Raw genomic sequence first — 72,089 nt, forward strand, 5'->3', positions numbered from 1 at the left:
TTTACAGCCACCTTGCAAAGCATATACATTCATCAGTCCTGGTAGCGCTGGTAACTACTAAAAGTAAAAGATCACCCCCACAGTTATTAAGTCAGTGGTTCAGTGTAGAACTTAGCCACATGTGGAATCACTGGGGATGCTCAAACGTATGTATTTCTTTTGAACCCCCTTTACAATTAGTGCATACAGATAAATCCTAGGCTGCTCCCTTGCAATTGTGCTTGCCTTTTCTCATTTGTAAATGAAACCATATAGAACTTCACCCTGGAAATTTTTCTAAGTATTCATTCCCAAGACAGTATTAAATCACAGACAGTGGCAGCTGGAGGCACTGTGGTCTCTGAGCACATATCAAAAATCCTGAATCGTCAATTGACAATAGTACATCAGCAGGTTCTCTCATTGCTTTGGGACTTTAGAATGTATAGCTGTTTAGAATATAAGACTGTCCCTCACCTCCTTCCTCCGCCCCAAAACAGGCTGCCTTTTCCCCTCTCCCTCCTTCAAGGAAAATTAAATGAAGACAACTAACGAGCAGATTTATTTTCTTTCAGCAAAGGTCAGCAATCCCACAGCAGCAAATTAATCCCAATTAGTAATGATATTTTGTCTTGATAAATGATGACACATTTGATTTACTGTGTTTCCAAGATGCAGGCAGCAAATGTTAATAATTTGGTTTGCTGGGAATTTATACTCTTGCTCATTTCCCATTTGTTGATCAGTCGCAGCTCGTGAAGACTTGGCTGCTTCAACTAATGAACTGAGGGCCTTGCAGGAATAATGGGTGTGTTCTGCAGGCCTAATTTTTTTTTCATGCCATCTGTAGAAATGCAGGTTCCTTTCAGAAAATATCTCTGGCAGCCAGGAAAGTGATTATGATCATATCAATGTCACTTGGAATTTGTATTTCACTTGTTTAATGGCATCCCCAATAAATGAGGCTTTCTGTAGAGAACAGAACTAATTATAGCAAATTTAGCATGTGTATGTGTATGTGTGTGTAACAAGAAAAGAATTCATGAATAGAAACATACCTAGTCTTTCCTCATTTCCTTAAAATATTCTGATAGCAGTGATATGACTTACATAATGATTTATCTGCCCAACTGGTATGGTTTTAAATTAGACAGATGAGGATATTTTCTTGAGGTCTTCATAACCAAACACGCCATCCTTTTGTCTGCAGTAAATGCAGACGTAAGTCAAATGTTTTCTCTTTTCCACCCCCTGGTCCCTGCCAAGATCATTCAGCACTTTGGGGATTCCTGGAGGCACTTTGACTACTCACAAGGGCTCCCAGGGCTGTCCCTTGAGGCTGTGCAAATCAGGCTGTGAGCCATTTTAGGACCAGCACCTGCCTTCCAAGCATCACCAAAGATTCAAGCCAACAGGAAGCCCTGGGGAAGGTTGGCCTTCCACCTCTGAAAGGCTGATATGCCTTTCACACATCAGATAAAATCTTTGCTACAGAACACTGCTGCAATTGGCTGCGACTCCAGGCAGGCTGGTCGACTTGTTTACATGACACTGTGAAAATGAGATATGCAGGATCATTACCCATCCTCATTTAAGAGCTGGAAATGTTAGAAGTCCTATTAGAATCTCCTTCAGGGGAGCGGATGTTTTCCTCTCATTCTTTTTTTTTTTAACCATCTTTATTGGAGTATAATTGCTTTACAGTGGTGTGTTATTTCTGCTTTATAACGAAGTGAATCATCTATACATATACATATATCCCCATATCTCCTCCCTCTTGTGTCTCCCTCCCATCCTTCTATCCCACCCCACTAGGTGGTCACAAAGCACCGAGCTGATGTGCTGTGCCACTGCTTCCCACTAGTTATCTGTTTTACATTTGGTAGTATATGTAAGTCCATGCCACTCTTTCACTTCATCCCAGCTTACCCTTCCCCTCCCCGTGTCCCCAAGTCCATTTTCTACATATTAGTCTTTATTCCTGTCCTGCCCCTAGGTTCTTCAGAATCTTTTTTTTTTCCTTTTAAGATTCCATATATATGTGATAGCATACGGTATTTGTTTTTCTCTTTCTGACTTACTTCACGCTGTTTGACAGACTCTAGGTCCACCCACCTCACTACAAATAACTGAATTTCGTTTCTTTTTATGGCTGAGTAATATTCCATTGTGTATATGTGCCACATCTTCTTTATCCATTCATCTGTCGATGGACAGTTAGGGTGCTTCCACGTCTTGGCTATTGTAAATAGAGCTGCAGTAAACATTGTGGTACATGACTCTTTTTGAATTATGGTTTTGTCAGGGTATATGCCCAGTAGTGGGATTGCTGAGTTGTATGGTAGTTGTATTTTTCGTTTTTTAAGGAACCTCCATACTGTTCTCCATAGTGGCTGTATCAATTTACATTCCCACCAACAGTGTGTGAGGGTTCCCTTTTCTCCACACCCTCTCCAGCATTTATTGTTTTTAGATTTTTTGATTATGCCCATTCTGACCATTGTGAGAGGATATTGCATTGTAGTTTTGATTTGCATTTCTCTAATGATTAATGATGTTGAGCATTCTTGCATGTGTTTGTTGGCAATCTGTATATCTTCTTTGGAGAAATGTCTGTTTAGGTCTTCTGCCCATTTTTGGATTGGGTTCTTTGTTTTTTTGATATTAAGCTGCATGAGCTGCTTGTAAATTTTGGAGATTAATCCTTTGTCGGTTGCTTCATTTGCGAATATTTTCTCCCATGCTGAGGGTTGTCTTTTGGTCTTGTTTATGGTTTCCTTTGCTGTGCAAAAGCTTTGAAGTTTTCTTTGGTCCCATTTGTTTATTTTTGTTTTTATTTCCGATTCTCTAGGAGCTGGGTCAAAAAGGACCTTGCTGTGATTTATGTCATAGAATGTTCTGCCTATGTATTCCTCTAAGAGTTTTAAAGTGTCTGGCCTTACATTTTGGTCTTTAATCCAATTTGAGTTTATTTTTAAATATGGTGTTATGGAGTGTTCTAATTTCATTCTTTTACATGTAACTGTCCAGTTTTCCCAGCACCACTTATTGAAGAGGCTGTCTTTTCTCCATTGTATATTCCTACCTCCTTTATCAAAGATAAGGTGACTATATGTGTGTGGGTTTATCGCTTGGTTTTTCTATCCTGTTCCATTGATCTATATTACTGTTTCTATGCCAGTACCATACTGTCTTGATTACTAGAGCTTTGTAGTGTAGTCTGAAGTCTGAGAGCCTGATTCTTCCAGCTCCGTTTTTCTTTCTCAAGATTGCTTTGGCTATTCGGGGTCTTTGTGTTTCCATAAAATTTGTGAAAATTTTTGTTCTGCTTATGTGAAAAATGCCAGTGATAGTTTGGTACGGATTGAATTGAATCTGTAGACTGCTTTGGGTAGTAAGTATAGTCATTTTCACAATGTTGATTCTTCCAATCCAAGATCATGGTATATCTCTCCATCTTTTTGTATCATCTTTAATTACTTTCACCAGTGTCTTATAATTTTCTACATACAGGTCTTTTGTCTCCTTAGGTAGGTTTATTCCTCAGTATTTTATTCTTTTTCTTGCAATGGTAAATGGGAGTGTTTTCTTAATTTCACTTTCAGATTTTTCATCATTAGTGTATAGGAATGCAAGAGATTTCTGTGCATTAATTTTGTATCCTGCTACTTTACCGGATTCACTGATTAGCTCTAGTAGTTTTCTGGTGGCATCTTTAGGATTCTGTATGTATAGTATCATGTCATCTGCAAATAGTGACAGCTTTACTTCTTTTCCGATTTGTATTCCTTTTATTTCTTTTTCTTCTCTGATTACTATGGCTAAAACTTCCAAAATTATGTTGAATAATAGTGGTGAGAGTAGGCAACCTTGTATTGTTCCTGATCTTAGTGGAAACGGTTTCAGTTTTTCACCATTGAAGATGATGTTGGCTGTGGGTTTGTCATATATGACCTTTATTATATTTAGGTAAGTTCCCTCTATGCCTACTTTCTAGAGGGTTTTTATCATAAATGGGTGCTGAATTTTGTCAAAAGCTTTTTCTGCATCTATTGAGATGATCATATGGTTTTTCTCCTTCAATATGTTAATATGGTGTATCACATTGATTGATTTGCATACATGGAAGAATCCTGGAATAAACCCCACTTGATCATGCTATATGATCCTTTTAATGTGTGGTTAGATTCTGTTTTCTAGTTTTTGTTGAGGATTTTTGCATCTATGTTCATCAGTGATATTGGTCTGTAGTTTTCTTTTTTTGTGACATCTTTGTCTGGTTTTGGTATCAGGGTGATGTTGGCCTCGTAAAATGAGTTTGGGAGTGTTCCTCCCTCTGCTATATTTTGGAAGAGTTTGAGAAGGATAGGTGTTAGCTCTTCTCCAAATCTTTGATAGAATTCACCTGTGAAGCCATCTGGTCCTGGGCTTTTGTTGGTTGGAAGATTTTTAATTGCAGTTTCAATTTCAGTGCTTGTGACTGGTCTGTTTATATTTTCTATTTCTTCCTGGTTCAGTCTCGGAAGGTTGTGCGTTTCTAAGAATTTGTCCATTTTTTCCAGGTTGTCCATTTTATTGTCATAGAGTCGCTTGTAGTAATCATTCATGATCCTTTGTATTTTTGCAGTGTCAGTTGTTACTTCACCTTTTTCATTTCTAGTTCTATTGATTTGAGTCTTTTCCCTTTTTTTCTTGATGAGTCTGGCTAATGGTTTATCAATTTTGTTTATCTTCTCAAAGAACCAGCTTTTAGTTTTATTGATGTTTGCTATTGTTTCCTTCATTTCTTTTTCATTTATTTCTGATGTGATATTTATGATTTCTTTCCTTCTGCTAACTTTAGGGGGTTTTTTGTTCTTCTTTCTCTAATTGCTTTAGGTGTAAGGTTAGGTTGTTTATTTGATATGTTTCTTGTTTCTTAAGGTAGGATTGTACTGCTATAAACTTCCCTCTTCGAACTGCTTTTGCTGCATCGCATAGGTTTTGGATCGTCGTGTTTTCATTGTCATTTGTTTCTAGGTATTTTTTGATTTCCTCTTTGATTTCTTCAGTAATCTCTTGGTTATTAAGTAGTGTATTGTTTAGCCTCCATGTGTTTGTATTTTTTACAGATTTTTCCCTGTAATTGATATCTACTCTCAAAGCGTTGTGGTCAGAAAAGATACTTGATACGATTTCAATTTTCTTAAATTTACCAAGGCTTGATTTGTGACCCAAGATATGATGTATCCTGGAGAATGTTCCATGAACACTTGAGAAGAGGGTTTATTCTGTTGTTTTTGGATGGAATGTCCTATAAATATCAATTATGTCCAACTTGTTTAATGTATCATTTAAAGTTTGTGTTTCTTTATATATTTTCTTTTTGGAAGATCTGTCCATGTGAAAGTGGGGTGTTAAAATCCCCTACTATGATTGTGTTACTGTCGATTTCCCCGTTTATGGCTGTTAGTATGTGCCTTATGTATTGAGGTGCTCTTATGTTGGGTGCCTAAATATTTACAATTGTTATATCTTCTTCTTGGATCGATCCCTTGATCATTATGTAGTGGCCTACTTTGTCTCTGTAATAGTCTTTGTTTTAAAGTCTATTTTATCTGATACGAGAATTGCTACTGCAGCTTTCTTTTGATTTCCATTTGCATGGAATATCTTTTTCCATCCCGTCACTTTCACTCTGTATTTGTCCCTAGCTCTGAGGTGGGTCTCTTGTAGATTGCATATATACAGGTCTAGCTTTTGTACCCATTCAGCCAGTCGATGTCTTTTGGTTGGAGCATTTAATCCATTTACATTTAAGCTACTTATCATTATGTATGTTCCTATTGCCATTTTCTTAATTGTTTTGGGTTTGTTACTGTAGGTCTTTCCTTCTCTTGTCTTTCCTGACTAGAGAAGTTCCTTTAACATTTGTTGTAAAGGTGGTTTGCTTGTGCTGAATTCTCTTAGCTTTTGCTTGTCTGTAAAGATTTTAATTTCTCCATCAAATCTGAATGAGATCCTTGCTGGGCAGTGTAATCTTGGTTGTAGGTTTTTCCCTTTCAGCAGTTTAAATATGTCCTGCCACTCCCTTCTGGCTTGCAGAGTTTCTGCTGAAAGATCAGCTTTTAACCTTATGGTGATTCCCTTGTATGTTATTTTTTTATTTTCCCTTGCTGCTTTTAATATTTTTTATTTGTATTTAATTTCTGATAGTTTGATTCATATGTGTCTTGGTGTGTTTCTCCTTGGATTTATCCTGTATGGGACTCTCTGTGCTTACTGGACTTGATTAACTATTTCCTTTCCCATATCAAGGAAGTTTTCAACTATAATCTCTTCAAATATTTTCTCAGACCCTTTCTTTTTCTCTTTTTCTTTTGGGACCCCTATAATTCGAATGTTTGTGCATTTAATATTGTCCCAGAGGTCTCTGAGACTGTCCTCAATTCTTTTCTCTTTATCTGCTCTGCAGTAGTTACTCCACTATTTTATCTTCCAGGTCACTTATCTGTTCTTCTGCTTCAGTTATTCTGCTATTGTTCCCCTCTTGAGAATTTTTAATTTCATTTTTTGTGTTTTTCATGATTGCTTGTTTGGTCTTTAGTTCTTCTAGGTCCTTGTTAGACGTTTCTTGTGTTTTCTCCATTCTGTTTACAAGATTTTGAAGCATCTTTACTATCATTATTCTGAATTCTTTTTCAGGTAGACTGCCTATTTCCTATTCATTTGTTAGGTCTGGTGGGTTTTTACCTTGCTCCTTCATCTGCTGTGTGTTTCTTTGTCTTCTCATTTTGCTTAACTTACTCTGTTTGGGGTCTCCTTTTCACAGGCTGCAGGTTCATAGTTCCCATTGTTTTTGGTGTCAGCCCCCAGTGCCTAAGCTTGGTTCAGTGGGTTGTGTAGGCTTCCTGGTGGAGGGGAGTAGTGCCTGTTTTCTGGTGGATGATGCTGGATCTTGTCTTTCTTGTGGTCAGGTCCACGTCTGGTGGTGTGTTTTGGCATGTCTGTGACCTTATTATGATTTTAGGCAGCCTGTGTGCTAATGGATAGGGTTGTGTTCCTGTCTTGCTAGTTGTTTGGCATAGGGTGTCCAGCACTGTAGCTTGCTGGTCGTTGAGTGGAGCTGGGTCTTTGCGTTGAGATGGAGATCTCTGGGAGATTTTCTCCATTTGATATTACTTGGAGCTTGGAGGTCTCTTGTGGACCAGTGTCCTGAACTTGGCTTTCCCACCTCAGAGGCACAGCCCCGATGCCTGGCTGGAGCATAGAAAGCCTGTCATCCACACAGCTCAGACTAAAAGGGAGGAAAAAAGAAAGAAAGAACGAAAAAAGTAAAATAAAATGAAGTTATTAAAATGAAAAAAAAATTTAATTATTAAAAATTAAAGAGTAGTAAAAAAAGAAACAATGAAAGAAAGAAAGAAGAGAGCAACCAAACCAAAAACGAAATCCACCAATGATAACAAGCACTATAAACTATACTTGAAATAAATAAATGGGCAAACAGAACCCTAGGACAAATTGTAAAAGCAAAGCTATACAGACAAAATCACACAAAGAAGCATATACATACACACAGAAAGAGAAAGAGGAAAAATACTTATATACCCAGGTACGTGGGGAGTTTCTTGCCTTTTGGGAAGTCTGAGGTCTTCTGCCAGCATTCAGTAGGTGTTCTGTAGGAGTTGTTCCACATGTAGGTGTATTTCTGAAGTATCTGTGGGGAGCAAGGTGATCTCAAACGTCTCACTCCTCCACCGTCTTGAAGGCCTCCTTTGCCTCCTCCAAATCTGGCACAGCATGGCAACTCTCTCTTTGACCCAAAATCGAAGGAAGAGGTATGTTCAATAGTGGAAGAATAAGTCACGAGCAGAGGCACTTTTGTTCCACTTTCATTTTATAATTCTGTGGGATCACATCACAACCACTGGAATATCAGAAGTGGCGGTGACTGGGGCAGAGGTGGAACGTGCAGTAGCGGTCGGACTGTGATGCAGGAGCCGGAAGTGACGGTCGAGGCTGCTGCCAGGATGAAGGCGGTACTGAGGCTGTGAGAACTGGACAGAGGCAGCGGTGGCCGGGCTGGGGTGCAGAGAGTAGCAATGGCCGCAGTGACCGGTCCTGCAGGAGTGGGCCAGAGACTGCAGAGAGCCGCAGTGGGCTGATGTCCTCTGCAAGCAGCAACTGCTGCAAGAAAACACAGTGCCAACATAGGATCTTCCTCTCATTCTTAATCATTGTTCTTAGCATCAACTAATATAAAATCAATTAACTTCACTCTTCTTGCTTAAGGGGACACTTGTTATTATGGTAAATTACTAGTTCCACATTATGTCTCTTCCATTCTTCTTTCCTTCCCTGAGGCTTCTGTTCAACCACTCTCTTCCTGACCCAATTGGTTTTTCACTCCGGGATGGAGTTGACATTCTCTGCTGTCTCTAGAATGCAAATGGTTGGTGACATTTGACTGTGGTTTCAAAGCCTGATGATTTGGACTGATTCAGGGAGAAGAATTCATAAGATGTTATTTTGCCAGACAACTTGCCTATTTCAGTACAGTACCCTGCTTTTCAGGGAGAGATAATATTTTTTTTTTCTTATTCTTCCCACAGTGTCCAGGAGAGCAGTAGTTCCCTCTATTAGTCCAGGTCCTCTGGGAAGTAGACACCAAGATGCAATTAAATGTGCAAGGATTTTACAAGGGGAGATTCCTAGGTGCAAAGAAATAGGGAGACAGCAAGAGGAGGTAAGGAGCGCCCTAGGTTATTATAACATTAGTGTTTTAAAGTTTCTCTCTTAGTGAACATGACATAGGATTCGATTATCCTCCAGCTTCACTGCTGTACCTAAGTAAGGCAGTGTATCCTAGTGCTACTTTTCAGGAGAAATACCACATATGCTAGAGGATAAGAGCAGAGATGAGGATTGGGATTGAAAGGAGTAATAATCCTTTTAATTCTCAACCCTAGGTTTGGGATAGAACTTTACATTTTACTAAAGCAGTTTCATACAGATTATTGCTTTTGATTCTGACAACAAAATATGAAGTCAGTATTATTCTTGTCAGTCAAAAATGAACAAGCTGAGTTAACTTATGAGAAAACATCAAAAATCCTATTGAGGGACATTTTACAAAATATTCTTCAGAAACAATAAGGTCATGAAAGACAAAGACTGGGGAAGATTAAAAGAGACTTACAAGATTTGATAGTTAAATACAATCTAAGGTCCTGGACTGGATCCTATACCAGAGCACACATACACACCACAAAAATTTTCCTCTAAAGGATGTTTTAGGATAATTGGAAAAATATGAATTTTTCTTAGGTTAGATAATTAATTTCCTTATTTTTAGAATTGTCATGTGTATGTGATAGAATGTTCTTGTTTGAAGGAAACACACACATGGAAGTATCTGGGGGTAAAGGGGCATCATATCCGTAACCTACGCTCACATGGTTCAGAAAAAAGTCACATATGCACACACAGAATGATAAAGCAAATGTGATTTAGAAACAGTTAATATTTGGGGAATCTGGCAGAATGGTATACAGTGTGTGTCTATGGTCATTTTTTGTACTATTTTTGTAATTTTTTTCTAAGTCTGAAATTATTTTTAAATACTTTTAAAACTATACCCTAAAACATGTGAAATGAACAAGGCAGTTTCCGTGCCCCATTTTACAGGTGAGCAAATTTGGCTCAAGGAAAGTAAATAAGTGCCTTGACTACGTTCACACAATAGATCAGTGTCAGACTGAAAACTTTAATCCAGACTCACCTCCAATCCCAGTGATCTTTTCACAAGCCAAACACATCATCCCTAAATAGAGGGAGCTGCAAAATGACTTGGCTCCAGAGTCTACAGCTCTATCTCCCTAGTTTTTCTGTTGTGGTACCTTAGGCTGTATGGCACACTATTGCATCCTAACATAGCTGACCCTCAGAGAAGAGGGCCTTGTCTCCGTTGATGGTGAGATGTCTCAGTCCTAGATTCCATTGCCCTCATAATCCAAATTGTGGTCAGTTAATTCATCTGTCTCTACCTGTAGATAATTCTGTTCTTGGTCAAGGGGAATTCTCAGATCCTTGGGCTAGCAGATAGTGCCACATCAGCCATGCTGTTGGCCCTGCTCTGACTGTGTACCTGAATACCAATACCTCTGACATTGTTTTGTCCCTTGAAATTAATTCCCCTCTTCATATTGCAGTTCTGACATGTCTTATTTCCTTATGCCTGAATCCCTGCCTTTGTTTTTTATGTCTGGTACCCTTTCTTGTTTTCCAAAGACTATATACTCCAAAAATCCTCATGGGAACTTAATTCCCATTCCCTAAAACACAGTCTCCAGGAATAGTTTAACCTTCAGGACCTCCCTGGACCTGCCTGGGCCTTCTGCTCCTACAATACATCTGCTATATTAATCAGTATTTCAGTTTTCCAGGTCCCAGATGTCTCTTGCTCAGCCGTCTCTCCAGAAAATAAGTTCCATTACGGTTGATTGCTATTCCCTGGGTTCCATGATAACCACAGAGCATAGTCCTTTTCAGTGGGACTCTTTTATTGGAAAACTGAATTTGCATCTGGTTCATTCTTCCTTTGAAGTCCAGCTTCAGTCCCAGATATCCTCTAAACCCTTCCTTGGCCGCCTCTGTCCTTATTATACCTCCCATGCAAATACCTCAGTATAAGCTCACCTATCCTGCATGTTAGAGGTTACCATGGGTTGGTAGCATTCTTTTCCTGCATAAAGCTTGTTCTCTATCCTTCTAGGGACAACATGGTCAGAGGAAAACTAGGCTTAGGAGACAATTCTGCTCCTAACTGTGTTGTCTTGCACAAGTCACTTAATACCTCTGGACCTCAAATTTCTAATCTATGAGTAGAGAGAGAGTTGGATTAGAGAGTCTCCAAGGTTTCTCTTAGCACAAAAATTCGTGAAATTTTGGTCTATCCAGTGTCAAAAGTAAACATTCTAAAAGTATTTGATAATGTGATTCTTACCTCACAAGGGCTTATTATCAGAAGGTCAGGCGATGGAGTGCTTCCCATAGAGGCACTAGAGAGCCTTCACTGAGTTGCTTTTCCTGTTATGTTCCCAGAGGGTCTAACTTTGATGTATCTTCAATCAAAGGCAATAGAACCAGTCCTCTCAATTAGCCAAATGATAATTTGATCACATTTCTACTCTCGAACTGTGTTGAGTCCTGACATCACAATGTATGACCCAGTAAAAATGCAGGATCATGACGTGTGGCCAAATGTGCACTAAGGGGTTTTTGGCCACGGTCACTGCAGTGGCAGTGCTGGTATGACACAGTGGAGAATGGGAAGGTCTAATGCCATGTTTGATTGTATCTTTACTCAAAATACTCTCTGTTCTTGTTACTCATAATGTGCTCCCAGAGAAACCACCAGCACTGGTGTCAGCCTATTAGAAATCTAGAATCTTGGGCCCCATCCCAGATTTTTTAAACTTTTTAAATTATAGTTGATGTACAATATTATATAAGTTACAGCTATACGACACAGTGATTCACAATTTTTAAAGGTTATACTCTATAGTTATTACAAAACATTGGCTATATTCCCTGTGTTGCACAATACATTCTTGTAGCTTATTTATTTTGTACATAATAGTCCCCTACCCCTATCTTGCCCCTCCCCACTTCCATCTTCCCACTGGTAACTATCTGTGAGTCTGTTTCTTTTTTGTTATTTTCAATAGTTTGTTTATTTTTTAGACTGCACAGATACATGATATCATACAGTATTTGTCTCTCTCTGTCTGACTTATTTCACTTAGCATAATACCCTCCAAGTCCATCCACGTTGTTGCAAATGGCAAAATATTGTTATTTTTTTATGGCTGAGTAGCAATCCATTGTGTGTGGGGCTTTTTTTTTCTTCTTTATCTGTTGATCTGTTGCTTCCATATCTTGGCAATTGTAGATAATGCTATGAACATTGGGGTACATGTGTCTTTTCAAATTAGTGTTTTCATTTTCTTTGGATATATACCCGGGAGTGGAATTGCTAGGTCATATGGTAGTTCTGTTTTTAGTTTTTTGAGAAACCTCCATACTGTTTTCTATAGTGGCTGTACCAGTTTACATTCCCACCCACAGTGTTCGAGGGTTCCTTTTTCTCCACGTCCTCACCAACGCTTGTTATTTGTGTTCTTTTAGATGATAACTGATCTGATAGGTGTGAGGTGATCTCTCATTGTGGTTTTAATGATGGCCCGTTGGCCATCTTCATGTCCTCTTTGGAAAAATGTCTGTTCAGGTCTTCTGTTCATTTTTTAATTGGTTTGTTTTTTGATGTTGAGCTGTAGGAGCGGTTTATATATTTTGGTTATTAACCCCTCACCAGTCATATCATTTGCAAATATTTTCTCTAAATTGAAATCTTTTAATGAAATGCCTAAGTGGTGCATGTGTGCATTAAATTTTGAGAGGCACTGCTCATGTTGACAGGAGAGGATCCGTGTCTCGTGGGGCCTGAAATTTATACAACTTTGGAAACTATCTTTAAGAATAATGAGAGGGCTTCCCTGGTGGCGCAGTGGTTGAGAGTCCGCCTGCCGATGCAGGGGACGCGGGTTCGTGCCCCGGTCCGGGAGGATCCCACGTGCCGCGGAGCGGCTGGGCCCGTGGGCCATGGCCGCTGGGCCTGCGCGTCCGGAGCCTGTGCTCCGCAGCGGGAGAGGCCACAGCAGTGAGAGGCCCGCGTACCGCAAAAAAAAAAAAAAAAAAAAAAGAATAATGAGAAATTATAACATACACCAAGCCTACATTCTCTTCACTGTCTTTAGTACTCAAGACATATCCTGACCTTCCCCTCCACTGTTCCCTGTTCTATCAATACAGAATCCTGCTAGAATGAGAAGCACATTGTATCAAAGGAGTTAATTCATGGTGATGAATGTATTTCCCCTCTTACATAATGATATTAATAGCTAATATTTAATGAGTACTTACTAAGTGTCGAGAGTTATTTTAGGAACTGAATATGGATATGTCATTTCATTCTTACAGAAATTTTAAGAGATCAGGTGACCTCTTTTAGATTAACACTAATCTTACTTAGAGATAACATTAAGTAACTCATAGTAAGTGTCAGAGCAAAGATTAGAACGCTGGAGATCTGATTCTAAGGCCCACATTCTTAAAGATTAGACCATACTGCCTCTTGATGGTAAAATTAACATTTCAAAAGAGCCCTTTAGTCACCAACCAAAAAGAAAGAAAGAACTCTGGGGAACTGAGATACTGTAATGGTGTAATAAAGCCTGCATTTGGGGAGGGGATAAGGGAAATGTCTGCCTTTTGGCCTCTCCTATTTCATCTTGTAAAGCAGCTCTGTTATTCCACCAGCCCATAAGGCAGGCTCTGACAGTGGCTCTTTTATTAAGCATTTTTACTCATAATTTGATGCCAGATGCTCCCTTTTTGAGCTAACTGCAAAGCTTCAAATGGGAGGGGAACTTTCAAAGAGCCAATAACGAATGAAGTATGTCATTAAGAATGTTTTTACTAGATTTTTCTGTAAGAAAGTCCCTGATATTCTAATTTTTTTTAATTCTTTACAACAGAAGCTAATGAAACTCATAAAAGTAGTTTCCCTTTTCATCACTATCTGAAAAGAGATAAGTAGACACAAAAACCTTTCAAAAATATCCTCAACCAACCACCAAAAAAAAAAAAAAATGAATAAAATGCATAAAGAGTTAAAATTAACGTTTTTTTGTTTTGTTTCGGTGAAAAAATACTCTTTAGTATATATGTCATTTTCTATTTTCTTTTTCCTTTCTTCTGACCACATTTTTAGGACTGCAGCCAGGACAATAGGATGTAAAATATCATATAGATAAGAGTCTACTGTATCATTGTCTGTAATGGATATATACATGTCTAAACCGATTTTGTTGGGCTGCACTGGCTAGGAGATATACCCCAGCACAGTGGCCCCTGTGGCTTGGTTCATTACCACTGGCCTTCAGGACCTCAGTGGGAGGCTCCCTAGTTCTCTGGTCCTTCTGGATGCCAATAGTTGTGCTGTTCTTTAAGTCAGCCATCTAAAGAGAGAATAAAGGAATCTTATTTAAACTATATTTTGAGATTGCTTGTATGATTCGTAATGAAGCTTCTGAAGAGTAGGAAAGCAAATATCAATGAAAAATAAGAGTGTTCCACCATTTTGACTTAACCACACTAAGAAGAATTAAATCTGTCTGGATTCTGTGTGCAGGTGTGTGTGTGTGGGGGGGGGGTGTCGAGAATGAGGAAGGCAAGCTGTAAAGAGAAAGGGTATATTTGCGTGGAAATTGAAACCCTAAAGCATGTTCACAAAAACTGCAGCTACATAAGCAAAGGTTGTCTGAAAATACTGTTTCTAAATATAGCCTTAATCATATTGACATGGAAAAGAAATGACATAAAAAGTGATGAAATCAAAATAAGGCAATTTATGCCATGAAGAAACTTGAGCTATAATGATTTCTGAAACAGGTGTTATAAAGAAGAAAATTGCCTAACTTTTTAACTGCACTGTTATATTTAAGAAAAATGAAAATTATGTAAAAGGCCTATGGCAATTTGCAAAGTATCAAGATCAACGAGGTTAGCAAAGTAACTCTATTATATCTTAGTGCTAGACTTTTGGGGAAGCAAGTGTAGCTGAGTGATAACAGAGTGTGAATACGAAGGCCAGCTCTCCTTATTGGTAGAAGAATATTATGAGCTTCATGGAGCAGGAAGTCAGAAAGTCATTCAACGGACTGGTGTTATTATCTTAGTTACCTAGAAGAGATCAATCTAGAAATCAAGTAATGATTTGGGACGTAAGTCAACGAGAAGCACTGGGTTACTTTTAGAGTTAGGAGCAAGAAGCATATTAGCACATTATCTCTGCCAAATGATAGAGTTAAGACACCAGAATCCATGCTGACCTTCTGCAAGGACCAAAGCAGCTAGTACAGACTCGAAGTAAAAAAACAGCCGGACAGAAAATTCCTAGGACGTTGTGAAGCAGTACAAGAACAGTGTTTGTTTTCTGTGTTTTTGTTTGTTTTTATTACTGGCAGCATCAAAAACGAGCAAATAATATCAGCAGTTTTTGTTAAATCAGAAACAAAATGTAACTTTGTTCAGAGGTAACTGATAATCGAGTTACTTAAATACATATGAATATCTCTATGTATTTATTAAAACTATAATTTAAATTCTTAGGCAATATTTCATTGCCACCCTTATTTACAAATAGCAAAAACAGTAAAGAAATGTTTAAGCAAATAAAATTATTATGCAAATCAAAAGTATCTAATAGCTTGTGCAAATTGTAGCAATAGCCTAACTTGCCTCAATAAGTCTGCATGAGTGGGCTTTATGTAAAAAGCACCCTTGATTCCTTTTTCTCTTTCATTCCCACCTATAATGGGATTGTGATTTTGTCAGTACTTCTTCTTAAATAATTCCAGATTTTTATTTACTTATTTTTTAATAAAATTTTCACTTTATTGCTTTAGTTCAGGGTTTCATGATCACTTGCCTGGATTATTACATGATTGTCCAAAAAAAGGCTTTACCTACAGCAGTCCACCAGTAGACTGATACATCAGTGGAATAATGATGATTATAGGGCATGAGTCCAAAGAACATAATGACTGTAATCATTGTGTTTTAGGCACATTGAAAAATAATTTTAAAATAAAACCACTTTTGAAAGCAGTTTGGTAGTTCCTTAAAATGTTAGAAATAAGTGACCATGTGCTCAGTAATTCCACTCCTAGGTATATACCCAAGGGAAATGAAAAATTATTGTATACACACAAAAACATATGTACCAATTTTAACAGTAGCATCATTTATAATAACCAAAAAGTGAAAAAATCCAAATATCTATCAACTGATGAATGTGATATATCCATACAAGGGAATATTATTCATCCATATAAAGAAACGAATTCTGATACTTGGTAGAACATGGATGAACCTTAAAAACTTGTAAGTGAAAGAAGCCAGTCAAAAAGTACCACATGCTGTATTATTTCGTGTATATAAAATGTCCAGGATGGGCAAAATTAGAGAGACATAAAGTAGATTAGTGGTTATTCAGGGCTGGGAGAGAAATGTGGGAAGTGACTGCTAATGTATATTGAATTTTTATTTGAGGGTGATGAAAATGTTCTAAAAATTACAATGTATATAGTGGTGTTGATTGCACAACTCTGAATATACTAAAAATAACTAAACTTTATATTTTAAATGGATGAATTTTATGATGGTTGAATCATATTTCAATAAAGCTGTTTAAAATAACAATAATAATCAATAGAGTTCCACCCAATATCTAGAACTTAGAAAGCTGGAAGATATCCTGCACTCAACAAAAAGTAAAAGATGGATCAACTACAAAATCATAATTTTTATTGTTTTTATAATAGACCTGATATCACCAAGAAACCAGGTAGTTTGAAATCCAAAGAAAGAAAGGTTTTCTTCAGTAGTGGATGAGATGTGGGCACTGACTTAACCTGTGGCAGAGGAAGGGAGAAAGAAGTGCTTGGTGCCATACAAGCAGGTAAAAGGAAATTAGTTACGTTTTGAAGACATGCTAAAGGCTAGATCATAGGTGCAAATATAAAGTCTAAAAATGCAGAAGTCTAAGAGAGCATCTTGGAGAAAATATCTGATACCTTGGGATAGGAAAAGATTTTTTAGAAATTATAACAAAGGCAAAACCCGTAAAAGAAGAGCTTGCTGCATTGGACTGCATCAAAATGGAGGGCTCCCGCTCTCTGTAAGACAAATCCATTGTGAAACCTGTGATTTGTAAATATTTTCTCCCAGTTCATGCCTTATCTGTTCATAATTTTACCAGTTATTAAGCCTATGCGTGGGCTTAATAGCATAGGCTTCAAGTCACTGAGGCTGAGGTATTTCCTGCCACTGCTGAATGCCTCAAACTGCCAGCAAGAGAGAATAAGCCTTCTGGCATGGCATAATTCTTTGAGGAGACTAATCAACCATTTGATGACAAATTGACTAGGTTGAGCACTTTCTACCCTGAAATACGCAGATTCATCTTGACTGGGACTGACTAGGTTAAGGGTATAGGTTTGCCTTTTCTGCCCTCAGGACCTTGGCCAGTTCAAGGGCTAACAGAATATGTGGTACAAAGACACAGGATTCTTCACAGTATCATCTCAGCCTAAGAAGACCTGGAAGTGGCAAAATGGTTATGGGTTGTACAGTGAGTCTTCACATACTGCAACCACCCACAGACTTCCAGCCTGAAAGGTCACTGAGATAGCCTCTTAAAAACCCTGCTCAGGCATCAGTTTAGATACTAATCTACGACTATGGGGCACCATCCTCCAGGGTGTGGTAATTACCATAAATTAAGTGCTGTGTCCTCAGTAGGCAGAATGCACGGGTCTGGAAACCAACATGTACAAGTAGGAGTGGCCCCACTCAATATCACCCTCATTGTTCTACTTAAGGTATACTTTCTATCCCTATAAGATTTTAGGCTTTGTGCATCTAGAGAACCTGGTTCCAGATGGTGGTCACTTCCGCCAGGTCATTTGATAAAGTCCCACTGAAATTTAAGCTCTGACTACCACTCAGTAATCTGTACAAAGACCAGGAGGCAAGGAAAGGAATTGCCATGCTGGCACGGGTAAATGTCCTTTATTGTTAGGAGTTTGGTAGGTAAGAATATGTTTGGCACACAAGTGATTTTGGGGTACCTCGTGTTGCTTCCATGCTTAGATTCAATAATAAATGAATAAGTGCAGAAGTCATAGCCTGAGAAGGGCATGGTAACATATGGGTCCCATCCCTCAGGGATAAGAATCTCGGTACACACAACAGACAAGTCATTTAAACCAGGAGAGGCACCAGCTGAGTGTGAGGGCAATCTAAATAGTATAGAAGAGGAGATAAGTGGTAGCATTAGCTGTCCCTCCAAGATCAATATTAGTGGTAGGGGCTATAGTATTTAACATTAACCCATGAAATAAGAACAAGCCAAATACTAGAGTAGTTGTTCCTGGATGGAGGGAATTACCTTAAGAAGCAAGTGGTGCTCTGTCCACATTCCCTCTTCAGTGCGAGGCACTCATCTCCTCAGCTAGTGTGACTATCATCTGCTTCACTCACCAGGAATTGCTCTCAGCACCAAGGAACTGATATCCTAAGGTTACATTCCCTCTTGTTGGTGGCTGGCAGCCAGTGGTTGGTTTGTGTGTTGATACAAAGGCCTGAGTCCTACCCTCAGCTTAAGAGAACTCCAAAGGGCTATTTTAGCCTTTCAGAGTGACCTCCCTGCCACCAATCTGTAGGCTCTACTGAGGTCTTAGGTGCAACCACATTGCAGGTCAGCTTCTCCTCATTCCCAATTCTGGCTTGGGTATAGGTGTATATCCTATGAGAATTCATCCCTAAACCTTTACTCAGTTCTTCTCTATCTCAAAGTCTGCTCTAGGAACACATTCTAAAATTACAGGCTTAATTACAGATTACATGTTTAATCATTAATCTACATAAAAACTTGGCTTTGATGTGCCACCTAATCAAATCAATATGGCAGTGAAGAAGTTCACAGGAAGCAATAAAGATGCAGATGATAACTGAGAGGTTGTCAAAATGGGCAAGGCCAATTTTGATCTTGCCTAATACCATCTGATACCAACAATCTGAAATCTGTCAGGATCAATGACTCAGAATAAACAACCTGACAACTTTACCTTAGATTTATTTAGGTGTTATTTTTCTTTGCATTTTTAGATGCAATTTTGAAAGTAGAAATAGTATACAGTACTGGCTGCTTTATTTAAAGTTCAACGAGAGAGTGGCCTCCATCTGTGAAAATCTGTCTGCCTTCATTCCAAAATCAGATGGAGTAACTGGTAGATTGAATAATAGGAAAAATTTTTGTAGGCCCCAGGAAATATAAACTGTTATCCAGTCAATCTGTATCAGATTGAATACAGATTGAAGCCAAATAAAGTTTGAAATACTTGCTTTGATGCCAAGTTTCAGTGTTAACTGAATATGAGCAAAGCACTGGAAAGAAATTTGGAGACAATGAAGAAGTAGAACTCTCTGCCTAGCAAGAGAGAATCCAGATTTCCATAGAATCTGTGGATCTAAAAAGAAAGTTGTTAGGGATATGTCTTATCTAACAAAGTGACCTTTATTTAGCACCTAATGTGTGAGGTGATTTCACATAAATTATAAGAAAGACTTGACAGAGAAATGAAGGGCACTTCATGCATATCTTTTCACAGGATGTAATGGATTACAATTATGGTACAAAAGGATTCTTAACTCATTGAATTCATGTCAGATAGGGATTTTTGAGAACAGTTTTTAAACCTGAAGGGGGCACAAATATATTGGACTGAACCTGGAGGTTATTCTCTTGGAAGAGATGTCTATTTGAATGAGATCTGTTGACATCAGTGTGTAAAACGAAAATCTAGAAGCATTTTATTGTTTTCATACCATTGGACAAGACCAGGGGTCAGCAATTTTCCCAAGTCACCTTGTCAGTGCTGGTAAGTCTAAAATTGACATACAGGGCTCTCAGGAGGGAAACTGGAACAAAGAACATAATGCAAATCATAGGCAATTTTTATTGCCTAAGCATGATTTTTTTTCTTTCATGTAAAATTATATTGCTGCAAAACCATGTGACTGTGATGCCTCATTTTCATCTACAGTAAGATGAAAATGTACTGGGCTTTCTCAGTACTATGTAAAAAGGGAGTAAAAATTCTTTTTTTTTTCATTTCCCACAGAGTATTTGTGAAATGGGCAACAAAAATACTTAGAGTACAAATTACGTCATCCTTGTATCAATTAAGATGTCTTTGGCTTCAAGAAATAGATTATCAGATTGAAATTGGCTTAAAGAAAAAAATATATCCAAGAAGTCTGGGGTAGGGCAATTCCAAGGTTAATTCAACTCACTGTGTCAGAGCTATGGGTCAGGTGTTTCACTGTGATTTCCTTGACTTTCTATCATCCTTCTCTATTCTCTATCTTTCTTAGGATCTATGAAGTGGTTACACTCAGGGCTGCAAGATACTCCCTTTAGCTGCAAGCTTCAAACCCACATGAAGCAGAATCTAAAGTCAGGAACTAGGCTGGTTCTTCCATCGTGTCTCTATTTAAGAAATAGGAAAACTTCCCAAGAAGCTTCCCATATGCATTTCCCCTTCTATTTCATAGGCCAGGGTTATATCACTTGCCTAAGCCTAGGCACATGATTGGAAAGGGAAGTGGAATGTTCACGGTTGGCCTGTAACATTCAGGCTGTAGGTCTTAGAAGGGGCCAGGAAGCCTAGGAAAAACATATCTAGCAAAATTGGGTGCTGGTGGTATAGAAGTGGGAGGTGTTTTTATAATACTTCTTGGGTATGAAAAAAGGATTCTGCCACAATCCTCAAATTAGTTGCTGTTATGGGCTGAATTATGTCCTCCCAAAATTCATATGTTGAAGTCCTAGACTCTAGTCCCTCAGAATGTGACAATATTTAGAGACAGGGCCTTTAAAGAGGTCATTACAGTTAAATGAGAACATTGGGTTGAGCCCTAATCCAATATGACTAGCATCCTTATAGGAAAAGGAAATTAGGGCACAGACACAGAGGAAAGACACATGAAGACACAGGGAGAAGACAGTCATCTACAAGCTAAGTAGAGAGGCCTCAGAAGAAATCAACCCTGCCAACACCTTGATCTTAGACTCCTATTCTCCAGAATTGTGAGAAAATAAATTTCTGTTGTTTAAACGACCCAGTCTCTGATACTTTGTTACGGCAGCTCTAGCAATCTAACACAGTCGATATCTTAAAGTTCTACTGCCCTTTTTCTAGTCTTGACCCTATGAAATCTTAAACTAAAATATTAGTTTCAGAAGAGTTAATTTTACTTAGTGTCCTCATTTCTCACATGGGATGGTAAATAACATTTTCTTCCAATTAGTCTCAGACCAAGAACATTCAAGTAGTTTCATGGAAAATAATGCAATAAGTTGTTCTAATTTTAAGTACGTAGCTTAAATTCTAACTTGGTGCTGTGCCAGAATTTGTTGCCTTTATGCATATAAGAATACATGATTAAGAATTCAGAGTATATTTATAGAGTGTGTTGCAGGAACTTTTTCTATTATTTCAGAATTTGAGTGAGTTGGCAAAGCAGAAGACAATGAATGTTGATTTTGTTAAGACTGCACTTTTCCCATTTTTATTTTTATAAACTTTTAATTGTACATCATACACATGGGAAAGTATACAAATTATAAATGTACATATTGATTAATTTTACCTACTGAGCATACCTGGGTATATAGATATGTTCATACATACCCATCTAGCTAAAGAAGAAGAACATTTTGAAACACACCAGGAGCCCCTCAAACCCTCTTCCAGTTTTACCTAACACCCAAATGTAACCACTGGATTGACATCTAATACTAAAAATTGTATTTGGATATTTTAACTTCATAACAGTGTAATCCCATAATATATAGTCTTCTGATTCTCATGTTTCTTTTTTTCTAAAAGTATATATACTTTTCTATTATGCCAATACCTCACAATGTGTTTATCCCTTCTAATGTAGGTGAATGTTGGACTATTTTGAACAGTGGTAGTTTGACAATTCTGGTAAAAATATTTTGGTGAAATAGGAATTAAATTTCTCTTGGGGGATACCTAGAAGTAAAATTACTGGGCAAAGGGTATATCTTCAGCTTTAGTAAATGCTGAAAAACAGTTTTCAAATTTATTTATACCAACTTGTACTCCCACCAGCAGTATTATGAGAGTTTCAGTTGTTGTCCATCTTCAACTCTTGGTATCTTCTGTCTTCTTCTCTTCACTCATTTTGCCAACACATAATGGTTTTTTTTTTTTAACATCTTTATTGGAGTATAGTTGCTTTACAATGGTGTGTTAATTTCTGCTTTATAACAAAGTGAATCAGTTATACATATACATATGTCCCCATGGCTCTTCCCTCTAGCATCTCCCTCCCTCCCACCCTCTCTATCCCACCCCTCTAGGTGGTGGCAAAGCACTGAGCTGATCTCGCTGTGCTATGTGGCTGCTTCCCACTAGCTATCTGTTCTACATTTCGTAGTGTATATATCTCCATGGCACTGTCTCACTTTGTCCCAGCTTGCCCTTCCCCCTCCCCATATCCTCAAGTCCATTCTTTAGTAGGTCTGCATCTTTATTCACATCTTGACCCTATGTTCTTTTGACCATTTTTCTTTTTTTTTTTTAGATTCCATATACATATGTTAGCATATGGTATTTGTTTTTCTCTTTCTCACTTACTTCATTCTGTATGACAGTCTCTAGGTCCATGCACCTCAGTACAAATAACTCAGTTTTGTTCCTTTTTATGGCTGAGTAATATTCCATTGTATATATGTGCCACATCTTCTTTATCCATTCATCTGTTGATGGACCCTTAGGTTGCTTCCATGTCCTTGCTATTGTAAATAGAGCTTCAATGAACATTTTAACATGACTCTTTTTGAATTATGGTTTTCTCTGGGTATATGCCCAGTAGTGGGATTGCTGGGTCGTATGGTAGTTCTCTTTTTAGTTTCTTAAGGAACCTCCATACTACTCTCCATAGTGGCTGTATCAATTTACATTCCCACCAACAGTGTGTGAGGGTTCCCTTTTCTCCACACCCTCTCCAGCATTTATTGTTTGTAGATTTTTTGATGATGCCCATTCTGACCAGTGTGAGATGATATCTCATTGGAGTTTTGATTTGCATTTCTCTAATGATTAATGATGTTGAGCATTCTTTCATGTGTTTGTTGGCAATCTGTATATCTTCTTTGGAGAAATGTCTATTTAGGTCTTTTGCCCATTTTTGGATTGGGTTCTTTGTTTTTTTGATATTGAGCTCTACGAGTTGCTTGAATGTTTTGGAGATTAATCCTTTGTCAGTTGCTTCATTTGCGAATATTTTCTCCCATTCTGAGGGTTGTCTTTTGGTCTTGTTTATGGTTTCGTTTTCTGTGCAAAAGCTTTTAAGTTTCATTAGGTCCCATTTGTTTAGTTTTGTTTTTATTTCCATTTCTCTAGGAGGTGGGTCAAAGAGGATCTTGGAGTGATTGATGTCATAGAGTGTTCTACCTATGTTTTCCTCTAAGAGTTTTATAGTGTCAGGCCTTACATTTAGGTATTTAATCCATGTTGAGTTTATTTTTGTGTATGGTGTTAGGGAGTGTTCTAATTTCATTCTTTTACATGTAGCTGTCCAGTTTTCCCAGCACCACTTATTGAAGAGGCTGTCTTTTCTCCACTATATATTCTTGCCTTTTTCATCAAAGTAAGGTGACCATATGTGCGTGGGTTTATCTCTGGACTTTCTATCCTGTTCCATTGATCTATATTTCTGTTTTTGTGCCAGTACCATACTGTCTTGATTACTGTAGCTTTGTAGTATAGTCTGATGTTAGGAAGCCTAATTCCTCCAGCTCCATTTTTCTTTCTCAAGATTGCTTTGGCTATTCAGGGTCTTTTGTGTCTCCATACAAATGGTGAAATTTTTTGTTCTAGTTCTGTGAAAAATACCAGTGGTAGTTTGATATGCATTGCATTGAATCTGTAGATTGGGTAGTAGAGTCATTTTCACAATGTTGATTCTTCCAATCCAAGAACATGGTATATCTCTCCATCTGTTTCTATCATCTTTAATTTCCTTCATCAGTGTCTTATAATTTTCTGCATACTGGTCTTTTGTCTCCTTAGGTAGGATTATTCCTAGATATTTTATTCTTTTTGTTGCAATGGTAAATGGGAGTGTTTTCTTAATTTCACTTTCAGATTTTTCATCATTAGTGTATAGGAATGCCAGAGATTTCTGTGCATTAATTTTGTGTCCTGCTACTTTACCAAATTCATTGATTAGCTCTAGTAGTTTTCTGGTGGCATCTTTAGGATTCTCTATGTATAGTATCATGTCATCTGCAAACAGTGACAGCTTTACTTCTTCTTTTGCAATTTGGATTCCTTTTATTTCTTTTTCTTCTCTGATTGCTGTGGCTAAAACTTCCAAAACTATGTTGAATAATAGTGGTGAGAGTGGGCAACCTTGTCTTGTTCCTGATCTTAGTGGAAATGCTTTCAGTTTTTCACCATTGAGGACGATGTTGGCTTTGGGTTTGTCATATATGGTCTTTATTATTTTGAGGAAAGTTCCCTCTATGCCTACTTTCTGGAGGGTTTTTATCATAAATGGATATTGAATTTTGTCAAAAGCTTTCTTTGCATCTATTCAGATGATCATATGGTTTTTCTCCATCAATTTGTTAATATGGTGTATCACGTTGATTGATTTGCATATATTGAGGAATCCTTTCATTCCTGGGATAAACCCCACTTGATCATGCTGTATGATCATTTTAATGTGCTGTTGGATTCTGTTTGCTAGTATTTTGTTGAGGATTTTTGCATTATGTTCATCCGTGATATTGGCCTGTGGTTTTCTTTCTTTGTGACAACGTTGTCTGGTTTGGGTATCAGAGTGATGGTGGCTTCGTAAAATGAGTTTGGGAGTGTTCCTCCCTCTGCTATGTTTTGTAAGAGTTTGAGAAGGATAGGTGTTAGCTCTTCTCTAAATGTTTGATAGAATTCACCTGTGAAGCCATCTGGTCCTGGGCTTTTGTTTGTTGGAAGATTTTTAATCACAGTTTCAATTTCAGTGCTTGTGTTTGGTCTCTTCATATTTTCTATTTCTTCCTGGTTTTGTCTTGGAAGGTTGTGCATTTCTAAGAATTTGTCCATTTTTTCCAGGTTGTCCATTTTATTGGCATATAGTTGCTTGTAGTAATCTCTTATGATCCTTTGTATTTCTGCAGTGTGAGTTGTTACTTCTCTTTTTTCATTTCTAATTCTATTGATGTGAGCCTTCTCCCTTTTTTTCTTGATGAGTCTGGCTAATGGTTTATCAATTTTGTTTATCTTCTCGGAGAACCAGCTTTTACTTTTATTGATGTTTGCTATTGTTTCCTTCATTTCTGTTTCATTTATTTCTGATCTGATCTTTATGTTTTCTTTCCTTCTGCTAACTTTGGGTTTTTTGTTTGTTTGTTTGTTTTTCTCTAATTGCTTTAGGTGTAAGGTTAGGTTGTTTATTTGAGATGTTTCTTGTTTCATAAGGCAGGCTTGTGTAGCTGTAAACTTCCCTCTTAGAACTGCTTTTGCTGCATCCCATAGGTTTTGGGTTGTGTTTTCACTGTCGTTTGTTTCTAGGTATTTTTTGATTTCCTCTTTGATTTCTTCAGTGATCTCTTGGTTATTAAGTAGTGTGTTGTTTAGCCTCCATGTGTTTGTATTTCTTACAGAATTTTTTCCTGTAATTGATATCCAGTCTCATAGTGTTGTGGTCAGAAAAGATACTTGATACGATTTCACTTTTCTTAAATTTACCAAGGCTTGATTTGTGACCCAAGATATGATCTATCCTGGAGAATGTTCCATGAACACTTGAGAAGAAGGTGTTTTCTGTTGTTTTTGGATGGAATGTCCTATAAATATCAATTAAGTCCATCTTGTTTAATGTATCATTTAAAGTTTGTGTTTCCTTATTTATTTTCATTTTGGAAGATCTGTCCATTGGTGAAAGTGGGGTGTTAAAGTCCCCTACTATGATTGTGTTACTGTCAATTTCCCCTTTTATGGCTGTTAGTATGTGCCTTATGTATTGAGGTGCTCCTGTGTTGGGTGCCTAAATATTTACAATTGTTATATCTTCTTCTTGGATCGATCCCTTGATCATTATGTAGTGTCCTTCTTTGTCTCTGTAATAGTCTTTGTTTTAAAGTCTATTTTGTCTGATACAAGAATTGGTACTCCAGCTTTTTTTTTTATTTCTATTTGCATGGAATATCTTTTTCCATACCCTCACTTTCAGTCTGTATGTGTCCCTAGGTCTGTGGTGGGTCTCTTGTAGACAGCATATATACGGGTCTAGTTTTTGTATCCATTCAGCCAGTCTATGTCTTTTGGTGGGAGCATTTAATCCATTTACATTTAAGGTAATTATCGATATGTATGTTCCTATTACCATTTTCTTAAATGTTTTGGGTTTATCATTGTAGGTTTATAGTTTTCAGAGTGCAGGCCTTTCACCTCCTTGGTTAAGTTTATTCCTAGGTATTCTTTATGATGCAATTTTAAATGGGATTGTTTTCTTAATTTCTCTTTCTGATAGTTCATTATTAGTGTATAGAAAAGCAACAGATTTCTGTATAGTAATCTTGTGTGCTGCAACTTTATTCAATTCATTTATTTATTCTAATGCTTTTTGGTGGAGACTTTAGGGTTTTCTATATAAAGTATCACGTTATCTACAAATAGTGACAGTTTTACCACTTCATTTCCAATGTGGAGTTCTTTTATGTATTTTTCTCGTCTGATTGCTGTGGCTAGGACTGCCAATACTATGTTAGATAGAAATGGTGATAGTGCTTTTTCCTGATTTCAGAGAAAAGGCTTTCAGCTTTTCACTGTTGAGTATGATGTTAACTGTAGATTTGTCATAAATGGCCTTCATTATGTTGAGATATGTTCCCTCTGTACCCACTTTGATGAGAGTTTTTATCATGAATGTATGGCGAATTTTGTGAGATGCTTTTTCTGCATCTATTGAGATGCTCATAGAATTTTTTATCCTTCCTTTTGTTGATGTGGTGTATCACACTGGTTGATTTGCAGATATTGAACCATCCTTTCATCCCTGGAATAAATTCCACTTGTTCCTGGTACATTATCCTTTTTATATATTGTTGAATTTGGTTTGCTAATATTTTGTTGAGGGCTTTTGTATCTATATTTATCTGAGATATTGTGTATAATTTTCTTTTTTTAGTAGTGGCATTGTCTGGTTTTGGTATCAGGGTAATGGTGGCCTCATAGATTGGATATGGGAAAGTTCCCTCCTCTTCAATTTTTTTGTAATAGTTTGAGGAGAGCTATAGCTCCTCTTTATATGTTTGGGAAAATTCCCCTGTGAAGCTCTCTGGTCCTGGACTTTTGTTTCCTGGGAGTTTGCTTTTTATTAAAAATTCAATTTCAGTACTAGTGATAAGTCTGTTCAGAATTTCTGTTTCTTCCTGATTCAGTCTCAGCAGGTTTTATGTTACTAGAAATTTGTCCATTTCTTCTAGGTCCAATTTTTTCGCATATAACTGTTCATAGTATTCTCTTTTGATTTTTTGTGTCTCTGTAAGATCAGTTTTTATTTCTCCACTCAGTTTCTTGTTTTATTTATCTCGGTTCTCTCTTTTTTTCATGATGAGCCTGGCTAAAGGTTTGTCAATTTTGTTTATCTTTTAATAAAACCAGCTCTTGGATTTATTGATCTTTTCTATTGTTTTTGCTCAATATGTGGCTCAAACCACTCACTCCCCAGGGCAAATCACTGTCTGTGCATAATCTCCCTTTTCCTCTGAGTCTCTTCCCAGGGACACAGGTCCTGACCTGACTGCTTCTCTTCCCTTTCTACACAATCCCATGTGGATCTTTCTTACAACCTTCGTGTACAGGAAACTTTCTGCCAGTTTACAGTTAGTTTTCAGTGAGAAATGTTATACATGTAGGTGTATTTTTGATATATTTGTGGGGGGAGGTGAGTTCCATGTCCTCCTACTCCACCATCTTGATAAATCTCCCCCTGCCAATAATTTTATTTTAATTTCACATTTTTTAATTTTCATATTCCTAATTGCATCTTAATTAAAATATCCATATAACTCCACTAATTATATATATTTTCCTGCAGATGTTGTAACAAATGTATCCTAAATACTAGGATTTAGGACTGTCTGTAATTTCAACATCTATGTTGTCTGTGGGTCTGTTTCTGTTGATGGATTTTTCTCTTAACTATAAATCTAATTTTCTGTTTTTTCATCTATTTAGTACTTCTTTTAATTTTATCCTGTGCATGAGGGATGCTTTTGTAGGGACCCTGGATTATGTGGCTTTTCCTCCCCCCCTCCCCAAAGTGTGTTGAGTTTGTTTACCAGTCAGATAAATAGCTGGCAGAGTATCTCAACTTTATGGAATCTTCATTTTAGTCTTTGTCAGGATGTGTCTTATTATTTTTCACCCTTAAACCTAGGATAAATCTTTTAGTCTCTAGATAGAATATTTACTTGTAAGTCATAAAAATTCAAGCTGTTTACCAACTCTCCTAACTACAAAACTTGAACCTCACACTCTGTCTTTTTTCATTAAGCAGCTGCTGAAATCTCACATTGGGTATTTTCATCTTCCAGCTATAGTTTACTTTGGGATAATTGGAGTCTCTTCTAGTGCATGAAGAGTTCAGATCATCATCCAACAATCTAGGGAGAATTTATATGCTGGTTTGGAACTGTCCTCTATTTTGGGCTGCCTTCCATTCATTTCTTTTTTGACTCTTTAGTACCCAGCACTTTTATTGATCAGTTTTCAGATCTGTTATTTCTGTTCCCTGTTTTCCTACTCAGAGTGTAATGTTCTCTTTCTATTGCTGAATTATCTTTTCTTATCATGGTTACACTGCTTTCTGAGCTTCTGTTTTTTTCAATCTGCAATTTGAATACCCAAACTTTTGTGGAGTTTGTGGATGGCTGTATTGCTTTCAGATATTTATTTCCCCATTTTCATATAAATTGAAGTTTATAGTGTTTTCCGTCTCCTTGTTATTCTCTAGGCATGAGCAATAGAAGGTTTTGTATCCTTTCCTTATTGATTAGCATGTGTTATTGGAGGATTGTGGAGAGATTAAAACATATATGATTGTTTTTATGCTGCATAAACATAGAATTACATTCAGAAAACATTTGAATGTCTAAAAGTGAACAGAAAAAAACAGAAACCCTTATCTTCCCAAGATATTGTCCAGGGATAGGGAAAGGATATCTGATTGAAGGAAGTGCTGGCAAAATGAATAGTCACTTCCTATCTAGACATTGTGTCCAGTCAATTTAGTAAAGTAATTATAGATGGATAACACATGTTCATTGTTGAGCTAGGTGCTTCAGAAAATGAGAAGAAGCATAAAACTTGGCTCCTACCTGAAGAAAATTACAGATTAGTTTTGGAGATAAGACATTCATACGGAGATAAGTACTAATATGAGTTAATAATACAAAAGTTTAAGGGGAAGTATGACTAAGGGGCAAATAAGTAGAACTGACAAAAGTTATACCTTTGGAGAAGTTTCTTTGAACTGACTCAAATGGAGATTTTCTATCACAGTGGCAATAATCAGGCCTCTATTCACCAGTTCTGGGGCTATTCAGAAATATATGTTAAATAATTTATTAATGGCCTGTCCACATATTCCAGTCTAAGAGAACTTATAACCAATTAGTCATGGCCAAAGATCCCCATGGTGAGATCATTGTTATAATCACAAAACGCAGGAGTCAGAAATTCAGGAGTCTACTCCAATTTCATCATCTCTTACCATCCTCTCTCAGGAGAGATGAGAGACACTACATTTCTTCCCAAGGATGCTCTTGCCCCTTTTCCCAAATACATTTCAACACCTTGGTGAAGAGAATATCATCTCAGTCTTCTGCAGAAAAAAAAGTGAAAGGGTAAGGATTAGGTCATGATCACAACCCATAAATCTATTCCAGCATTCCTACCCTTGGAAAATGTTTAGCTTTTTTATGCAAATAATTATCGTTACCTACCTGATTCCCTGGGGTTCCCTCCTACTTTATAGACAGAAATTCTGTTTTGTTTCTGCTGACAATAAAGTTCAATGGAAAAAAAGAAAAACTACTTATTTTCCACCTCATTACACCTCAAGGTGGCGAATAAGATATCTCAGTTAGTCACTGGGTAGGCTTATTAAGAAAGCTTTTTTTTAAAAATAACCAACTTATATGTCAGCCTTCCAGATACTGTTTACCCTATGATTATTGGATTCAGAGTTCAGGGGTCAGTCAAGAATTGGGGGAGCATTTATATGGTGCTCTTAAGACTTCTCCTTATTTGTGGCTACCTTCAGTTCTCCTCCTTTTGACTCTTTGCTAACTAGTACTCTGATTCATCAGTTTTTAAATCAGCTTTCCCTATCACAGTTTCCCTACTCATGGTGTAACTGTCTTTCTATTGCTGAATTATATTGTTTTGCCATGGGTAGGCTATTTGCTGAACTCCTATTTTTTTCACAGCCTCCAGCCGAGTCTCCAATCTTTTGTAGAACCACCATATTGCTTTTCTTCTCTTCTTTCTTTCAGCCTGGGAGATTCAGTATCCATCTTAGACTAATGGTCCCAGATGGTTACTCATATGGTTGGTGTCTCCGTGGGAGGACTGGAAGGTTGAGCTCATCTGGGACCTCTCCCTCTTCATTTAGTAGTCTCAGGGTCTCTGCACATAGTACTTCTAGGTGAGTAGTCAGACTTCTTACATGGAGGCTCAGAGGTCCAAAGGGAAGGTTCCAAGAGGTCCAGGCAGAAGCTGCAAGATTTATTATGATCTAGTCTCGTAATTTCAGAAGTTAACTTCTGTTCTATTCCATTAGTTAATAGTACATAAAGCCAGTGAAGATTCAAGAGGAGAGGGATTAGACTTTACACCTTAACTGGAGGAATAGCAAAGATTGTGCAGCCATCTTAGACTTTACACCTTAACTGGAGGAACAGCAAAGATTGTGCAGCCATCTTTAATCTATTATAGGTTTTCTTATTTTCAGAAATCCTTAAAGGGGTGAAAAGAATCTACATACAATAGATTGATATAAAAATCAATTTAGAGAAGGGTGAAATAAGTCAAATTTCAACCAAAGGTGAAAGAGGTATAATTATAAAAAGGAGAACAAAACAAGAATTTAAACTCCCAGCAGATGTTACTGTTGAGGCAGTGTGGACCAGGGAGGGGAGGGACAGGCTTTTAATATCTAACAGAGACTCATGTTCTTTAGGAATCTTAAACTTAAGCAAGTCTTATCCAAACTAAGAATAATGAGATCCATTAGAGATTCCCCAAATCTCTGAATAGGAGCTCTTGAGTTTATCACACTATGCTCAGCAGGGACCATGGAGCCCTCATCCATAAGCGTGAACCCTGCTTGTGCTGAGACACCCCAGCTCTGATGACCAAACACAGGAACTGGTTGTTCTCCTACCAAAGTTCACAGACATTACAGCACAAAACACACTTTGAAACTTTTGCAATTTTTTCCGCCCGAAGAACTCTGATTAAATAGATCTCTCACACTGTGTTAGTCACCCCTTGATAGTATCTCAGATTTCTTTTGGAGAGGAGAGACATAATTAAAATTGGAAAAAAATATGTAACAGTAAACTTGCCTTTTATTTGTTAGTTTTTCACTGTCTTTCTTTATTCCTGCTAAATACACTGTATACATAAGAAAAATAAAATATTGGCCCACCATCTGAGAAACTTGTTTTCCTGAGTGGTTCTGAAAATGACCCACATGCTCTCTCTTGAGCCCCACTGTGAGAAACCAAACCTTTGTGAGACTGCAGTTGGCAGAAGAATCTGAGGCCATAGAATATTATATTCCATGAATAAGCACAAGATGCCCAGGAATCAAAATAATGCCTTTACTCTACTGATGGTATTGTTTGATCAAATACATGAAAAATGATTCATTTAATCACCTTAATGTAAGGGATTTCAGCTCACACTTCTTCATTAGGTTTTTAAAAATATTCTTGTAACAATAGATTTTACTCTGCCTGAAGAATGAACCACTAATTAGTATTTTTCCCCATGGTAAATAAATACCTTAAAATGTAAAACAAAATCAATACTCAAAATATTTTTAAATTAGTTACATTGGGCTTCTTTTATAATGTTTTTATTAAAAAATATTTTCATTTGAATCCCATTATTCCTTCAAGTCATTAGCTTTAATTGATCTAATTTTAATGGTTTCTCACATGATGCATGTAACTGGTTTATATTAGCATTCTGTCATCAGCTAAATAAAAAACGTCTCCTTGGTATAGTTAGTTTCTCTGTAGTTAAAATCACATCCATAAGGGCACCTTTTGCAGAGTTTAGAATTAGACCTTTTTTAACACTCACATATAAGAAGAGCAAATGGAAATTTATGAGATATTTATCAACAGAACAGAATTTTACAAAAAAATACATTATAAGAGAGCTGGTTATTTCCTGAACTTAATTATATGTCCTTCAAGTGACCTGGACAAAAGTTGTGGAAGCTATCTCTTCACTACTCATCTTTATTGCTTTCATTATTCAAGGGACACATATTTCTCGATGGCCATTAGGAAGAAGTCCTTGGTTCCTTAGTACCCCACAGACTCTGCCAACTGAGCAGTTAATGTATTTGAACAATGACATATATAGGAAAGAGTTAAAAAATGATATTTTAGATGCTGAAACTTCTTTTAAAACTTTAAAAAGTAGAGTAAGAGTTCTAAAGTTCAAAGAACATTTTTACTGCATTCATAAACTGATATGTACCCCTTTTCTTTCTCTCTGTCCCTATAGAACAAGCATAACCCTCATTTGCAAAAAGTATAAAAAGTGTCTTGCTAAAGTAGAAGGAATCTGTCCAGGAAGACAATTTACAGTTATACAGCTTTGTTACCGATTTCAGCTTGATCTCACCTAGACAAACATGGCTTCTCATTTTAAACTTTACTTGCATACTTAACTAGACAGATCATTCAGTTACTCAGTACATGACATGGGAGCTTATTATTGAGAAGATTCTTTATATACCTTGTGATATGGCCGTGAACAAGACAGAATCTATGTTTTCATGGAGTTTGTATGTAGTATTTCTTGAAGAAAACATTTCTCCAAAAGCACTTGATGCTCTGAAGTTGAATTCTTAAGATTCTACACCCATCATTTACTAATCTTGAATCCAGGTTATCTTCCATTAACTACTGTTTGTAATGTTTTCCTTAAAGGCTAGGTCTCACCTTAACCTCAATTACTACATTTTCCTCATATTTGACCAGACTGTGGTTTTCATCATATTCACTCCACTTATCTATTCTCTGGTTTGCACTTTTTGCTTCCAAGCTATCTTTAAGGTTAAACTGTGGGTTCAAGCTAGCTGCTAATATCATTCAGTTATTAGCTTAAATGTGGTTTCCTTCCTTGCTCTTCCAGTCTAAATTAGGTATCCCTTCGATATTTTAAATTAAAAATATAGACTTAATCTATATTTTGTCATAGCATTTAAAACAGTTTTTACGCCATCTTTTTACAATGCTTGTATTCCAAATAAACTATAATATACTACCTGAGGCAAACATGTTTCTGTGTATGACAGAAGGAATATAATGACAATACACATATATTAAAGGAGGGTTTTCTTCCATACATTATCTTAAAATCGTGAATCTTGTGATTGGCCAACTAAACAAGTAAAAGGGTGATAGCCCAAAACTAGGAATGAAACAGGGTACCATTTGTGAGTAGTTCATATGTAGATTGCACGTATATGGACTTGAACAAATAACAACCCCACACTCCTTCCCCACAAAAAAAATAAACAACAAAACGTCTCAACTCCTGAGAAACAACTTTCAACTTGTTAATTCTACATGACAGGGGTTAAAAAAGAATAATGACAAAAGTAATGCAGTGGCTCTATTGGAAAACTATCTTAACAAGTAAACTGGATAGTCATAGTATGCCCCTTACCCCCATATATGTCGTTAATGTCATTGATTCATCATACTCAATAAGGTATTTTCAGAAAAAAAAAAACTTGATTAATTACAGCTTACAATGGCAAACACAGCAGTGGCTGTCACTCTGCTAGGTGTTGTTGAGTTGACTTGTGTCAGGATTCTGCCTGACGGCTGTTGACCACATAAGAACTTTAGGTGATAGAAGACAGTTTCTACCTAAAAATTAGTCTTTTCAAGAGTACCTAAGACCAAAAAATATTGCCTTGGCCCAGGAGTATTTTCCAAAAGTGTAAAAGTTTATTTCTCCAGAGGATTTTGCTAGTTTTTCCATAAGACAATGATGTCTGTATCTTATAAAATCAAGCAGAAATTACTCCTGCCGGTATTATAATAAACTAGTTAATATTGAGTACTTTTATGAGGTAAGAACTAAACCAAATTCTCCTTGAAAACATTGGATGAATTGTCAATTTACATCATTGAAAAAAAGAATTTACAGTATGGAGGTCTATATCTACCAGTTTTCTTCATTACAATTGAATGCAGTAATCAAGCCTGATTTGCAGAGTCTAGTACAAAAGGAAAAATTAGCATCCCTTGTTTAAAAGAATTCAAACTTTCAAGGCAGGGACCGTCAACCATTAAACCAAGCATAGGATACTGTTTAACTGCACAGACTGTATACCCTGGCTATAATTTAGAGTTTTTATATCAAGTACCTTGCTATATATGTATAATTACAAATAAAAATCTTTTGTCTTCTAAAATAGGCACAGCTATCAACATTTGCGCACAAAGGAACTATAGCACAGAAAAGCATGATGTGTTTAGCTAAAACATCCCAGGAAGTCAGCAGGAGTACTCAGGCAATAAACTAGTATCCTAACTCCAGTCTAGCTCTCTGTTTACTTTATCAGATTTCATCTCCAAATCGAACTGCAATTTCAACAAATGGCAAAGACATTTATGACCAATATATCCTGCTTCCCCTTAAAACATCACCTCTAGAGTTGATTCTGGAATTTAATTGTATGAGACAAACAACAACTGTTGCTTTTTTGAATTATTTTTTTTCTCCATTCAGAGTCCAAAACATTACCAGATTCAGGAAATGAAAAAACTCATAAAGCAGTAGCTCCTTTCTATCCAGTGTAGCTAAGAGATGCAATTAATAAAAATGGAGAGATTCGACAGCCCAGCAGTACCCAATGTAATAACACCTTTTATGAATATGAGACATAGGTCCCAGGGCATCTCGAGGCAGGTTTCTGCTCTATTGATTACATTGTCAGACAACACATTTCATATCACTGAACATGTCCTATATCAGGAGATGTGGGAAAGGGACACTAGAGGAAACATAAATGTCAGAGGAAGTAATAGTGCCTGTGAACCTCAGCACACATTTCTTAGAGCAAGAACAGTGATCTGGTTTGGGAAGCCAGTTTCAGGAGTGATCGGAAATCAGAAAAGCATCTATTTCCCAGGGAAGAACTTAAATACCTACTAAGTATAGACAACAAGGCATGAAATTCTAAGCTATGGAAAATGTTCATTTCCTAGGAATTGCCAGGAGGCTAATCAAATTTCTCATCCTTGCTTTCATGCATTTGGCAAATTATTATGTGCCAAGTCTTATACTTAGTCACACTGACTGCTATGATGAATGAACTCCTGTTCATTGTATGCAAGTATTAATTCAATGCAATTGTCATGTCATTCTGTGCCCTATCTCCACAAGTTTTGTCTCCTATTAGTCTCTCCAGCAAGTTAAAACTTCTAGTCAGTAGGTTTCATCAGATATTTATTAAAAAGGGAAGGATTCTCAGCATGTCAACTGCATTCTTTTCAATGATTGTCCTAAATGATTGTCCTTTTAAACTGGTGAACGGAAAGTTTCCAGATTCTCCACATTCTTTTTCTAATGCCCCTAACCTAGCTCTCACTCAACTCTGTTTTCATAGTCCCCAGCTGGCCCCTCTGTCTTTTTAACTGAAAGGCAGAAAGGACATTTGTTGGGGCAGAGGCATTTCTAATGAAAAAAGTCTCTCCAGGCAGAAATGCTTTTTTTGGTCATTCAGAGATCCTATTAATTTGCCTAAGTCCCTTTCAGTGTGTCATAGATGGTACTGAACATTTTATGTACATAATTTCTAGGTGTTTATAAACACTACACATGGAAATGTCATTCACACTTCAAAAGCAAAGCAGGGATGGAGATAGGTTTTAAACATAAGTATGTGAAGGAGGAGATATAGTTTGCCACTGTGAGGGGGGTCATGGGGGGCAGAAATGGAATATAGCATAAATTGGTAATATCCAACTTCCTGAGATGGTGAATTTGGAGGTGGGACTCTCCTTAGCATAGAGATTTAGAGAGTAAAACACAGTTTCTAAATTTTCCTTTTTCCTGTTGAATTAAATTAGGCAAAACGTGCGGCCTCTGCTATAAAATCTCTCCTGATGAGTGACACACTCCGTAAATACGTCTATTACAGAACAAGTATTACTTTGTTGTTCCCATATTTGTCATATTTATGTCCCAATCTTGGGTTGTATACCTTTTGAAGCAAAAACGTCTGCTAATTGTTGTTTGATCCCCAGAACCTTGCATACTATGTGGTAAATCAAATCTGTAAAACAACAACAATTTTAATAATGTATTCAACACTTAACATCACGTTAGGCATGGTGTTAAATTCTTGGCATTCATAATGCTAGTTTATCTTTATAATAACCCAATGATTTCAATACTTCTTCTTATTTCCATTTTACTAATGGGGAAACTGAGGCTTCCAATTCCACAAACACTAAATTTAGGCTCTGCATTCAGGGATTGATCAATAACCAGAAGCCCCTTCCTAGTTAAGAGGCACAGTTTAGCTTTTCTTCAGTTCCAGCAGCAGCATCTAACTACTGAGATATAAATAAAGGAAAGTCTCGGCTCCTGTGTGGGTCCACAGAACCAAAGTTCAGGGTGCGGTGCACACGAGCAGCTCAAGTAATATATGCTTGGCTGGAGCGACAGCTTCTCTTGAACTTAGGAGCATGACCACGGTGGTAGCTGGTGGCAGAGGGTTCTTCATCCCATTTAGAAAGCAACACATCCAGACCACAAGTTCTTATTATCCAGGTTTTATCTAACTTGTTTCCTCCTACGTCCAAGAAGAGAAGGTATGGATTTGTTTCCATCTTTGTGCCTTGTTTCCTCTAGGTTGCTACCATATATAGAACCATAGCTGGGCCTGTCTATTTTATGTCATCCTGAAATCCTTTTGTTTTAAACATTTCTCTTTGAATTACCACTTTGGTGGAAGGGGACAAATTAACCAGTGAATACATGGCTTGTTGTTGTACTTTCTTCCACGGTAACTAGTGTGTTATTTTTTCATCCTTTTTTTATACTTTCAACCTGGAGAGAAAGAAAATTCTGCCTTTACTACTTCTTTCTCTTTCTATCCATTAGTTACCTCCCCCAAAAGAGGAAAAACTGAAGTGATTAGTCAGAGCTAAGTACTGAATGTAACATAAAAGGCCCCCAACCAACAGTGGCCTTTTGCTTCCAGTGCTTTCACCCAAATGCAGCATTCTCTCTTCTGTGTCTGGAATTCATGAGGTAGGCACACACTGGGCAGAGCCCACCAGCCTCTTCACACTTTCAGTTCCATCTCAGACTGGGGTAGAAGGGATGTGTGTGAAGCATAGTTTTCGTTCTTGTCTGTCTGACTTGTAGAATAAAAAGATTCAGGGTCAATTCCACAGATCCCCCAAATGGGAAGGATTAGGACAGTATACTTTGGCTTGCAGGTTGATGTTTCATGAAGGAAAAGAAAATACAAAATAAATCCAGAAGAGCCCTACACTTGTTTGTGTAATCTCCTTGGCTGGCAATAAATAATATTGGCTCTTTATCTCCCATTTAGCTATTGGTTTTTTGTTTTTCTTTTTTTGAATGTCATCAATCCCAGAAAGGTGAAATGATGAATGATGGGATTTCACTACCAGAACACCACCTTGCATACTTAACAACTATGTACTTCTTTCCTCTACTTTGCAATCCTCCAGAGATCGTTAGGGCAAAGGGGAGAGGTATCGAGAAACAGGAGAGGGAGTTTGAGGAGACATTGGGAAATCCCTAACTCAACAATTGGACCATGATATCTCCTAGGGCTCAGCCACCTAGGTTCCTTCTTGGGTCTTTTTGTTATATCAGTTTAGATTATACCCAAATTAATCCAGGGGAAGGGGTTCCTCAGAAATCTGGCCTACTCTCTTTCCCTGTATTCCCTTTCCCACAAGTCCCCAACTATACAGACCCTAGTTCACACCACAGTTTTCAAGATGTCTTTGGTTATGATATACTTGTGAACTAAAGTACCATTTTATCTCTACAAAAAGTTATGTATTTCTTCCTCTTTACTGACATTCTTCAAAGCTGATGATGGCTTCCTTTCATTTTTAAAATCAGATAGTAAAATTCTTTTTAGTCCTCCTATTTTCTATTTTTACTTCTTACCAAAAATAAATGAAAACTTTTGGATATTTATGAGTTCACCTTTGCAAATACAAGTACAGAGTGATGGATGGTGCCTGACTCTCATCAATTAACAATTTCAACACGGCTTTTTTTTTTTTTCCTTTGTAGTGGCTGCCATCACTGGCCTCTCTATAGTAAATGCATTTGCTCTTCTGGAATATTTTTCACTAAAATGCATAGCAAACATCACTCTAAAGAACAGCTCAAAGGAAAAAATACACAATACAAATTTCCATACATTGAAGGCATCTGTGGAAAGTAAGATGTTATAACTTAGAGAATCAAGGATTTTAAATTAGACAGCCTGGGTTCAAATATCATTTGTTATCTATAAATATTGGTCAAGTTTACCTCTCCAGACCTCAGTTTCTCATCTATGAAAGAGAATAGCAATAGTTGCCTAATGCAGATAAAATGAGATAATACCTGTAATGCGTAGTTTGCAAAATGAATAACTCATTGCTGATACGTGGTAGTCACTCACTCACTGTTAATTCTTCTTATAGTTAATGCTTTGATTCTTTTCTAAATTCATCTTCGCAAGTAATTGACAGTCAGTGTATTTGAAGGCAGTGTCTGAAGCCAAGATGTTTGCCTAGTTTAGGGAGAGTGAATGTTTTGTCAAGCCATTGAGGCCTACTCCACATTCACAAAAAAACACAAAATGCTTACTGCACTGCAGAACACTAATTATGCACCCTATTTATAATAATCTTACAAAGTCTCATTACCTACAGCAGTCACAATGCATTCATCTCATTTCTGTTTAGGCTGGGAAAATTACAGGAAGGCCTTGTCATTCTTTTTGGAGTTTTCTGTATTTGGTGACATTTCCCCAGCTTGCTGCAAAACAGCAGCTGCAATTAATTACTTTTTGAATCTACTAGAGGGCAGCTTGTAAGTTTCCTACTGCCCTCTGTCACTTCTGGCACAATGAATTCTCTTTCAGACTTGCATTTTACAACTTGCATTTTAAGCGTTTCAAAGATTGCAGGGCCTGAACATAAAACAGTAGAGTGGGGGACCATTTTGTATTTAGTGTTTTCCCAGAAAACCAGAAAATATAGCACTATAATGATAATCAATCAACTTGGGATCCTGGTGTTTGCAATTAACAAATATTTTTACTTTTAAAAAAGTTTGAAACTTTGTAAGGAGGCAAGGATATACAATGGAGAAAAGACAGTCTCTTCAGTAAGTGGTGCTGGGAAAACTGGACAGCTACATGTAAAAGAATGAAATTAGAACACTCCCTAACACCCTACAAAAAAATAAACTCAATATGGATTAGAGACCTAAATGTAAGACCAGACAGTATAAAACTCTAAGAGGAAACCGTAGGAAGAACACTCTTTGACATAAATCACAGCAAGATCTTTTTTGATCCATCTTCTAGAGTAATGGAAATAAAAACAAAACTAAACAAATGGGACCTAATGAAACTTCAAAGCTTTTGCACAGCAAAGGAAACCATAAACAAGACAAAAAGACAGCCCTCAGAATGGGAGAAAATATTTGCAAACGAATCAACGGACAAAGGATCAATCTCCAAAATATATAAACAGCTCAGTATTAGAAAAACAACCCAATCCAAAAATGGGCAGAAGACCTAAATAGACATTTCTCCAAAGAAGACATACAGATGGCAAGAAGCACATGAAAAGCTGCTAAACTTCACTAATTATTAGAGAAATGCAAATCAAAACTACAATGAGGGGGCTTCCCTGGTGGTGCAGTGGTTGAGAGTCCGCCTGCTGATGCAGGGGACACGGGTTTGTGCCCCGGTCCAGGAAGATCCCACACGCTGCGGAGAGGCTGGGCCCGTGAGCCATGGCCGCTGAGCCTGCACGTCCGGACCCTGTGCTCCGCAACGGGTGAGGCCACAAAAGTGAAAGCCCCGCGTACCGCAAAAAAAAAAAAAATACAATGAGGTGTCACCTCACACCAGTCAGAAAATCTACAAACAACGAATGCTGGAGAGGGTGTGGAGAAAAGGGAACCCTCTTGCACTGTTGGTGGGAATGTAAATTGAAACAGCCACTATGGAGAACAGTATGGAGGTTCCTTAAAAAACTAAAAATAGAACTACCATACAACCCAGCATTCCCACTACTGGGCATATACCCAGAGAAAACCATAATTCAAAAAGAATCATGTACCACAATGTTCATTGCAGCTCTAATTACAATAGCCAGGACATGGAAGCAACCTACATGTCCATCGACACATGAATGGATAAAGCAGATGTGGTACATATATACAATGGAATATTACTCAGCCATAAAAAGGAACAAAATTGGGTCATTTGTAGAGACGTGGATGGATCTAGAGACTATCATACAGAGTGAAGTAAGAAAGAGAAAAATATCGTATATTAACGCATATATGTGGGACCTAGAAAAATGGTACAGATGAACCGGTTTGCAGGGCAGAAATAGAGAAACAGATGTAGAGAACAAACGTATGGATACCAAGTGGGGAAAGTGGCGGTGGGGTGGTGGTGGTGTGATGAATTGGGAGATTAGGATTGACATGTATACGCTAATATGTATAAAATAGATAACTAATAACCTGCTGTATAAAAAAATAAAATTCAAATATTAAAAAAGAAAGTTTGAAACTTTGTAGAAATCAAATTGTTGAGTTGGCATCATCTTATGCTCCCAAAGATTAGTAAAGATCTCAACCAGTTTGGGCTTGCCTATGCTGACCTCATCACTTTCCAAAATTTTAATCATCTGAAAGTGAAATACAGTGAGCAAGGATAATCCCAACCTGGAAATTCTTGTCAGTTCCTTTTAGTCAGTAATTGCAAATACTTCCACTTTGTTCAGAGCCTGTGTTAAATGAAATGTCTTGCATTTGTTTTGTCTTCAAGTTTTCAAGTCATACGCAGATACATGTCATAGAACTTTTCATGTTACTGGAGTCCATCTCCATAACTGACATTAAAACAAGGTGAGGGGTTGTGAACGGTACAGGAATTCACATAACCTCAATCAGATAAGTGATTCCCTAGTTGATCATTTATAAATGATCTCAGAAGGCATTTTTGATAAAGGTTTTATGTAGGAAATCTGATGTTTTACAAATTAACTTTAAACAAAATGGTGTTGTTGCATATATAAGAAGACAACATTTGAGATTAGGTCACTGTCTCTAATCTAAGCACTTCTTCAGCACCTACCTTGTACCTGCTCAATATAAATAGCAAACAATTCTCAGCTTCACAGGTAATGAAAGCTAGGCCAATTCATACTGACCTCTTTTAGAAGTTTCTAGACATAAATATTGTGAAAATGTGATGTTCAAAGAATACTGCCAGGACTTCCCTGGTCTTGCAGGGGTTAAGAATCTGCCTGCCAATGCAGGGGACACGGGTTCAAGCCCTGGTCCGGGAAGATCCCCCATGCTGCGGAGCAACTAAGCCCGCGAGCCACACTACTGAGCCCACGTGCCACAACTACTGCAGCCCTCGTGCCTAGAGCCTGTGCTCCACAACTGACTGACTGAGGTATCAATATAATCGTTTATTAGGGAGTCAAATGTAAGTGAGAAACTAACCTTCCATATTCCAATTTTCAAAGGAAATGACCCAAAACTTGTTCCCAGAATCGTGAATCTTTACATTTACTTCATGAATATAATAAGGAACCAGAGTGTGAGGGGAGGATATTGTGAAACAGACTGGTGAACACAGTTCTTTAGAAAGAGTTGTTACTTTGCTGAACTCTCACCACCCTCTTTTCAAGTGATGAGAAGTGAGGCACCACCTTCTAACTGCGAACTTAGAACATGGGCTTCCAGGGCATCAAAATGTAATTTTCAAAAAGTTAACTCTCACGTGAATAAACAGTGAATCTATGTCAATAGCTTATTTAACTCCTTAATGAGTCAAACTGCCTGATAACAAAACAATAATATATATATATTTATATATTTTTATATATAAATAAATGCCAGATACTATTTCAAAGTTAGATAGAAAATTGTGTAATGTTCCATAGGACCAAAAAAAAAAAATTATAACCGTAGAAATCACCAGTCTTCTCTAAAAAAATATCGTTTGCATCTCTATTGATCAAAACAAATTTGTAGCTGATCAATATTCTGTAAGTTTATACCTAACTTTTCAGAATCTAAGACCTAATTATTAGTAAATAGTAAGTCACAAATGTTAGCTTATTCTGGAGTGAAAGATGACCTTTGGACAGGCTAGTCAGACAATGCTCATATGAATTTGAAAGGGCACATGGTAATCTTTTTGCCTTTTTTATAAGTTTTGGATAACATCCTTGATAAGGAGATGACTCAGAGTGTTTTGAGATATATTCCCTGCAGTCCAAAGATAGAGAGCAGTGCCTGACTTGGCTGAAGAAGCTAAAGTGGACTACAGCGGGAGTCTAATCCGATCCCTGGAAATGTAGAAGGCAATGGTCAGGCAGACTAACATCCTTGGCGGTAGAGTCAGTTTAGTGCTAAAGCAGTAAGATCATCCTGAAACCCCAAGTGTTGTAGGAGTGTTTTCCACTGACCAGGTGTGGTCAGTAGAGGTGTGGTAAGTAGAGTCCTCTTGGTTCTGACCAGTATGGCCTTCCAGAGGGGTACAGGGACCTCAAGAGATAGGCTGGATGCCCAGGGGCTGAGTTAGAAGTTATAAGAGACCATCTGGGAGATAGATATGTTTGGCTAATTAATGAAAACTGCAGGAAAGAGATGCCAAGCAGACGACCTTTGAAGTACCAACAAAAGCACCCATAAGAGATCTAGGGCTTCCTTGGTGGCGCAGTGGTTGAGAGTCCGCCTGCCGATGCAGGGGACACGGGTTCGTGCCCCGGTCTGGGAAGATCCCACATGCCGCGGAGCGGCTGGGCCCGTGAGCCATGGCCGCTGAGCCTGCGCATCCGTGCTCCGCAACGGGAGAGGCCACGGCAATGAGAGGCCCGTGTACCTCAAAGGAAAAAAAAAAAAATCTGTGAAAAGAGATAGATCTAGCTTTCATCATTAGCTAGGCCCACTCAGGATCACTAACTTTAGCTACCTGCCAGGCCCATATTGCTAACAACTAAAACAAGTAATAACTGGCCTATAGACCGCTAGACTCACCTACCTCAACCCTCACCCTAGCAGGAAAATTGAGAATGAGAACATGAAGGAAGCAGAGAATAGAAGTACCTCACACCCCTCCCCATGTAGGCTTTCTGCGTGAAGTAGATTAAATCAGAGATTTGGGGGGGGGGGATGGTCTCTATTTCCACAACACATACCCCACCCATAATGCTGTGATTTTTTTTCACTAAACCGTATTGAGTTTTTCCCCAGGTTTTTTAGATAAAACTGACATATGACATTGTATTAGTTTAAGGTATACAACATGATTCGATACATGTATATATTGCAAAATGATTACCACACTAAGCTTAGTTAACATCCATCACTTCACATAGTTGTAACTTTTTTTCTTGTGATGAGAATTTTTTAAATCTATCTTAGCAACTTTCAAATATATAATACAGTTTTGTTAACTACAGTCACCATGCTAAACATTTCATCCCCAGAACTTATTTATCTTATAACTGGAAGTTTGTACCTTTTGATCACCTTCATCCATTTCCCCAACCATCCACCCCCTGACCGAAGTAGATTAAATCAGAGATTTACCACTAAGTCAAATTTAGAGTTTTAACTCTTATGTGGAAATGGATATGAATTTTATTGAATTTCTGAATTATGAATTTTTATGACAAAATGACTATCTTGTTTGTTCATTTTCAATCTGAACGGGAACAGAAAAGTAATGAGCCTGCCCAAGTTTTCATTGAGGGGCAGGGGAGGAATATAACCCTTTAAATAAAATTTTAAAGGGAGAATGGGAAATAGAAATAAAGATGCCTCTGGTTACCATCTACATTCCATGCTTTTTCATTAGCAGTAGAAATTGCTTCTCTTATGTGAGGAAATTGATGTCAAAATCTCAGCCTCTGTACCGGCTGCCGAGTTGAACCTCGGAGACAGTTTTGGGTGAAGTAGAAACGAATAGCTCTATTGCTTTGCCCAGCAAAGGGGAACACAGTGGGCTGTTGCCCTCTAAAATTGTGTGTCCCAACCCGGGAGGATTATATAAGGGGTTTTATAGCAATAGATCAAGGGTGGTGTTGGGGGAGGCCAGTGCACGCCCTTAATCTCATCTCAGGTGGTCTCCTAATCTTGATGAGCTTCTCTGCTCCCTTTAATCTGGCCTCAGGTGGTATTTTGGCTACTCCTCCCTTGATTAGCAACCGTTCAAATCTGCCCTTTAGAACTCAGGGAAGGTCATGGAGGCTGGAGTCTTGCCTGCAAGAAACAGGGGACAAAAAAAAGGCCTCCGTGCCCGGGAGCCCCACAGGGCTCCACTCGGTTTCAAAACCAGAGAACAGGACTTAACACCTCTCAGGGACCACATCTACTCACCTCAGCACAATCCCACATTACACTTCTGGGGTTTAGGAATTGAATGTAAAACTTTGCCACCGAGATGATAGAGAAGAATCACAACTAAAGAAATAAAAATTATAGTAAATGATACTTTGTTCCCCATCTTCCACTTTTAGATGTCTGTGCTATACTTTTTAGGTGTGTGATGTAAAGAAAAATATAAGCCGTTCCAACGCGGGTAATATTTTTTGCTTTCTTATATGACATTAACTTGACAGCCAGGAAGATATGTGATATTCCTTATAAGTAAAATATTACTTTTCAAGTAGTTATACATTTGAACAGAATCTTTTTTGTTTTTAGCTTATTTGGGCTCGGATGCTACGTGCTATTATAGCAAAAGTGAGGCTTTTGAAATTAAATAATCCTTGGGTTGAATCCCATCTCTACCAGCTTTTAACTTTCTGACTTTGAGCAAGGTATTTAATCCTTTAGTGCCTCAGATTCCTCATCAATAAAATAGGGATGGTACCCACTTCATTACATTTTACATGGAATTTCCCACCCTCCTATATTTCAAATAGGGATTGGATAGTTTACCAATCATTTCATGCCTGACGGGGGAAAAAGTATTCAACTTCCTGAAAAACTAACTTGTAATCTTCAAGGCTTATTATAACGTACCTGACCTGGTGAATAGTTTTTTTCTTCTAAGCTTGACATGGAAGCTTTGGATTTGAATTTCAAATTCAAACAGCTTCCCATTAGGTCTACTGTGCTGAGCTCTCCTCCTGGGACCACGAGAGGGGCATTTGTTTTCCTTAGAACTCTGAGCTGCCTGTCTGCAGCAAGTGACCCTTAGGTTCTAAAGCCAGGCACATTGATTACTCTTCTGCTTCAGGTCATAATTCAAAGTTAGAATTGGTTTTGAAAATCTCTAAACAATTTTGGTCCTGGGATAGAAATACTAATTTCAAGTCAGCTGGATTGAATTCTCAAGCTCTGGAGACAACAATTTATTAGGGGGGGTATGTGTAAACCTAGATGCTGGCTTCCTGTGAAATTTTGAGAAAAAAATAAAGATTCTTTGAAAGAAGATTATGAAACAGAGGAGCGCTGAAGATGGATGTTTTTGTCAGAACCCAGTGGGAAGAGGTGGTGAATGAACCAAGCTCCAGAACAAGGGGGATATTCCTGGGTCTCCATGACTCCACCAGGGACTGAGGAGCAAGAACTAGCTCAGATATTGTCAGAAAAGGAGAATTCTGAGCATGAATCTGGAAACAGAGTCCAGTAAAAGGCAATATGAGGGTGAGATCAGCTGATCAATTGAGAAAGGGCCAAAGAACGCTAGGTGCAGTGCAAACGAAACCATTTTGACACACTCTGAGGACTCAAAATTCAACAATACAACAATTTCTACAAAAACAGGGACCTATATTAATTACATTTAAGAAGAAAATCAGACCTTTCCAGTGTGCATGTGAACACTTTGGTCAACACACATGGGCAAATGGTCTACGTTCACAATTATATAGCATTTAGTAGAGCCAGTTGTAAGTCTGGCACTCTATACGTGAGTGAGTCCAATAGTTCAGCATTGCCAGCCTGAGAATATACCAAAGCATTTCTCCATCAGCTCTGGACCTTGTTGGATGAAAGTTGTCCCTGAGGACATTTGCTCCCTGCATTCCAGATTGCAAACACCTGCTTGATGAGTGGGTCCCATAAAGACTGCAGCATAAGAGAAGGTCAAGGGGTAAAATGAAAGACCTCCAGAGGCAAGAAACTCATCATCATGAGATAAGTGGCTGAAATCAGAGGTGAGGCTGTGAGGGTATTAGTCTAGGCATACGAGGGGTACAACAGTCACAGCTAAGAGTTTAATGCGATGGTAGACATTAGACAGGTATTATAAATAAGTGTTAAATTACCAGTCGTAATAAAGATTAGAAATGAAAATAAACAGTTTCTATGAGAAAGCAACTAGTGGAGAGGGAGACATAATTTTGATGGAGAAAGTCAGAAAAAGACCCTTTTGAGAAACTGACCTATACTCTGAGATCAAATTACAATCACAATAGAGGACATATAAGGGCTCTTCCAGTGTACAGTCTACAAGCTATGAGAAGGCAAGGGGAAATACCCACTTCTAACTACATGGATGAATATAGGATACATTAAATAGTGTCTGGGAGTATTGAATGAGGCCCCGACACAAATTAGCCCCTTTCAGGGCCTGTCATAGTCTCTAGAATACTAGTATTATTCCATTCCCTCCAGTCTTGCATTACATTGTAGGAAACTTATTTTAAAAAACCAATTGCACCTCAAGTTAATTAATAGAGTTCTTCTATATGTAGGGAGGAGAGTTTCCATAACCTTCTCTGTCACTAGTCCTGGAGATAAGAAAGCTATTTACAGTTATCCTATGTCTTTACAAGAGATAACTCAAAGTCGTCTTCCCAGAAAACTGGCTTCTTTCCATTTCTTCCCCAAAACTCATACATGTCCTTAATTTTGCCAAATTTTCAATTGTTTTGCTTTTGGAAAGGCCCAATATATGGTTTTCCAAAGGCGTTTTCCATTATTATTTAAAATGTTTTTGATTCATTTGTACTCAACTCAAATTGTTGCTTAATAAAAGCCAAATTTTGAAGATTATCACATCTTTCCTTAAGCTTTTAAGAGGTAATTATGTTCTGCCAGAAAGAAATAGAACTGGACTTCTGAATAATGGTAAAATTTGTTCTGTAATCAATCAGATCTGGAGTCTGGAGGGGTTAAAACAAAACCAAACAAAATAAAAACATACTAACTGCCTTGATCGCTGGCTACAGGAAACTGACAAACTTTTAAACTCAAAAACAAGTGGAAAAGATTCTCAACTAGTGAAAGAAGACATGTTTCCCGGAAAGCCAAAAGCTTGGTTTTAGATAAATCTATTAGAGACTGAATTCAGTTTACAAATTTACTAAAAAAAAAAAGAAAAAGAAAAAAACAGGTGAGAGACTTTAGTTTCAGTCAACTGGCTGGCTTCTTGTGCCCTGAGGAAGAACAAATGGCTGAACAGCCTGAAGTTACTCTACTGGCGAAGGAGAAAATAACCTTGAAACAGATCACTTAGTCAGACCTCTCATCATTTTAACTACTACTCAGCACAGAATGGCACAACATGGATAATAAAGTATCATGTTCCCAAAGGCAGCTCTTGAAAGGCTAGCTTGGCAAGCTGTTCATTTCACCTGGAAACTTCAATTCAACATTACAACAAATGGAGTCTGGCATGGAGCTGTGAGAAGTCTCTAATTTATTAACATCAAGAGGCAAGTTTTAAAGGGACAGTTTTCCTTTCTACTCATCATACTTTAGCAAAGGTCAGAATCATTTACGGTTTCAAAAACGTGCAAGCAAATAATTTTGATTACACAGTAGTGCAAGCTAGGGACGTTCTTCCTCACACTGATTGGGTGAGCCTAGGAAAATCCAAAGAATAGGACCATCATAAAATTGTGATACATTTTTCTTTTCAGTGCCATTCAGCTTGAGGGTTCCAGTTTATCTCTTTCCCCACCTAAACCCAAACATTTTTCTAGATATCTCACTAGTGATGGACCATTGATCCTGAAAATACAGAGGTGTTCTCTAAGATTGTGTTGCCCAGAGCTATTTGTTAATAGTAATCATTAATTATTTAAGCTACCTCAGCAATAATGTTGCCAACATATGAGCCTGAAGAAAAGGCTCGTTATTTAATGTTTAGATTTATAGTTTTGTCTTCCACTTTTCTAAAAATACACAGAGAGGAATAAACCTTCAATTAAAGTGAAAGGCTAATATGAGAACATATCTTAATTGTGAATAGATTTATTGGGTTAAGATTTATTGGGCTTACAAAGCACAAACCTCTGGGGATTAGACATCATTGAGATCCTTGGCACCTAAAGAGAAATTTTGTTCAAATGTATGGGTCAGGATTTAGTGGTTGAGAACAAGCAAGATTTTCTGGAGTTCAAGCAAGTTGATAGTATTTTTATGAGGTTAAGCTAAGGCAGATCATAAGCTTACATCACATAAAGAGATCATATTTCCGGATCTTTAAGGATTCTGTGGGGGCTCCAGATTGGCTAAAAGGAAATCCACTGACTCCTCAGTTTCTGCCAATCATCAGCTCCATCTTTTTTCCATTTTCTTATCATACTGTATTTCCGTAACATTCTTAAACTCCTTTGCTCTTCTGTCTTTTCATCACATCTCGTGAGCAAAACCTCAAGCCTTATGCTGCCTACTCTCTGCTTTTTCTCTGTCTTCACTCCAGTAGCCAAGTGGTATTATTGGTATTATTATAAATCGCCTATTGGTATTATAAATTTGAGCTCACTAGCCTCAAGGGAGCCATCAAAGCTGTTTAGCAATCCTGCTCAATACTCTGATCCTCTGCTCGCTCAATTCCCCACCATCTTGCCACTGAACGCCAGGTAAATGCACACGCACGCACACACACACACACACACACACACACACACACACACTTCTTTGTGCCTCATCTGTAAAAAGAAGCTAATAATAAATCTCCTGGGTTTGTTGGAAGAATTAAATGAATACGTAGCTCTTACAATAATGACCAGCAAAAAATAAGGGCTACATAAGTGTTACTTGTCATTTGTTATTTTTATTATTTTATTATTATCATTATTATTAACATGCAATTGCTTATTTTACATTTCTATTTGAAGACAGATTAAACTCAACATATCAGGACTGAATGTAAGACATTCCTAAACAAACATTTCAGGAGCGCCTAGTGCAGCAGCCCCATTCATCCAGTTTTACAAGCCAAAGCTAAAGAGACACTCTTGACCCTCTCTTCTCTCTCGCCAATCCTTACTCTGATATCCAGTCCACTTAGCAGCCAACAGAGTGGTAGACACAATGTGATATGGTAGGCACTAGATTGTCTCTCCCCTTCTCGTCCTCATATTCTTGCCACATTTTCTTCCTTCCAGTTCCTTACACAAGCAAAGATTTTGCAAACGCTGCATCTTCTGTCCATAATGCTCTTGCTCTACATGCTCATATCTGATGAAAGAGGGGACATTACTGTGAATTTTGCAAAAATAAATATTTCTGCTTTCTGTTTTTCAATTCAGAAAATTTTTTACCGTCTTATTGAAACATAATACCATGTTTATTGTAAGAAAATTAGACAATATACAAACATAAAGAAGAAAATAAAACTCACCAATAATTCTTCCTCTCTATTATAACTCTTAATATTTCAATATATTCTCCTTTTTCTTCACATTACTGAAATGTAAGTTTCTTGCAATCAATGATAATACTCTAGTTAATACAAATTATATCTTATTGAGAGCTATCTATACAGTATCAGATACAGTGATACACATGAAGGCTACAAAAATTAGTGAAATGCCACTGTTGCCCTCAAAATAACTGCCAAGTGGAGGAGATGGACACACACAAATATAGAAGCTGCTCTACTGGCATACATATTAGGTTCGGAAAATCTCTCCTCAGATTCAACTTCTTGGTTAGTACAAAGTGCTATATAAGTAAACATTAACACCATCTGTTGGTGGTAGTCATACTTGACTGGCCTTTAGCGTCAATGTACTTTCCTTTTTTAAAATGAAAGTTCACAAGTAATAAGCGATGCTGTGTATATGACAGTGGTGCTTCTCCAGCTTGTAATATGGTGGAGACAATTGTATTAAATGTGAAGAAAACACAGAAGAGAGACAGGTGGGGTATGTGGAGAATACCAAATCTCTCTTTTTGTGGGAATATCAAGGCTAGAACACAATGTTAATGAGTGGGCAAAGAAATCATGGGGAAGGATTACGACTCCATCTTGTTAAGAACTAAAGGTCTCAGTGCCATGTTTCTGAGGATCAGTGTCTTTACTCAGCAGTGGTAAATAGAGACATAGAAGGTGAATGGTCAGGCTGAATCTCCCCTTATCTTAGGATGGCCCAGGAAATTACTAGTATTGCCAATTTAGGCTTTTAGATTTGTAAATTTGTTAAAGTATTTTTGCAAATTGCTCCTCTGCAATTAATTTAGATGAGACAGGCATACATGTACACACACATTCGCACACCACACACACACGTATACAAATGAGCCTCATATTTGTGGATTCTGTATTGTAAATTTTGGCTAATTGCTAAAATTTATTTTTAACCATAAAGTCAACACTTGAGCAGTTTCATGGTTATTTGCAGACATGCACAGAGTGAAGAAAAATTTGAATTACCTGACGCACAATCCCAGCTAAAGTCAAAGAAGACGATACTCTTCCTTCTTGTTTCAGCTCCCGGTACTGTAAACCAGTGTCTGTTTCATGGTCCATTAAGTGCTACCTTTTTTGAATTTTTGTGCTTTTTGTTGATTTCACAGTTTAAAATAACCCCCAAGGGTAGTGCTCAAGAGCTGTCTAGTGTTCTAAGTGCAAGAAGGCTGTGATGTGACTTTCAAAGAAAATATGTGTTAGATAAGCTTCATTCAAGCATGAATTACAGTGCTGTGGGTCTTGAGTTCAATGTTAATGATTCAGCAATATATATTAAAAAGGCATCTTTAAACAGAAATATGCATGAAACAAGGCTATGTATTGATCAATTGACAAGAATGTTGTGATTGGAGGCTTTCAGAAACCTGTGTATTTCCCCTAGGAGCAATGATTCAGTGTTTGCTAATTCAGTGTTTGCAACAGCTTCACAGAACAAAACTAATAAGAATGAGAATCAGCTGTATGTATGTATACCTGTGTGTATATACACATATACATGTATATATACATACATACAATATATAGTTTTTTAAACACCAACATATAACATACATATATACAAATATACATATTGATTAAACAATTGACTAATATTCACCATGAAGAGGGACCTTATTTTTCCAATCCCTGAATCAGATTACATGCTGTAAATTGCATTTATATGTTTATGGAAGACAACAGAACCTCTTTGAAACTGGAACTGTCCCAGGAAATCTGCTGCTCATGAACACTGCCTGCTGACACCAATTCCTACTGAAGGAGCAATGACTAAAGAAAGTATAGGAGATGGAAAAATCTGTCTGTCTGCTTCAGCTTCAGCATTCTGGCCAAAGAATATTTTTCAGTACCTGAGCAAAGGGAATTAGAAAAAAAAAAGAGGAATGACTACCAAGAATTTATTAATTAATTAATAAGACCCTCCAAGTATAATTAAATCCCTCTACCTCCAAATCAGAATATTTTTACATCCTTCTTATTATCAATATTTTTAGTATTTATTACTGCCCTTATGGGCCTCAGCTTTCCATCTTCCAGATTAATTTAATTAAATTCCCTTGGCTAAAAACCAAAAAACAAGTAAGACTTCATACATAGAGAGATATATGTTCTTGAATCAAATGAAAAGGAGATGTAGAAAGAAGTAAACATGAAATACAGTTAAGAAATATGTAGCTCAGACTTTGGCCAAAGAAACTAAGAAAGGAGAGGCAATTTTCAAAGCTGAAGTTATGTGGTTTCCTTTCTATTTAGAGGAGGATGGTGACCAAATTTGGATTTTTATTCAAGCTGGCCTTTGCTTTTTGATGCCATCTTCCAGAAACAGCTACCTCTTTGTGAATAGATATGTGAGTGGTGACACAAAATGATTACTCCTAGAAGTATGCAGCTCAGTGTGGAAATCCCATGCCTATTTTTCAAGGTGGTCTCGAATTCTTTATCTAATTTGTCAAAACTTGGTCCTGTGCCCGGGTTATACTATCAATTTTAGGTATTTTTAAATGTAAACAATGACTGCCAAAAGACTGCTCTAAATCTATCCCCTACCCCTTTGGAGAATGAGGAAAATCATCTATTTTCTTTAAATATATATTCAGGAATTTGATTTTAATTTCAACTGCCAAAAGCATTGGCGAAATCGCAGTCCTGAAGTACAACCATTCTTAGCTACATTAACTGGCAAGAACAAAAGTGCACTCAGTGTGCATAGATACTGTTGGTCCAGGGACAAGCTCTGCATTCTAACAGGGGTGTCCCTGCCTCTGCAGACAGAAGAGGACCCATGACAAATGATGTGCACCAAGAGACTGACAGCTCATCTTCTCCTGCCCTTGCTTGCTGCATTACACTTGGTGGAGAGATGTGTAGCATGTTGGTAACACACGATCCCTCCTCCCCCCATAACATGTTCTCAGTCATTCCTCTCATGCCCTCTTTTGCATCAATTGACCTTGTCCAACATTCAAGGCTCTTTTTTTTTTAAATAAATTTGTTTATTTATTTATTTTTGGCTGCATTGGGTCTTCATTGCTGTGCGCGGGCTTTCTTTAGTTGCGGTGAGCGGGGGCTACTCTTCTTTGCAGTGGGCGGGCTTCTCATTGCGATGGCTTCTCTTGTTGCAGAGCACGGGCTCTAGGCACGTGGGCTTCAGTAGTTGTGGCACGTGGGCTCAGTAGTTGTGGCACATGGGCTTAGTTGCTCCACAGCATGTGGGATCTTCCCGGACCAGGGCTGGGCTCGAACCGGTGTCCCCTGCATTGGCAGGCGGATTTTTAACCACTGCGCCACCAGGGAAGCCCTCAAAGCGCTTTAAAGTTAATGATCTTAGACTCTGGAAACAGTCCTTAAACATATAAAAGGTTATTATACAGAGAATAATAACCAGCTGTTTCCCATCTCACCTGAAGATGGAACATGGGCTGCTGCCATTCATTCCAGAAGGACCAAATAAATGTTCTTGATTATGAAGATGATGATGACTGTGATGATGATGATGAAGTAACAGCAGGTATGGAGAAGACCTGGACTGCAATCTGAGGAACCTCACTTTGATAAAAGAAATATCCTGACATAAGAAATTCTGAATCTAGTTGCAGATTCAAATTTACTCTGCATTCAGCAAGAATTGGCTAAGCATCAACTGCGAGACCAACACTGTGGCAGAACCCAAGGAATATATGAAATTATGGGCTGAAAACCTGTCTCTGTCAAATTGACTTACAACTTATTTTAAAATGACTTCCATATGTGAAATTATTAAGAAATGTTTAAAGATAACATGTAATTACTGTACTATTTATGAGTTCAGGCAGTTTGAGTAATCAAAGGAGACTTCATGGAGGTGACGCTTCAGCTAGGCCTTGAAGAATACATAGGATTAAGAAATAACTGAAAGATATGTATTCACTCTTTAAATATTTACTGTATAGCTATGGTCTTCTAGTACTACCAGAATCATAGACTGATAAAATTAAGTCCTGTTTGAGATTATAAAATACCCTTTCATTATACAAATGAGGAAATGGTGTCTAACCCTTACTCCCTCTGGATGGCCAGTTGCAGCAAATTATCACTGTAAAGACAAAAACCAAAACTAAGAAACATTTCCATTGTTAAGAAATGAATCCTCATATGAAACACAGTTTTTTGTTGTTGTTTAAGTTTTTTTTTCTTATAAAAAATACTACTAAGGTTTGCCATACAGTTCCTATATTTGATTATTCTTTTAGTTTTATTTTTTGGTAAATGTACGGTCTTTAGCAAAATGTCTACAACTAATCTCCAGTTTAGCATGGTTGTCTAGTTTATGTATTAGCCACAGTTGTTAAATTCCAGGTTATTTTATACTAACTTTCAGACATCAATAAATCTTAGATTATACTTTGGAATAGTTTTTTTTTTTCTTCCCAATAATGAGAGCAAAGAAAAGAAGCCAGGTATGCACAAGGCATTTGTTGAGAGGTAACATACACAGGGGTTAAAGCTTAGTCTCTGAGTCAGATTAGTTTGACATCAAATTCCAGTACTGGAATTTGGGTACCTGTGGACAAGTTAATCTCCAGAGGCCTCAAATCCCTCTTCTATAAAATAGAGAATATTATACCTAATTCACAGGATGATTGTAAAAATGGAAGTTAATAATGTATGCAAGGTATTTAACGCTGTCTGGCGTATAGTATATTCTCAATAAATTATAAGTAAATGTTAGTTATTATGTATTTTGAAGTGGAGATGAGTTACACTTACGTTTGGCCACTAAACTGGTGTCAAGGTTGCTGACCAGGTAATTGTCGTCACATTTATGACAAAAGGTTATCAGTTGTGCATGAAGTTGTAAATGCATCTAATTGAACAAGCAATTGTCAGGAAAAGAAAGATGAGTAAGAGACTACAGGACTGCTCTAGCTTGAACGTCTGTTAATTATATATAAAGCCTCTTAAGGAGACTTTTATCAGATTTTTGTTCTAATTCTGAAACTAATTAATAAAATTAGTTTAAAATAAAATAAAAATAATAAAAATCTCAGAAAACGCAAATATATAAAGAGGTCAACAAAAATCACCTACAATAATGCCCTGTGAAATCAAGACATTGATTAATTTCTTTTCAGGTTTTCATATATATATGAAATTTTCAATATATATAATTTTGTGCATATATACAATTTATAAACTTTACATTTTAAAACAAGTATTAGAGTCCAACCACATGAACATTTAATATTCTGCTTTTTCACGTATTATATATTTTCTAAGACATTAAATAATATTCAGAAATATTATTTATTATATAATATTCCATTGAATTATTTTTATATTGCCATTTTTAGATGTTGTTTCTAATGATTATCTATAAATAATGCTAAAATGAACATCCTTGGAAGGAAATCATTGTCTCTGTGATGCTTAGGATAAATGCTTAGAAATGGTTTTTACTGTATTAAAGAAAACTGATACTTTCAAAACTGTATATGCATACAGGTAAACTTCCCTCCAGAAAGTTTATGCCAGTTTACACTCTCATTATAGTATAAACAAGTGTTCAACACCCAATTCACTGCCCTTCTCACTATAGGCCGTCATCATTCATCATAGCTGTAATAATGATTGCTGGTAATTACTAAGCCCTTACCATGCGGCAGGACCTGTTCTATTTTACAGATGCTATATTTGAAAATCTTCTCAGTAATTCTGTAACGTATGTTATAATGAACCCCATTTTAGAGATTAAAAAACTGTGGCACAAACAGATTAAGTCAAATGTCCAAAGTTACTCAGTTAGAAATGAAATAGGGACTTAAACCCAGATAGTATGTCTTCAAAAATACATTATTATTTTCCCATAACACTCATCAATATTATTTTAAAAAATATTTTCTCAATTTGAAAGACAAGAAAACTCATTGTTTTAGTTTCTGTAATTTCATTAGTAAAGTTCATTTCTAATACGTTTATTTGTTTTATACATTTTATTTTTTAGTGTGAATTTTCTATTCATGATTATCACTTTATAAAATACTTTCTTTTGAGGGCTAGACTGTAAAATTAGATCCTGATTTACTCTCTTTGGAGTAATAATAAATATGGATTTTGAAGGTGGTGATACAATTTTTTCATTTGCATGAATTTGGAGACAATTTGCTAATTACATTCTCTGGATAGCTTTGGACTCCCTGCCTGACAATGTGTATTGCATTTTTACATGTCCTTTTAGTTGTTCGCTTTGGTTTGAAATTGATGGATCTCCTGAAAGCAAAAAGTCACAGGAGAGTTAATGAGTATGAAATGGTGAATATTGAAAACATTTTAAATATTGATATGAAAATAGATGTCCTAGCTGGGTATCTTTTTGTTCTGCTGTTTCTGGAATGAATACATTAGTTTAAAATTTTTAAGCATAACAGATGTGAAGCGCTAGTGTTTGGATTGGTAATAGACTCTTCTCTGCCAGATTTGCTGGTAGACTTTCCATACTCTGGAAATACTGGAGACATTTACAGCCCTAGTGATATTTCCAAATGCTTTAATAAACCTAGTACACTCATATGATTACGTGTAACTCTAGAAACACCCCTGAACTAGAAGAAATTGCTACACTTAATGGGGCATGAGGAGTAGCTGTTGTATTTAAGGGCAACAGAGAAGTGGATGGATGGGCATGACGTTAGGATGCAATAGGAAGAGAAAGAAAGCGATGAGCCAAATGTCTTTTGCTCCATAAAAAAAAAAAAAAAAAAACTGGAAAATGAGAAATTAGAATAACTCGGTGAGGCCAAAAGGAGTGGCATCACTCCTTGGAAGACTGACACGACCCAGGGGAATCTGGAAGTCGACAGAGTGCAGCAATTTGGCTTGGGGCTGGGTGTGCAAAAAAGCTGCACCAGCAATGAAAACGTCTCTCCCCATTTTCTCTCCACTTTAAAAGCTATATTTAAAACAATTATAACAACGTATTAGGACCTTGATAGGAGATAGATGGTCCAATGAAATGAGGTAACTGAAAAGTGTTAAGTAAAGGGGTTTTTTTTGTTTTTTTGTTTTAACAAGAGGGTGAGTATAGGTTAAGGGAGCCAACAGGGTTTGGTGATGCACCCAGGGTCTGTTACACTTCTAACAGAGTGGAGCTGTTACCACTTCCAACATGAAAAGACAGGGATGGTGGGGAAGAGAGGGTATTATAAGAATTTGGGAGAACCATAGATATTGGCAGAGAAGCAGTCATGGCTAAACTGATTTATCTCTTCTTCCTCTGATCTGTTGGTGCCTCCCGTTGAGTAAACCCAGCAGGAAAGTAGAAGGCAAGGGAGTCTCAGTATACAATCCATAGTGGTCTGTCTCCCAGGGCTCAGAGCAGTGCAGAAAAGAGAGGAGAAGGGATCTGGAAGGGCAAACAGGAGAAATAAATTTTGGATTTGATCAGTGTTAATAAGCTCTCTGAAGCAAGTCTCAGCTCTAATGCCCTTCCATCACTGATTCCACATCTGAAAATAATACGAATATCCATGACACTATAGAGATAACTCCCCTACCTAAAAACAACAATTATTCAAGAAGGAAGGTTTTCAATACAAATGTCTTCCTAAACCCTGCCACCCCCCAGTTCTCTCTCAGTGCCCCTCAGAATCCAGTGGTGTCCTATATATCACAGTCCCTCATTTTGACTGAATGGAAACAGCTGACACGTTCACAGGAGGATATAGCAATAACAAACCAAAAAATCCCCATCCTGATTGACAGGGAGTAACTCATCTGGGTTGATACATACGCAATAAAATAGGTAAACAATCATGAAGATGTAACCAAGCCAAAGTGATACAAAAAAGGGCATATGTAGACTGATGCAGGACTTTTTACAAGCTAATATATGCAAGCTATAAATTCCCTGACACCTTGATGGACTAGCATTTCTGTGGTTAGAGAAAGGAGAATTCAAACATTGGGAAATTTTAAGTAAACAGTCAATATTTTAGGAGAAAAATAATAAAACAAGAAGGGTAGGTTCTCACATCTAAGACCTAGCAGAAAGCTCTGTTTCCTAGAACTCTCCTTAGTAATTTATTCAGGGAATTTCCATATGCATAAGCAGTGTGCTGCTCAATGTTTAAAAACAAACTCTCTGGGGGAAGCAAATAAAATGATTTATAGAGTTTCTTTCTGATTTCCGTGGTATAAATTTTCACGCCAGGGCCAATTTCAGGCTGCAAATGTGATGTCACTGAACTGAAATTGGGAAGTGATGCAATTGGCTCTTGTGAGTCGGTACGACCTGGCTCCAGCACACCACTGGCAGAGGCCTCTATGAAATGGACAGTAGGCACAGAAGAGCCCACTTGGGAAAATGCACCAGTTCTTCCATCAACCACTTACGAGGGAAGGTTCCTTGAGGAAGAAAACATTCATATCTAGTGTTCACTTTACCCAGTTAGCCACTTATCCTGCTGAGTCACAAGAAACAGCCAAAATGGTGACTTGAGATCTTGGACCCAGAGCAACCCTAGTACCATTGTTTGGTTAAGGCCTTGCTGGGGCAACCTACAGCTTACTGCTAGTTGCCTCTTTGGAATTAATCTCTAAGGCCTGATATCTTACACACACACGCGCGCGCACCAGAAAAAGACACAGAAAACCAACACCTGTGGGTTCTGTGTTGGATATCCTCCATTTATGCCCGCTAAGTCACTCCACCCTGCTTTATGCCCAATGAGTCTGATCTGTAGGAACTACACCAATGGGCTCCATTGCCCCCTGACTTAACAGTTGGGTTTGGATAACGGGAAGAATGAGCAGATTGACAAAGGGAGAAAAGTGACATCAAAGTATTCTCCTAGCTCCTGATTGCATCCCTCCTCCACAGGTCACAGGTCCTGTTAAGTGCCCCCCTTTTACACAGCTGCTTTATCTCCAACTTCTGATAATGACTCCCTTCCCTGTCTTCTTCAGGCTAAAACATAGTAAGGACTCTCAACACTTTTTAGGTTCTCTTCATCTTGCCCTAAACCATGATCAAAATACCCTTTTTGAATGAGTTATTTTCCCCTGCCAGGACCCTGGTGGATGCTGGAACTAGGTGTGGAAAAGGCACAACCTTTTTGCTGGTAATAAGTAATAGTATATACAGTAGGTACAATAGCATTGGAGACAATCTTTCTTATAGACTGCTTGGATGCTGGATACATTTTTGTTATATTAAATCTATTCCCAATGGTAAGCTGGAAAATTTTCAACAACCAGCTCTTAAGAAAAAAACTACTGTCTTCCCTGTTTTATCTCCCCGTTTTTTTCCTGCCAGTCTGGGACAGATTATGTACCTGAGGACAAATAAATCAAGGCTTCATCTACCTAACTCCCCAAGTATCTAGTGAGCTAGGTTATGCCTTTCCCTCTTCCCCTAACTCCCTACTGCCTCTGACTATACTCTTTTGGTCACTGAGACGTCTGAGATATCTTTACTGTGAGCACCAGAGACAAACACTATAAATCAGAAGCAGTGAAAACATCACAATTAAGCATAAAACTTGACAGATGATTTGGCATTTGAGGAAGGTTAAAACAAATGGATATTACACGCTCAGGTATATGCAATGGGGGAATTTTAGCTGGAGTCCAGTAATAGTTCCTTTATAAAACAAATGTCAGAGGAAAAGAAAACATAGCCCAAAGCACCTTCTCTCCCTTGTGCCTAAGCAAGAGTTTGGCACCCTCCTGAGAGAAAAGAAATGAGAAGTGTATACCCTGTGGTTCATTTCCCAAAGGATATGACAGCATAAAGCCTAGTTTTTAAAGTCTAATATTAGACACCTCCCTTACCCTCCGCCATATAACATACTCTGCAGTCCTGGAGGCTACAATGCAGCTTAAGGTCTCTGGGGGCTTGTGGAGGCAGGATCATGAAATGCCTCAGAGATATTCATTGTACCTTTATGAGTAAGAAAATAATAGGCCATTTAATGCACAATGGAGACAATAATCCTGAATGTTATGGGAAAATTATACTTATTATCCTCAGAATTCTTTCATAATAGTAATATAACTGAAGCTATCAAAGAGAAACTTGTTGTTTCTTTTACAGGTTAATTCTTTTCTCCAGTTGCATTAGTTTTGAAAATCCTCATGGTTAAAAATTTTAATGGCAAATACTCTATTCCACACCATCATTGTGCTTTTTCTGGTGGGTTCCATGTGGTCCAAGTGGTCAAGATTCTATAAAGGCAGGCCATTGCATTTTGGGAAAAGATAAGTCTAAAATCAATTGGATCCAAGATGCCAAACACTGAGGGAGAAGAATAAGACATAGCTTCTACCCTCTACTGAGTAGGGACGTAATGAAACCAAGTACAGCCTGGGGAGATAAGTATGCCAGTGGATTTACATGGAACAAACATGTAATACAGAGAAAGGAAAAGGGAAAGCTTTTTGGAAGAAGGGACATCTGAGCTGGACTTTCAAAGAAAGAATAGTTTTCCAGATCAGTAAAGGAAGGAAGAGAACTCCAGATGAAGTGAAAAGTATTTTACAAAGGGATAAGAAGATGTTTCTCATCAGTTAACAGTAGTCTGCTATTATGAGCTATAAACACAAAGTAATGACACTAGAAAGGAAGAAGGAAACAGTGAGGGCTTTGTTATCTTGTGGGTCAGTGCTTTTAAGTGGAGTTCATAACCTCCAATAGGGACATAAGATGATCCATTGAGTGTTTAAACTTCAAGTCCTATTATTTTTTAATCTATTTACAAGAAGGTCATGGGTCAGGTGTCATATGAAATACATGAGGTAATCTTGAGTGAAGAGAGTTCCTTAACATAAAGGGAGAGGAGAGAGAAATAGGACTCTCAATCGCCCTTTTATATTAAGCAATTTATGTAGCTTACATGTTGCTAGTCAAGTAGATTTACTGCATAAATATCTAGTTTCAATTAAATCCTCAAATCAAAAGTGACCAAAAAAAGAAACTAGGTTAAAGATAATACATTACTATATGCACTAATATAAATCAATAAAGGGAAAGAACAGATACATTTTCTAATTCTAGGAAAACTGTCTGCCACATATCAAACTTTTAAAAAAGCAGCCTAATCAAATTACACATAGTGTCAGCCTAGAAACATAAATCATCAAGAACAATATTTGCAACATGATTTATATCCATTATTATAAATAAAGAGCCTTGCCCCAAGCACAGATTTTCCCTCAGTTGATTAGGTAATGGACACTGTGAAGGCATCATGATGAGCCCCGAAACATTCACAAACTAAGCAGCTAGATCATGATACATACCTTAATTATTTGTTCAATAATACCTGAGGCTATTTTATGCTCAAGCCAGTATTTACAAAGTTTCACTAAAATTTAATAATAAATAAGGCCTGTAGATTGTACCAATGCCAATGACCCGGTTTTCATGTTTGATGTTATATTAGCGTTAGACAAGATGTTTGAACATTTGAAGGAAGCTGAGTGAAGGGTACCTGGGACCTCTCTTGACTATTTTTGAAAATTCCTGTGTCTATAATTATTTCAAGGTTAAAAAATTTTAGATTTAATTATAAATATTTGTAAGTTGATTTTAGGTTTCCTCCTTAATAACAAAAAACAAACAAAAAGCTATGTAACCATTGGGTAAATCCCTGTTCTTCCTGATACACTAAAAATGGATGAAATAATACATAAAAAAACAACTTGGAGGGCTTCCCTGGTGGCGCAGTGGTTGAGAGTCCGCCTGCCGATGCAGGGGACACGGGTTCGTGCCCCGGTCCGGGAAGATCCCACATGCCGCGGAGCGGCTGGGCCCGTGAGCCATGGCCGCTGAGCCTGAGCGTCCGGAGCCTGTGCTCCGCAACAGGAGAGGCCACGACAGTGAGAGGCCCGCGTAACGCCAAAAAAAAAAAAAAAAACTTGGGAATAAACTAAAATGTGTTCTTCTATCAGCAAAATATCAGAAAGACTCATAGAAAATATTGCTGAAGGTTTGACGGAAAAGAAATTGGAATAAATAATGCAGTGAGCAGGATTTACTACAGCGTTGCAAAAAATGCAGATGTTTAATAGCAAGCCTTAGTTTTGGTATTTGTTATATTTTGTTTCAATAATTAATACATGTAGAGCTCTTTCTTTTAGGTAACACAGAAACGTGAACTAAGGGAGATAAATTCTCACCAACAATTTTTTCTTTAATGGTAATAATAGATCATGGTGGGAAAACCCGTTGAAAGTAACCACCAATGGAATTGTTGCTTTGAATTGAAAGTTTTTTTTAATTCCAGGATTATTTTTAAAATTAAAAAAAAAGTGTTTTAAATATAGTAGAATCTTTGGAATCCTTCTGATGTGCTGGCAAACCTATCTGACTGCCCTGATGCTGCCCGTGTGCACAAGTCAGAATGATAACTGTCCTACATCCCCCACTGTATTCCTGTATAGTCACCTCAGAGCTTATAATAGTTATATACATGCCACACTCAAGAGGACTTGAGCCATAGCACTGAGGACAGTATTTACAATATGAGAGTCAATTTGATTTTAGCAAAACAGGTTTATCTGTCACATTAAATTCATGTTGTTTTGTTTTGTAGTTTTGTAGTTTCCCTTGTATTTAATATGTAATTTGTCTTGATTGTATTCTTGTACACAAGAATACAAGCAGATGGAGCTTATACCTAGCTTTAGGTTTATAAATACTTAAGTAACATTATTGTAAAAATCACTTAAGTTAATACTCAAAATCCAGGAGATTTAAAAAAAATTCTTTAAAGGGAGCCACACATTACTCAAGTTAGAGAAACATGGCCTAGGTCCTTTTCAACTCTCCCAAACTCCAAGTGAGATTTCCATGAAATAAATCAACAGATAAGCAGTTTGTGTGGGAGCAAAGAGACAGGTAGGGAGAGGAAGGAGAGGAGTCCCACAAAAGCAGAAGCAGCACTAAAAAGGTGACATGATACTAAGGGAAAATTTTACCAACCACACACTTTTGTCTGTTCCATTGCTGAAGATACAATGACTATTACTGACTCCTATGACTGTGTCAGTTATATGGATACCTGAACAGCACACAAAGACAGACAAAACCATGACCGTTCTGTGTAACCAGATGCCATTCTATCACAGGTCCGCCTTGCCTGAAAACTTCTCAATTGTCTGTATTAAGGATTTCTAACTGAAAAGTAAGACAGTATAATTTTGTGGCAGATGAAATGGCCACATTACTGAAGACCAAAGCTGCCAGCATTTCTAATACCAGCAGTGTAAAGGTTGCACTTATGTGACTTTAATCAGTCTCTAAATAAAGAGCATAATTATTTCAGAAGATTAACTACAATGAAGATTTTTTTTTATTACAGCTTGAGATAAGGTCAGGATTAGGATGCCCTGTAACAAGATTTCTTCCCCTGTATTCCCCACTATAAAAAAAGAGGGGTGCACAAATATTGTTACAAGGAGATATTTATATGCATAAAGAATGTAATATCAACCACAACAAAATGCCTGTGAAATATTATATTTTTTGTGATTGCCAAAAGCAAGAATGAGATCAAATTGGCTGAGAGGTGATAGAAGAATTTCTTTTGATTTGTCAGAGCTTTAACATATATCTTTGCTTTTTATGTGCTCTTTTTGTGGAGTCTCTTTCTTCCTCTTGCTCAATACACTCCCAGTCTCTTTCCCAGAGCACGTTTCATTTTTTTTCCAAATGGCATTCCAACACACTTTCCCGGGTTCCTATCTGCTTTCCAATGACTGACACCTGGGTGGCAGATGGTACAAATGGCCCGCTATATATTTCCTGGATTGATGAAGAAAACTTGCAGGAACCTGACTGTATTGGCCTGATGCCTTGTGGCAGAATTGGCCGCTCGGGAGGCGTGACAGTAACTGGAAATAATTTTGATTAAAATGATCTGGAGCTTGTTGAGTTGCAAGTGTTATTTTTATTCCTCCTCTTTTTTATACTTACGCATCCCTGGATTTTTGCCTTGAAAGCCATTATGAGTAAATTGGACACCACAGCATCTTAAAGCTCAGACAAAATCCTCTTTTTCTGGGAGTGCATTTTTCCTGGGCCAGATGCACTTCATAGCTCTCCATGTCCTTATGTGCGCCATGATGCTCTGATCATATGTGGGTATCGATTTGCACATCTCTGTCATGATCTCTATTGTTCTGGAATGGCAAGGACAACCAATCTGACAGTCTAGGTATAGAGAATGATCACAGAGTCAAAGTCCTAGCCTTATGTTTAAAATAGAGAAATAAGGAGTTTTTAAAAAGGATTTAATTTAAAATCTGCATAATTTGCCAATGCAGAATGAATTAATTGATTCATTAGATCAAATGAATCTACCAGTGAGACCTGTCAAGGAAATCTGTCTGTGCTCATTTATTCAGTCAATAAACATTTATCAAATCACCTGCTAGATGACAGGGCCATTGCTAGAGTCTGGGTGTTGCCTTCCCCAGGTGTTTCCTATGCCCTTCCCTTCGACCCCTCCCTCCAGTACTCTGGAGAATTCTCAAGTTTTCTCTGGTCCTGAAACAGATGTTATGCCTGTGCCATGTTCTCTTTGCTCTATCACTGCAGAAGATCAACATTATCCAAGGGAAGTTGAGGTTGCCTACACCATGAAGCTATTGAAGTTTAAGCTTCTTGGTTCCTCCTCCACACGGGCCTTTTCCTAAGACCTGGGAGGAGACTTGCCAGTGTGTTCTTGTTGTGCAACTGTAACATGTTTTTGTATTACATTTCCTAAAGAGGGCTCATCAAATTGTATGAGCTTCAGGCTCCAGAAAACCTGGGTACCCCCCTTATATAACAGAGGATGGGCAAGAAAGAGTAAAACACCCACCTCTTACCGTAAGCTGCAGTAGCGAGACTATTGGAAATACCAGGAAGGAGAGCACATCTTAGTACAAGGGCTGTGTTTTCCCTTTCACCTAGTTTATGACTGTAGTACCTCAACCAGGAATATGATGAGTCCCACAAAGCTGAAAACAAAAAATATTCCTGGGTGAACAAGTGGACTCTCTACTCACAAAACTTCTGACACCAAATGTGTATTTTTTCCTTTTCTGACACCAAATACATGATGTCTTTTCCAACACCACTTCTCCAATTCTCTGACACCAGCTAGGTGTCCTACAACTCAATTCAATTCTGTCACTAAGTACCCAGACCCTACAAGTTAATGCCTCAGTCCCACAAGACTGCCCTCACCTCAAATGCCAGCCGCAATGGGCTGCCCAGGCTATCCACATTTCTGCTCAGTTTACTACAAATTTGGGGTTCTTCCAGTTCTCCCTCAGGTTTGATAATTTCCTAGAACAACTCACAGAACTCAGAAAAACACTTTGCTTGTGTTTATTGTTTAAAGGATACAACATGTTTGAAGAATACAACTCAGAAATAGCCAAATAGAAGAGCTACATAGGGTAAGGTATGGGGGAAGGGGAGAAGAGATTCCATGCTTTCTCCAGGCACCCCCATGTGTTCACCAACCCAGAAACTCTCTAAACCCCATTGTGTAGACGTTTTTATGGAGGTTTCAATACGTAGGCATGATTGATTAAGTCATTGCCCATTGGTGATTAACTCAATCTCCAGTCCTCTCTCTTCCCCAGAGTTGGGGGATGGGGTTGAAAGTTCCAAACTTCTAATCAAGGTTTGGTCTTGATGGTGACCAGCCTGAAGGTATCTGGGTGCTGCCAAGAATCACCTCACTAGAACAAAGATGAATCTATTACCCGTGTGATTCAGGAAATCCCAAGGGTTTTAGGAGCTCTATGATAGGACCTGAGAACAAAAGTAAAATATCTTTCTGTGATACCACAACAATATTTGCAGGGAGCATTCCAACTGAAATGAAATATGAAAGGAATCATATTGTTTCTAAAAATCCATTTTTTCCTTTGTTATATATAGTAGCATTTAGAAGCTGAGTAAGAAACATAACTGAGTTAGTGATAGTTGAAGGAGAAGACTCTGAAATTAAAGTGTGACTTTAAACAGATTTTGCAAAAAAGAACTTAAGAACATCTGTGATTATTTTGACAGATTGTACACCCAGATGTCCCCTGATAAGCAGGAAGCTTTGTGGACCTCAGGGAGATTGTGTAGCCCCTCCAGAATAAGGGGTTCCCCAATGTCCTATGAGGAATCATTAAATAGCAATTAAAAGCATTGATTTTTTAAATTCAATTTAAGTTCAAATCTTGGATCCTCCATTTATTAGCCTTGTGGTATAGCACAATAATCTCTTAAAGCCTCAATTTCCTCACTTGGTAAAGAAAACTTATAATACCTACCTTGAAGCTTGGAGGCTAGAAAGACTAAATGTGACAACATGTGGCACAAAGAAAACATCTAAAGAATGTTTATTATTATTATTTTAAGGTTCTGTTTCAAACAGTAGAGCTATCTGTGTGGTCCCTGTAGCTTACTGAATATATTTATGCTTAAGTTGCCTTTATGTAAAAATTATGTATACTAAATATACACTCTAGTGTGAAGGGTTAATGCATGTTAACAATGTTTTGTTTTATTTATTTGTTCATTTATTACTGAAGTATAAGTGATTTACAGTACTACATTAGCTTCAAGTGTACAACATATTGATTCAATATTTTATAGATTATACTCCATTTAAAGATACTGTAAAATATTGGCTATAGTCCTTGTGCTGTACAATATGTCTGTGTAGTTTATTTTATACAGAGTAGATTGTGCCTCTTAATACCCTACCTTATCTTGCCCCTCCCCCTTTCCCTTTTACCACTGGCAACCACTAGTTTGTTCTCTATATATGTGAGTCTGTTTCTGTTTTGTTATATTTTTGTTTGTTTTATTTTTTAGATTACACGTAAAAGTGATAACATTTGGTATTTGTCTTTCTCTGTCAGATCTATTTCACTGAGCATGTTACACTCTAGGTCTATCCATGTTTTTGCAATTGGCAGAATTTCATTTCAGGTTATATATATATATACAGGTTTCATTTTCAAACATCAAAGCAATTAACATAACCAAGCTGGTGCAAATGATTTTTAACACTTGATTTGGATATGTCGGCTATCTCCCGCATGGTATAACATTGATTGTTCTCAATTAGTGTCTCAGTTTGATTGCTATCAACTTCAAGGGGTCTACCACGACTGTGGTGCATCGTCCAGTGAGAAATCTCCAGCACTAAACTTCGCAAACCACTTTTGACAAGTTCGATCAGTCACTTCTCCATACACTGCACAAATCTTTTTTTGCATTTCAGTTGCATTTTTACCTTTCTTGAAATAATAAAGTATAATATGCCAGAAATGTTGCTTTTTTTCTTCCATCTTCAATATTAAAATGGCTACACAAAAATTCACCAGTTTTGATAAGTTTTCTTTTTTAATGCACACTGATAGCGACAGCTGTCACAATACAGTCTAACAAAAATTGTTTTGAATGAAGTTAAAGACAACTGAGCGATACTAGAGCCATCTTATGGAAAAAACCAAATGAACCTTTTGGCCAACCCAATACTAGGGTTCCTTTTCCCAACATCCTCTCCATTTTTTTTTTTTTTTCTGCATTACGCGGGCCTCTCACTGTTGTGGCCTCTCCCGTTGCGGAGCACAGGCTCTGGACACACAGGCCCAGCGGCCATGGCTCACGGGCCGAGCCACTCCGCGGCATGTGGGATCTTCCCGGACTGGGGCACGAACCCGTGTCCCCTGCATTGGCAGGTGGACTCTCAACCACTGCGCCACCAGGGAAGCCCATTTGTAGACTTTTTGATGATAGACATTGTGACGTGTGAGGTGATACCTTATTTTGGTTTTGATTTACATTTCTCTGATGAATAGAGATGTTGAGTATCTTTTCATGTGTCTGTTGATCATCTGTATATCTTCTTTGTCTCTTCAGGTCGTCTGCCCAATTTTTAATTAGGTTGTTTATTTTTTTGATATTGAGTTGTATAAGCTATTTATATATTTTGGCTATTAATCACTTATTGGTCATCTCATTTGTAAATATCTTCTCCCATTTAGTAGGTTGTCTTTTCGTTTTGTCAGTAGTTTCCTTTGCTGTGCAAAAGTTTTTAACTTTAATTAGGTTCCATTTGTTTTTGCTTCTGTGTCCTTTGCTGTAGGGGACAGGTACAAAATATATTGCTACGATTTATGTCAAAGAGTATTCTGCCTAAGTTTTTTCTAGGTTTGTGGTTTTATATTTAGGTCTTTAATCCATTTGGAGTTTAGTTTTGTATATGCTGTAAGAAAATGTTTTAATTTCATTCTTTTATATGTAGCTGTCCAGTTTTCCATGCATCACTTACTGAAGAAGCTGTCTTTTCTCCATTGTATATTCTTGCCTCTTTTTTCATAGATTAATTGACCATAGGTGCCTGAATTTATTTCTGGGCTCCCTATTCTGTTCCATTGATCTTCGTATCTGTTTTTTGTTCAAGTACTATATTTTTTTGATACTATAGCTTTGGCATATAGTCTGAAGTCAGCTTTGTTTTTTCAAGTTTGCTTTGACAATTCTGGGGTTTGTTTGTTTTTTGTGGTTCTATATAAATTTTAGCATTATTTTTTCTGGTTTTCTGGCTCTGTGAAAATGTGATGGGTGTTTTGATAGGGATTGCATTAAATCTGTAGATTGTTTTGGGTAGTATGGACATTATAATGATATCAATTCTTCCAATGTAAGAACACAGGATATCTTTCCATTTATTTGTATCGACTTCAATACTTTCATCAATATTTTATAGTTTTCAGAGTATAGGTCTTTTACCTCCTTGGTTAAGTTTATTCCTAGGTATTTTTTTTCTTTTTGATGCAATTTTAAACAGGATTTTTTTGTTTTGTTTTCTTTTTCTTTGCAATGCAAATCAAAACTACAATGAGGGATCACCTGGCACTGGTGTGAATAACCATCATCAAAACTTGACAATGAATAAATGGTGTAGAGGGTATGGAAAAATGGAAACCCTTTTATGGTGATGGTGGGATATAAATGGTAACAGCCACTATAGAGTACATTATGGAAGTGGCTTTAAAAGCTAAAAATAGAGCTACCATATGATCTGGCATTACTACCCCAAGAGTATATGTGGAGAAAACCAGAATTCAAAAAGACACATGCACCCAAGTATGCACTGCAGCACCATTTACAAGAGCCAAGACATAGAGGCCAACCAAATGTCCATGACCAGATGAACAGATAAAGAAGTGACACCTGTAAGGAATAGAATGTGATTCAGTCATGTAAATGAAGGAAATAATGCCATTTGCAGGAACACAGATAAACCTAGAGATAATCATACTAAATAAAGTAAGTCAGAGTCAGAAAGACTAATATGATATGATATCACTTATAGTTGGAATCTAAAAATACACACTATTGAACAAATGGAGAACACATAAACAGACTAAGGGACTTAGAAAACAAACATATGGTTACCAAACAGGACTGAAGGGGTCAACAGATAAATTAGGAGAATGGGATTAACAAATACAAAGTATTTCATATAAAACAGGTATTCAACAAGGATTTATGTATACCAAGAAGGGCTGTCAACACTCTCTAATAACCAATATGGGAAAAGAAGCTGAACATGCATAGATATATGTATATGTGTAACTGAAAATGATTCTGTATACCTACAACATACACAATATTGTATTGTGTATTCTCATTTCTCATTCTCAGTCCAATTCTGGATTTTTGTTTCCTGGGAGATTTTTTTATTATGAATTTAATTTCACTATTGTGATTGGTCTGTTCAGATTGTCTATTTATTTGTGTTTCAGGCTTGGAAGATTTCATGTTTCTAGAAATTTATCCATTTCTTCTAGGTTGCCTAATTTGTTGGCATATAACTGTTCATAGTATTTGCTTTTTTAAAAAAATTTCTGTTATATTGGTTGTTATTTCTTCTCTTTCATTTCTGACTTTGTTTATTTGGGTCCTTTCTCTTTTTTGCTTGATGGGCCTAGCTAAGGGCTTATCAATTTTGTGTATCTTTTCAAAAAAGCAGTTATTGGTTTCATTGAGCTTATCTATTTTTGTTGTTGTTGTTCTCTCTTTTGTTTATTTTCTCTCTAATTTTTATTATTTCCTTCCTTTTGCTGACTTTGGACTTTGTTCTTCCATTGCTAATTCCTTTAGGTGGTAGGTTTTTTATTTGACATTTTTCTGGTTTATTGAGGTAGGCCTGTATTGCTATAAACATCATGCTTAAAACTGCTTTTGTTGCATCCCATAGATTTTAGAAAGTTGTGTTTTTATTTTCATTTTTCTTAAGGTATTTTCTGATTTCCTATTAGATTTCTTCATTAGTAGCATATTGTTTATTCTTCACATGTTTGTTGTTTGTATTTTTCACATTTCTTTCTGTAATTGATTTCTAGTTTCATACAGTTGTAGTCAGAAAAAAATGCTTGGTATAATTTACATCCTCTTAAATTTGTTGGGACTTCTTTTGGGGCCTAGAATGTGAACTATTCCTGGAGAAAATTCCATGTGCCCTTGAAAAGAATGTGTATTCTGTTACTTCTGGATGGAATGTCCTATAGATGTCTATTAAGTCCACTTGGTCTCCTGTGTCATTTAAGATTACCATTTCCTTATGGATTTTCTGTCTGAATGATCTGTTCATTGATGTAAGTGGAGTGTTACAGTCCCCTAATATTATTGTATTATCGTCAATTTCTTCCTTTATGTCTGTTAATATTTGCCTTATATATTTATGTGCTCCTATATTAGGTGCATATATATTAACCAGTGTTATGTTCCCTTCTTGTATTGATCCCATTATCATTATATAATGATATATTGTCTTTTGTTATATACTTTGTTTTAAAGTCTACTTTGTCTGATAGGAGTTTTGCTACCCCAGCTTTCTTGTCATTTCCATTTGCATGAAATAATCTTTTTCTATTCTCTCACTTTCAGTCTGTGTGTGTCTTTAGCTCTGATGTGAGTCTCTTGTCTCTTATAGCATATAGATGGGTCTTTTTTTTTAATCCATTCAGCCACCCTATGTCTTTTGATTAGAACAATTATTTTACTGACATTTAAAGTGATTATTGATAGTTATATATTTATTGCCATTTTGTTACTTGTTTTCTGGTTGTTTTTGTAGTTCTCTGTTCTTTTCTTCTTCTGTTAGTTTCTTCCCTTGCAGTTTGATGATTTTTTTTTTTTTTAGTTATATGCTTGTGTTCCTTTCTCTTTAGTTTTTGTGTATCTATTGTAGGTTTTTGATTTGTGGTTACCATGGGATTCATATATGTTGACCTATATCTACTTGTTTTAAACTGGTACTCATTTAAATTCAAACACATTCTAAGAGAGCTACATTTTTTTTACTCCCCTCCCCCATGTTTTTGATGTCATAGTTTGCATCTTCATGTTTATCTCTTCACTGTTTATTTCAGTTATAGTTGATCTTACACATTTTTTTTGTCTTTAATCTTTGTATTACCCTATTTCAGTGGTTGATCCATAGCCTTCACTCTATATTCACTTTTAATAGTGGGATTTTTCCTTTCTTATAGATTCTTACCTCTTGTCGTAGTCTTTTCTTTTCCACTTAGAGAAGACCTCTTACCATTTCTTTTAGGGTAGGTTTAGTATTGATCAACTCTTTCAGTTTTTGCTCCTCTGAAAAGTTATTTTTCTCTCTTTCAATTCTAAATGATAATCCTGCTGGGTAGAGTATCATAAGTTGCAGATTTTTCCCTTTCAGCACTTTAAATATATCATGCCATTTCCTTCTGACCTGCAAAGTTTCTGCAGAAAAATCAGCTGATAGCCTTATGGGTGTTCCCTTGTATATGACTCTGTCTCTTGCTGCCTTTAGAATTCTCTTTATCTTTAACTTTTGCCATTTTAATTATGATATGTCTTGGTGTGAGTCTGTTAGTTTCATCTTGTTTGGGACCTTCTGTGCTTCCTGTACCTGGATATCTGTTTCGTTCTTCAGGTTTGGGGAGTTTTCAACCATAATTTCATCAAATAAATTTTCAACCCTCTTCTCTCTCTTCTCCTTCTGAGTCCCCTATAATGTGAATGTTGGTAGTTTTGATGTTGTCAGAGAGGTCCCTTAAACTATTCTCATTTCAAATATTTTTTTTTCTTTTTGATGTTCTGATTGAGTGATTTTCATTTTTCTATTTTCCAGATC

This window comes from Orcinus orca, chromosome 2 (genome assembly GCF_937001465.1).
Source record: "Orcinus orca chromosome 2, mOrcOrc1.1, whole genome shotgun sequence".
Taxonomy (NCBI): Eukaryota; Metazoa; Chordata; class Mammalia; order Artiodactyla; family Delphinidae; genus Orcinus; species Orcinus orca.